The 70,765-nt window shown below is 54.2% G+C and overlaps 2 protein-coding genes across 4 annotated transcripts; one reads left to right on the top strand and one right to left on the bottom strand.

Annotated features, from left to right (window-relative positions):
• The first annotated feature begins 21,018 nt into the window (after positions 1-21,018).
• On the top strand, positions 21,019-25,635 carry LOC146036418 (uncharacterized). The gene is made up of 3 exons (XM_083160415.1): positions 21,019-23,372; positions 23,873-23,941; positions 24,829-25,635. Exons 1-3 carry the CDS (start codon positions 22,484-22,486, stop codon positions 24,876-24,878), a joined length of 1,008 nt encoding a protein of 335 aa, XP_083016541.1. The 5' UTR covers positions 21,019-22,483; the 3' UTR covers positions 24,879-25,635.
• Positions 25,636-32,495: 6,860 nt separating this feature from the next.
• On the bottom strand, positions 32,496-65,780 carry FOSB (FosB proto-oncogene, AP-1 transcription factor subunit). Of its 3 annotated transcripts, XM_083160413.1 has the most exons (5): positions 65,262-65,780; positions 38,837-39,112; positions 38,644-38,751; positions 36,541-36,747; positions 32,496-36,446 (listed from the first exon to the last, which is right to left on the bottom strand). In XM_083160413.1, exons 1-5 carry the CDS (start codon positions 65,364-65,366, stop codon positions 36,345-36,347), a joined length of 798 nt encoding a protein of 265 aa, XP_083016539.1. In that variant the 5' UTR covers positions 65,367-65,780; the 3' UTR covers positions 32,496-36,344. The 3 variants fall into 3 exon arrangements, with proteins under 3 accessions (XP_083016539.1, XP_083016538.1, XP_083016540.1); XM_083160412.1 differs by having other exon boundaries at positions 32,496-36,747; positions 65,262-65,779; XM_083160414.1 differs by lacking the exon at positions 65,262-65,780 and adding an exon at positions 44,989-45,649 and having other exon boundaries at positions 32,496-36,747.
• Positions 65,781-70,765: the final 4,985 nt, after the last annotated feature.

Raw genomic sequence — 70,765 nt, 5'->3', positions numbered from 1 at the left:
TGGTGCTGAGACCAGGGTGGTGCTGGGGCCAGGATAGTGCTTTGGCTAGGATGTTGCTGAGGCCAGGATGGTGCTTTGGCTAGGATGGTGCTGGGGCCAGGGTGGTGCTGGGGCTAGGATGGGGCTGAGACCAGGGTGGTGCTGGGGCCTAGGATGGGGCTGAGACCAGGGTGGTGCTGAGACCAGGGTGGTGCTGAGACCAGGGTGGTGCTGGGGCCAGGATAGTGCTTTGGCTAGGATGGTGCTGAGGCCAGGATGGTGCTGGGGCCAGGATAGTGCTTTGGCTAGGATGGTGCTGAGGCCAGGATGGTGCTTTGGCTAGGATGGTGCTGGGGCCAGGGTGGTGCTGAGGCCAGGATGGTGCTGAGGCCAGGATAGTGCTTTGGCTAGGATGGTGCTGAGGCCAGGATGGTGCTGGGGCCAGGGTGGTGCTGAGACCATGATGGTGCTGCAGCCAGGGTGGTGCTGAGACCAGGATGGTGCTGAGACCAGGGTGGTGCTGGTCCAGGAGGGTGCTGAGGCCAGGATGGTGCTTTGGCTAGGATGGTGCTGGGGCCAGGGTGGTGCTGGGGCTAGGATGGGGCTGAGACCAGGGTGGTGCTGGGGCTAGGATGGGGCTGAGACCAGGGTGGTGCTGGGGCCAGGGTGGTGCTGAGACCAGGGTGGTGCTGGGGCCAGGATAGTGCTTTGGCTAGGATGGTGCTGAGGCCAGGATGGTGCTGGGGCCAGGATAGTGCTTTGGCTAGGATGGTGCTGAGGCCAGGATGGTGCTTTGGCTAGGATGGTGCTGGGGCCAGGGTGGTGCTGAGGCCAGGATGGTGCTGAGGCCAGGATGGTGCTGGGGCCAGGATAGTGCTTTGGCTAGGATGGTGCTGAGGCCAGGATGGTGCTGGGGCCAGGATAGTGCTTTGGCTAGGGTGGTGCTGAGACCAGGGTGGTGCTGGGGGCAGGATAGTGCTTTTGGCTAGGATGGTGCTGAGACCAGGATGGTGCTGGGGCTAGGATGGGGCTGAGACCAGGGTGGTGCTGGGGCCAGGGTGGTGCTGAGACCAGGGTGGTGCTGGGGCCAGGATAGTGCTTTGGCTAGGATGGTGCTGAGGCCAGGATGGTGCTGGGGCCAGGATAGTGCTTTGGCTAGGATGGTGCTGAGGCCAGGATGGTGCTTTGGCTAGGATGGTGCTGGGGCCAGGGTGGTGCTGGGGCTAGGATGGGGCTGAGACCAGGGTGGTGCTGGGGCTAGGATGGGGCTGAGACCAGGGTGGTGCTGGGGCCAGGGTGGTGCTGAGACCAGGGTGGTGCTGGGGCCAGGATAGTGCTTTGGCTAGGATGGTGCTGAGGCCAGGATGGTGCTGGGGCCAGGATAGTGCTTTGGCTAGGATGGTGCTGAGGCCAGGATGGTGCTTTGGCTAGGATGGTGCTGGGGCCAGGGTGGTGCTGAGGCCAGGATGGTGCTGAGGCCAGGATGGTGCTGGGGCCAGGATAGTGCTTTGGCTAGGGTGGTGCTGAGACCAGGGTGGTGCTGAGACCATGATGGTGCTGCAGCCAGGGTGGTGTTGAGACCAGGATGGTGCTGAGACCAGGGTGGTGCTGGGGCCAGGATAGTGCTTTGGCTAGGATGGGGCTGAGGCCAGGATAGTGCTTTGGCTAGGATGGGGCTGAGGCCAGGGTGGTGCTGAGACCATGATGGTGCTGCAGCCAGGGTGGTGTTGAGACCAGGATGGTGCTGAGACCCAGGGTGGTGCTGGGGCCAGGATAGTGCTTTGGCTAGGATGTGGCTGAGGCCAGGATGGTGCTTTGGCTAGGATGGTGCTGGGGCCAGGGTGGTGCTGGGGCTAGGATGGGGCTGAGACCAGGGTGGTGCTGGGGCTAGGATGGGGCTGAGACCAGGGTGGTGCTGGGGCCAGGGTGGTGCTGAGACCAGGGTGGTGCTGGGGCCAGGATAGTGCTTTGGCTAGGATGTTGCTGAGGCCAGGATGGTGCTTTGGCTAGGATGGTGCTGGGGCCAGGGTGGTGCTGGGGCTAGGATGGGGCTGAGACCAGGGTGGTGCTGGGGCTAGGATGGGGCTGAGACCAGGGTGGTGCTGAGACCAGGGTGGTGCTGAGACCAGGGTGGTGCTGGGGCCAGGATAGTGCTTTGGCTAGGATGGTGCTGAGGCCAGGATGGTGCTGGGGCCAGGATAGTGCTTTGGCTAGGATGGTGCTGAGGCCAGGATGGTGCTTTGGCTAGGATGGTGCTGGGGCCAGGGTGGTGCTGAGGCCAGGATGGTGCTGAGGCCAGGATAGTGCTTTGGCTAGGATGGGGCTGAGGCCAGGATAGTGCTTTGGCTAGGATGGGGCTGAGGCCAGGATGGTGCTGAGACCAGGGTGGTGCTGGGGCCAGGATAGTGCTTTGGCTAGGATGGTGCTGAGACCAGGATGGTGCTGGGGCCAGGATAGTGCTTTGGCTAGGATGGTGCTGAGACCAGGATGGTGCTGGGGCTAGGATGGGGCTGAGACCAGGGTGGTGCTGGGGCCAGGGTGGTGCTGAGACCAGGGTGGTGCTGGGGCCAGGATAGTGCTTTGGCTAGGATGGTGCTGAGGCCAGGATGGTGCTGGGGCCAGGATAGTGCTTTGGCTAGGATGGTGCTGAGGCCAGGATGGTGCTTTGGCTAGGATGGTGCTGGGGCCAGGGTGGTGCTGGGGGCTAGGATGGGGCTGAGACCAGGGTGGTGCTGGGGCTAGGATGGGGCTGAGACCAGGGTGGTGCTGGGGCCAGGGTGGTGCTGAGACCAGGGTGGTGCTGGGGCCAGGATAGTGCTTTGGCTAGGATGGTGCTGAGGCCAGGATGGTGCTGGGGCCAGGATAGTGCTTTGGCTAGGATGGTGCTGAGGCCAGGATGGTGCTTTGGCTAGGATGGTGCTGGGGCCAGGGTGGTGCTGAGGCCAGGATGGTGCTGAGGCCAGGATGGTGCTGGGGCCAGGATAGTGCTTTGGCTAGGATGGTGCTGAGGCCAGGATGGTGCTGGGGCCAGGATAGTGCTTTGGCTAGGGTGGTGCTGAGACCAGGGTGGTGCTGAGACCATGATGGTGCTGCAGCCAGGGTGGTGTTGAGACCAGGATGGTGCTGAGACCAGGGTGGTGCTGGGGCCAGGATAGTGCTTTGGCTAGGATGGGGCTGAGGCCAGGATAGGCTTTGGCTAGGATGGGGCTGAGGCCAGGGTGGTGCTGAGACCATGATGGTGCTGCAGCCAGGGTGGTGTTGAGACCAGGATGGTGCTGAGACCAGGGTGGTGCTGGGGCCAGGATAGTGCTTTGGCTAGGATGTGGCTGAGGCCAGGATGGTGCTTTGGCTAGGATGGTGCTGGGGCCAGGGTGGTGCTGGGGCTAGGATGGGGCTGAGACCAGGGTGGTGCTGGGGCTAGGATGGGGCTGAGACCAGGGTGGTGCTGGGGCCAGGGTGGTGCTGAGACCAGGGTGGTGCTGGGGCCAGGATAGTGCTTTGGCTAGGATGTTGCTGAGGCCAGGATGGTGCTTTGGCTAGGATGGTGCTGGGGCCAGGGTGGTGCTGGGGCTAGGATGGGGCTGAGACCAGGGTGGTGCTGGGGCTAGGATGGGGCTGAGACCAGGGTGGTGCTGAGACCAGGGTGGTGCTGAGACCAGGGTGGTGCTGGGGCCAGGATAGTGCTTTGGCTAGGATGGTGCTGAGGCCAGGATGGTGCTGGGGCCAGGATAGTGCTTTGGCTAGGATGGTGCTGAGGCCAGGATGGTGCTTTGGCTAGGATGGTGCTGGGGCCAGGGTGGTGCTGAGGCCAGGATGGTGCTGAGGCCAGGATAGTGCTTTGGCTAGGATGGTGCTGAGGCCAGGATGGTGCTGGGGCCAGGGTGGTGCTGAGACCATGATGGTGCTGCAGCCAGGGTGGTGCTGAGACCAGGATGGTGCTGAGACCAGGGTGGTGCTGGGTCCAGGAGGGTGCTGAGGCCAGGATGGTGCTTTGGCTAGGATGGTGCTGGGGCCAGGGTGGTGCTGGGGCTAGGATGGGGCTGAGACCAGGGTGGTGCTGGGGCTAGGATGGGGCTGAGACCAGGGTGGTGCTGGGGCCAGGGTGGTGCTGAGACCAGGGTGGTGCTGGGGCCAGGATAGTGCTTTGGCTAGGATGGTGCTGAGGCCAGGATGGTGCTGGGGCCAGGATAGTGCTTTGGCTAGGATGGTGCTGAGGCCAGGATGGTGCTTTGGCTAGGATGGTGCTGGGGCCAGGGTGGTGCTGAGGCCAGGATGGTGCTGAGGCCAGGATGGTGCTGGGGCCAGGATAGTGCTTTGGCTAGGATGGTGCTGAGGCCAGGATGGTGCTGGGGCCAGGATAGTGCTTTTGGCTAGGATGGTGCTGAGACCAGGATGGTGCTGGGGCCAGGATAGTGCTTTGGCTAGGATGGTGCTGAGACCAGGATGGTGCTGGGGCTAGGATGGGGCTGAGACCAGGGTGGTGCTGGGGCCAGGGTGGTGCTGAGACCAGGGTGGTGCTGGGGCCAGGATAGTGCTTTGGCTAGGATGGTGCTGAGGCCAGGATGGTGCTGGGGCCAGGATAGTGCTTTGGCTAGGATGGTGCTGAGGCCAGGATGGTGCTTTGGCTAGGATGGTGCTGGGGCCAGGGTGGTGCTGGGGCTAGGATGGGGCTGAGACCAGGGTGGTGCTGGGGCTAGGATGGGGCTGAGACCAGGGTGGTGCTGGGGCCAGGGTGGTGCTGAGACCAGGGTGGTGCTGGGGCCAGGATAGTGCTTTGGCTAGGATGGTGCTGAGGCCAGGATGGTGCTGGGGCCAGGATAGTGCTTTGGCTAGGATGGTGCTGAGGCCAGGATGGTGCTTTGGCTAGGATGGTGCTGGGGCCAGGGTGGTGCTGAGGCCAGGATGGTGCTGAGGCCAGGATGGTGCTGGGGCCAGGATAGTGCTTTGGCTAGGATGGTGCTGAGGCCAGGATGGTGCTGGGGCCAGGATAGTGCTTTGGCTAGGGTGGTGCTGAGACCAGGGTGGTGCTGAGACCATGATGGTGCTGCAGCCAGGGTGGTGTTGAGACCAGGATGGTGCTGAGACCAGGGTGGTGCTGGGGCCAGGATAGTGCTTTGGCTAGGATGGGGCTGAGGCCAGGATAGTGCTTTGGCTAGGATGGGGCTGAGGCCAGGGTGGTGCTGAGACCATGATGGTGCTGCAGCCAGGGTGGTGTTGAGACCAGGATGGTGCTGAGACCAGGGTGGTGCTGGGGCCAGGATAGTGCTTTGGCTAGGATGTGGCTGAGGCCAGGATGGTGCTTTGGCTAGGATGGTGCTGGGGCCAGGGTGGTGCTGGGGCTAGGATGGGGCTGAGACCAGGGTGGTGCTGGGGCTAGGATGGGGCTGAGACCAGGGTGGTGCTGGGGCCAGGGTGGTGCTGAGACCAGGGTGGTGCTGGGGCCAGGATAGTGCTTTGGCTAGGATGTTGCTGAGGCCAGGATGGTGCTTTGGCTAGGATGGTGCTGGGGCCAGGGTGGTGCTGGGGCTAGGATGGGGCTGAGACCAGGGTGGTGCTGGGGCTAGGATGGGGCTGAGACCAGGGTGGTGCTGAGACCAGGGTGGTGCTGAGACCAGGGTGGTGCTGGGGCCAGGATAGTGCTTTGGCTAGGATGGTGCTGAGGCCAGGATGGTGCTGGGGGCCAGGATAGTGCTTTGGCTAGGATGGTGCTGAGGCCAGGATGGTGCTTTGGCTAGGATGGTGCTGGGGCCAGGTGGTGCTGAGGCCAGGATGGTGCTGAGGCCAGGATAGTGCTTTGGCTAGGATGGTGCTGAGGCCAGGATGGTGCTGGGGCCAGGGTGGTGCTGAGACCATGATGGTGCTGCAGCCAGGGTGGTGCTGAGACCAGGATGGTGCTGAGACCAGGGGTGGTGCTGGGTCCAGGAGGGTGCTGAGGCCAGGATGGTGCTTTGGCTAGGATGGTGCTGGGGCCAGGGTGGTGCTGGGGCTAGGATGGGGCTGAGACCAGGGTGGTGCTGGGGCTAGGATGGGGCTGAGACCAGGGTGGTGCTGGGGCCAGGGTGGTGCTGAGACCAGGGTGGTGCTGGGGCCAGGATAGTGCTTTGGCTAGGATGGTGCTGAGGCCAGGATGGTGCTGGGGCCAGGATAGTGCTTTGGCTAGGATGGTGCTGAGGCCAGGATGGTGCTTTGGCTAGGATGGTGCTGGGGCCAGGGTGGTGCTGAGGCCAGGATGGTGCTGAGGCCAGGATGGTGCTGGGGCCAGGATAGTGCTTTGGCTAGGATGGTGCTGAGGCCAGGATGGTGCTGGGGCCAGGATAGTGCTTTGGCTAGGATGGTGCTGAGACCAGGATGGTGCTGGGGCCAGGATAGTGCTTTGGCTAGGATGGGGCTGAGACCAGGATGGTGCTGGGGCTAGGATGGGGCTGAGACCAGGGTGGTGCTGGGGCCAGGGTGGTGCTGAGACCAGGGTGGTGCTGGGGCCAGGATAGTGCTTTGGCTAGGATGGTGCTGAGGCCAGGATGGTGCTGGGCCAGGATAGTGCTTTGGCTAGGATGGTGCTGAGGCCAGGATGGTGCTTTGGCTAGGATGGTGCTGGGGCCAGGGTGGTGCTGGGGCTAGGATGGGGCTGAGACCAGGGTGGTGCTGGGGCTAGGATGGGGCTGAGACCAGGGTGGTGCTGGGGCCAGGGTGGTGCTGAGACCAGGGTGGTGCTGGGGCCAGGATAGTGCTTTGGCTAGGATGGTGCTGAGGCCAGGATGGTGCTGGGGCCAGGATAGTGCTTTGGCTAGGATGGTGCTGAGGCCAGGATGGTGCTTTGGCTAGGATGGTGCTGGGGCCAGGGTGGTGCTGAGGCCAGGATGGTGCTGAGGCCAGGATGGTGCTGGGGCCAGGATAGTGCTTTGGCTAGGATGGTGCTGAGGCCAGGATGGTGCTGGGGCCAGGATAGTGCTTTGGCTAGGGATGGTGCTGAGACCAGGGTGGTGCTGAGACCATGATGGTGCTGCAGCCAGGGTGGTGTTGAGACCAGGATGGTGCTGAGACCAGGGTGGTGCTGGGGCCAGGATAGTGCTTTGGCTAGGATGGGGCTGAGGCCAGGATAGTGCTTTGGCTAGGATGGGGCTGAGGCCAGGGTGGTGCTGAGACCATGATGGTGCTGCAGCCAGGGTGGTGTTGAGACCAGGATGGTGCTGAGACCAGGGTGGTGCTGGGGCCAGGATAGTGCTTTGGCTAGGATGTGGCTGAGGCCAGGATGGTGCTTTGGCTAGGATGGTGCTGGGGCCAGGGTGGTGCTGGGCTAGGATGGGCTGAGACCAGGGTGGTGCTGGGGCTAGGATGGGGCTGAGACCAGGGTGGTGCTGGGCCAGGGTGGTGCTGAGACCAGGGTGGTGCTGGGGCCAGGATAGTGCTTTGGCTAGGATGTTGCTGAGGCCAGGATGGTGCTTTGGCTAGGATGGTGCTGGGGCCAGGGTGGTGCTGGGGCTAGGATGGGGCTGAGACCAGGGTGGTGCTGGGGCTAGGATGGGGCTGAGACCAGGGTGGTGCTGAGACCAGGGTGGTGCTGAGACCAGGGTGGTGCTGGGGCCAGGATAGTGCTTTGGCTAGGATGGTGCTGAGGCCAGGATGGTGCTGGGGCCAGGATAGTGCTTTGGCTAGGATGGTGCTGAGGCCAGGATGGTGCTTTGGCTAGGATGGTGCTGGGGCCAGGGTGGTGCTGAGGCCAGGATGGTGCTGAGGCCAGGATAGTGCTTTGGCTAGGATGGTGCTGAGGCCAGGATGGTGCTGGGGCCAGGGTGGTGCTGAGACCATGATGGTGCTGCAGCCAGGGTGGTGCTGAGACCAGGATGGTGCTGAGACCAGGGTGGTGCTGGGTCCAGGAGGGTGCTGAGGCCAGGATGGTGCTTTGGCTAGGATGGTGCTGGGGCCAGGGTGGTGCTGGGGCTAGGATGGGGCTGAGACCAGGGTGGTGCTGGGGCTAGGATGGGGCTGAGACCAGGGTGGTGCTGGGGCCAGGGTGGTGCTGAGACCAGGGTGGTGCTGGGGCCAGGATAGTGCTTTGGCTAGGATGGTGCTGAGGCCAGGATGGTGCTGGGGCCAGGATAGTGCTTTGGCTAGGATGGTGCTGAGGCCAGGATGGTGCTTTGGCTAGGATGGTGCTGGGGCCAGGGTGGTGCTGAGGCCAGGATGGTGCTGAGGCCAGGATGGTGCTGGGGCCAGGATAGTGCTTTGGCTAGGATGGTGCTGAGGCCAGGATGGTGCTGGGGCCAGGATAGTGCTTTGGCTAGGATGGTGCTGAGACCAGGATGGTGCTGGGGCCAGGATAGTGCTTTGGCTAGGATGGTGCTGAGACCAGGATGGTGCTGGGGCTAGGATGGGGCTGAGGACCAGGGTGGTGCTGGGGCCAGGGTGGTGCTGAGACCAGGGTGGTGCTGGGGCCAGGATAGTGCTTTGGCTAGGATGGTGCTGAGGCCAGGATGGTGCTGGGGCCAGGATAGTGCTTTGGCTAGGATGGTGCTGAGGCCAGGATGGTGCTTTGGCTAGGATGGTGCTGGGGCCAGGGTGGTGCTGGGGCTAGGATGGGGCTGAGACCAGGGTGGTGCTGGGGCTAGGATGGGGCTGAGACCAGGGTGGTGCTGGGGCCAGGGTGGTGCTGAGACCAGGGTGGTGCTGGGGCCAGGATAGTGCTTTGGCTAGGATGGTGCTGAGGCCAGGATGGTGCTGGGGCCAGGATAGTGCTTTGGCTAGGATGGTGCTGAGGCCAGGATGGTGCTTTGGCTAGGATGGTGCTGGGGCCAGGGTGGGTGCTGAGGCCAGGATGGTGCTGAGGCCAGGATGGTGCTGGGGCCAGGATAGTGCTTTGGCTAGGATGGTGCTGAGGCCAGGATGGTGCTGGGGCCAGGATAGTGCTTTGGCTAGGGTGGTGCTGAGACCAGGGTGGTGCTGAGACCATGATGGTGCTGCAGCCAGGGTGGTGTTGAGACCAGGATGGTGCTGAGACCAGGGTGGTGCTGGGGCCAGGATAGTGCTTTGGCTAGGATGGGGCTGAGGCCCAGGATAGTGCTTTGGCTAGGATGGGGCTGAGGCCAGGGTGGTGCTGAGACCATGATGGTGCTGCAGCCAGGGTGGTGTTGAGACCAGGATGGTGCTGAGACCAGGGTGGTGCTGGGGCCAGGATAGTGCTTTGGCTAGGATGTGGCTGAGGCCAGGATGGTGCTTTGGCTAGGATGGTGCTGGGGCCAGGGTGGTGCTGGGGCTAGGATGGGGCTGAGACCAGGGTGGTGCTGGGGCTAGGATGGGGCTGGGGCCAGGGTGGTGCTGGGGCCAGGGTGGTGCTGAGACCAGGGTGGTGCTGGGGCCAGGATAGTGCTTTGGCTAGGATGTTGCTGAGGCCAGGATGGTGCTTTGGCTAGGATGGTGCTGGGGCCAGGGTGGTGCTGGGGCTAGGATGGGGCTGAGACCAGGGTGGTGCTGGGGCTAGGATGGGGCTGAGACCAGGGTGGTGCTGAGACCAGGGTGGTGCTGAGACCAGGGGGCCAGCTGGAGATAGTGCTTTGGCTAGGATGGTGCTGAGGCCAGGATGGTGCTGGGGCCAGGATAGTGCTTTGGCTAGGATGGTGCTGAGGCCAGGATGGTGCTTTGGCTAGGATGGTGCTGGGGCCAGGGTGGTGCTGAGGCCAGGATGGTGCTGAGGCCAGGATAGTGCTTTGGCTAGGATGGTGCTGAGGCCAGGATGGTGCTGGGGCCAGGGTGGTGCTGAGACCATGATGGTGCTGCAGCCAGGGTGGTGCTGAGACCAGGATGGTGCTGAGACCAGGGTGGTGCTGGGTCCAGGAGGGTGCTGAGGCCAGGATGGTGCTTTGGCTAGGATGGTGCTGGGGCCAGGGTGGTGCTGGGGCTAGGATGGGGCTGAGACCAGGGTGGTGCTGGGGCTAGGATGGGGCTGAGACCAGGGTGGTGCTGGGGCCAGGGTGGTGCTGAGACCAGGGTGGTGCTGGGGCCAGGATAGTGCTTTGGCTAGGATGGTGCTGAGGCCAGGATGGTGCTGGGGCCAGGATAGTGCTTTGGCTAGGATGGTGCTGAGGCCAGGATGGTGCTTTGGCTAGGATGGTGCTGGGGCCAGGGTGGTGCTGAGGCCAGGATGGTGCTGAGGCCAGGATGGTGCTGGGGCCAGGATAGTGCTTTGGCTAGGATGGTGCTGAGGCCAGGATGGTGCTGGGGCCAGGATAGTGCTTTGGCTAGGGTGGTGCTGAGACCAGGGTGGTGCTGAGACCATGATGGTGCTGCAGCCAGGGTGGTGCTGAGACCAGGATGGTGCTGAGACCAGGGTGGTGCTGGGGCCAGGATAGTGCTTTGGCTAGGATGTTGCTGAGGCCAGGATGGTGCTTTGGCTAGGATGGTGCTGGGGCCAGGGTGGTGCTGGGGCTAGGATAGGGCTGAGACCAGGGTGGTGCTGGGGCTAGGATGGGGCTGAGACCAGGGTGGTGCTGGGGCCAGGGTGGTGCTGAGACCAGGGTGGTGCTGGGGCCAGGATAGTGCTTTGGCTAGGATGTTGCTGAGGCCAGGATGGTGCTTTGGCTAGGATGGTGCTGGGGCCAGGGTGGTGCTGGGGCTAGGATGGGGCTGAGACCAGGGTGGTGCTGGGGCTAGGATGGGGCTGAGACCAGGGTGGTGCTGGGGCCAGGGTGGTGCTGAGACCAGGGTGGTGCTGGGGCCAGGATAGTGCTTTGGCTAGGATGGTGCTGAGGCCAGGATGGTGCTGGGGCCAGGATAGTGCTTTGGCTAGGATGGTGCTGAGGCCAGGATGGTGCTTTGGCTAGGATGGTGCTGGGGCCAGGGTGGTGCTGAGGCCAGGATGGTGCTGAGGCCAGGATGGTGCTGGGGCCAGGATAGTGCTTTGGCTAGGATGGTGCTGAGGCCAGGATGGTGCTGGGGCCAGGATAGTGCTTTGGCTAGGGTGGTGCTGAGACCAGGGTGGTGCTGAGACCATGATGGTGCTGCAGCCAGGGTGGTGCTGAGACCAGGATGGTGCTGAGACCAGGGTGGTGCTGGGGCCAGGATAGTGCTTTGGCTAGGATGTTGCTGAGGCCAGGATGGTGCTTTGGCTAGGATGGTGCTGGGGCCAGGGTGGTGCTGGGGCTAGGATGGGGCTGAGACCAGGGTGGTGCTGGGGCTAGGATGGGGCTGAGACCAGGGTGGTGCTGGGGCCAGGGTGGTGCTGAGACCAGGGTGGTGCTGGGGCCAGGATAGTGCTTTGGCTAGGATGTTGCTGAGGCCAGGATGGTGCTTTGGCTAGGATGGTGCTGGGGCCAGGGTGGTGCTGGGGCTAGGATGGGGCTGAGACCAGGGTGGTGCTGGGGCTAGGATGGGGCTGAGACCAGGGTGGTGCTGAGACCAGGGTGGTGCTGAGACCAGGGTGGTGCTGGGGCCAGGATAGTGCTTTGGCTAGGATGGTGCTGAGGCCAGGGTGGTGCTGAGACCATGATGGTGCTGCAGCCAGGGTGGTGCTGAGACCAGGATGGTGCTGAGACCAGGGTGGTGCTTTGGCTAGGATGGTGCTGGGGCCAGGATGGTGCTGGGGCCAGGATGGTGCTGGGGCCAGGGTGGTGCTGGGGCCAGGATGGTGCTGAGACCAGGATGGTGCTGAGACCAGGATGGTGCTGAGGCCAGGATGGTGCTTGGGCCAGGATAGTGCTTGGGCTAGGATGGTGCTGAGGCCAGGATGGTGCTGGGGCCAGGATGGTGCTGGGGCCAGGGTGGTGCTGGGCCAGGATGGTGCTGAGACCAGGATGGTGCTGGGGCCAGGGTGGTGCTGGGGCCAGGATGGTGCTGAGACCAGGATGGTGCTGAGGCCAGGATGGTGCTGAGGCCAGGATGGTGCTGAGACCAGGATGGTGCTGAGACCAGGGTGGTGCTTTGGCTAGGATGGTGCTGGGGCCAGGATGGTGCTGGGGCCAGGATGGTGCTGAGACCAGGATGGTGCTGGGGCCAGGGTGGTGCTGAGACCATGATGGTGCTGAGACCAGGGTGGTGCTGAGACCAGGATGGGGCTGAGACCAGGATGGTGCTGAGGCCAGGGTGGTGCTGAGGCCAGGGTGGTGCTGGGGCCAGGGTGGTGCTAAGGCCAGGGTGGTGCTGGGGCCAGGGTGGTGCTGGGGCCAGGGTGGTGCTGGGGCCAGGATGGTGCTGAGACCAGGATGGTGCTGGGGCCAGGGTGGTGCTGGGGCCAGGATGGTGCTGAGACCAGGATGGTGCTGGGGCCAGGATGGTGCTGAGGCCAGGATGGTGCTGAGGCCAGGATGGTGCTGAGACCAGGATGGTGCTGAGACCAGGGTGGTGCTTTTGCTAGGATGGTGCTGGGGCCAGGATGGTGCTGGGGCCAGGATGGTGCTGAGACCAGGATGGTGCTGGGGCCAGGGTGGTGCTGAGACCATGATGGTGCTGAGACCAGGGTGGTGCTGAGACCAGGATGGGGCTGAGACCAGGATGGTGCTGAGGCCAGGGTGGTGCTGGGGCCAGGGTGGTGCTGGGGCCAGGATGGTGCTGAGACCAGGATGGTGCTGGGGCCAGGGTGGTGCTGGGGCCAGGATGGTGCTGAGACCAGGATGGTGCTGGGGCCAGGGTGGTGCTGGGGCCAGGATGGTGCTGAGACCAGGATGGTGCTGGGGCCAGGATGGTGCTGAGGCCAGGATGGTGCTGAGACCAGGGTGGTGCTTTGGCTAGGATGGTGCTGGGGCCAGGATGGTGCTGAGACCAGGATGGTGCTGGGGCCAGGGTGGTGCTGAGACCATGATGGTGCTGAGACCAGGGTGGTGCTGGGACCAGGGTGGTGCTGAGGCCAGGGTGGTGCTTTGGCTAGGATGGTGCTGGGGCCAGGATGGTGCTGAGACCAGGATGGTGCTGGGCCAGGGTGGTGCTGAGACCATGATGGTGCTGAGACCAGGGTGGTGCTGGGACCAGGGTGGTGCTGAGGCCAGGGTGGTGCTGGGGCCAGGGTGGTGCTGAGGCCAGGGTGGTGCTGGGGCCAGGGTGGTGCTGGGGCCAGGGTGGTGCTGAGGCCAGGATGGTGCTGAGACCAGGATGGTGCTGGGGCCAGGGTGGTGCTGAGACCATGATGGTGCTGAGACCAGGGTGGTGCTGAGACCAGGATGGGGCTGAGACCAGGATGGTGCTGAGGCCAGGGTGGTGCTGGGGCCAGGGTGGTGCTGGGGCCAGGATGGTGCTGAGACCAGGATGGTGCTGGGGCCAGGGTGGTGCTGGGGCCAGGATGGTGCTGAGACCAGGATGGTGCTGGGGCCAGGGTGGTGCTGGGGCCAGGATGGTGCTGAGACCAGGATGGTGCTGGGGCCAGGATGGTGCTGAGGCCAGGATGGTGCTGAGACCAGGGTGGTGCTTTGGCCAGGGTGGTGCTGAGACCATGATGGTGCTGAGACCAGGGTGGTGCTGGGACCAGGGTGGTGCTGAGGCCAGGGTGGTGCTGGGGCCAGGATGGTGCTGAGACCAGGATGGTGCTGGGGCCAGGATGGTGCTGAGGCCAGGATGGTGCTGAGACCAGGATGGTGCTGGGGCCAGGGTGGTGCTGAGACCATGATGGTGCTGAGACCAGGGTGGTGCTGGGACCAGGGTGGTGCTGAGGCCAGGGTGGTGCTGGGGCCAGGGTGGTGCTGAGGCCAGGGTGGTGCTGGGGCCAGGGTGGTGCTGGGGCCAGGGTGGTGCTGAGGCCAGGATGGTGCTGAGACCAGGATGGTGCTGAGGCCAGGGTGGTGCTGAGACCATGATGGTGCTGAGACCAGGGTGGTGCTGAGACCAGGATGGGGCTGAGACCAGGATGGTGCTGAGGCCAGGGTGGTGCTGAGGCCAGGGTGGTGCTGGGGCCAGGGTGGTGCTGAGGCCAGGGTGGTGCTGGGGCCAGGGTGGTGCTGGGGCCAGGGTGGTGCTGGGGCCAGGATGGTGCTGAGACCAGGATGGTGCTGAGACCAGGATGGTGCTGAGGCCAGGATGGTGCTTGGGCCAGGATGGTGCTTGGGCCAGGATAGTGCTTGGGCTAGGATGGTGCTGAGGCCAGGATGGTGCTGGGGCCAGGATGTTGCTGGGGCCAGGGTGGTGCTGGGGCCAGGATGGTTCTGAGACCAGGATGGTGCTGGGGCCAGGGTGGTGCTGGGGCCAGGATGGTGCTGAGACCAGGATGGTGCTGGGGCCAGGATGGTGCTGAGGCCAGGATGGTGCTGAGGCCAGGATGGTGCTGAGACCAGGATGGTGCTGAGACCAGGGTGGTGCTTTGGCTAGGATGGTGCTGGGGCCAGGATGGTGCTGGGGCCAGGATGGTGCTGAGACCAGGATGGTGCTGGGGCCAGGGTGGTGCTGAGACCATGATGGTGCTGAGACCAGGGTGGTGCTGAGACCAGGATGGGGCTGAGACCAGGATGGTGCTGAGGCCAGGGTGGTGCTGAGGCCAGGGTGGTGCTGGGGCCAGGGTGGTGCTGAGGCCAGGGTGGTGCTGGGGCCAGGGTGGTGCTGGGGCCAGGGTGGTGCTGGGGCCAGGGTGGTGCTGGGGCCAGGATGGTGCTGAGACCAGGATGGTGCTGGGGCCAGGGTGGTGCTGGGGCCAGGATGGTGCTGAGACCAGGATGGTGCTGGGGCCAGGATGGTGCTGAGGCCAGGATGGTGCTGAGGCCAGGATGGTGCTGAGACCAGGATGGTGCTGAGACCAGGGTGGTGCTTTGGCTAGGATGGTGCTGGGGCCAGGATGGTGCTGGGGCCAGGATGGTGCTGAGACCAGGATGGTGCTGGGGCCAGGGTGGTGCTGAGACCATGATGGTGCTGAGACCAGGGTGGTGCTGAGACCAGGATGGGGCTGAGACCAGGATGGTGCTGAGGCCAGGGTGGTGCTGGGGCCAGGGTGGTGCTGGGGCCAGGATGGTGCTGAGACCAGGATGGTGCTGGGGCCAGGGTGGTGCTGGGGCCAGGATGGTGCTGAGACCAGGATGGTGCTGGGGCCAGGGTGGTGCTGGGGCCAGGATGGTGCTGAGACCAGGATGGTGCTGGGGCCAGGATGGTGCTGAGACCAGGGTGGTGCTGGGGCCAGGGTGGTGCTGGGGCCAGGGTGGTGCTGGGCCAGGGTGGTGCTGGGGCCAGGATGGTGCTGAGACCAGGATGGTGCTGAGACCAGGATGGTGCTGAGGCCAGGATGGTGCTTGGGCCAGGATGGTGCTGGGGCCAGGATGTTGCTGGGGCCAGGGTGGTGCTGGGGCCAGGATGGTTCTGAGACCAGGATGGTGCTGGGGCCAGGGTGGTGCTGGGGCCAGGATGGTGCTGAGACCAGGATGGTGCTGGGGCCAGGATGGTGCTGAGGCCAGGATGGTGCTGAGGCCAGGATGGTGCTGAGACCAGGATGGTGCTGAGACCAGGGTGGTGCTTTGGCTAGGATGGTGCTGGGGCCAGGATGGTGCTGGGGCCAGGATGGTGCTGAGACCAGGATGGTGCTGGGGCCAGGGTGGTGCTGAGACCATGATGGTGCTGAGACCAGGGTGGTGCTGAGACCAGGATGGGGCTGAGACCAGGATGGTGCTGAGGCCAGGGTGGTGCTGAGGCCAGGGTGGTGCTGGGGCCAGGGTGGTGCTGAGGCCAGGGTGGTGCTGGGGCCAGGGTGGTGCTGGGGCCAGGGTGGTGCTGGGGCCAGGATGGTGCTGAGACCAGGATGGTGCTGGGGCCAGGGTGGTGCTGGGGCCAGGATGGTGCTGAGACCAGGATGGTGCTGGGGCCAGGATGGTGCTGAGGCCAGGATGGTGCTGAGGCCAGGATGGTGCTGAGGCCAGGATGGTGCTGAGACCAGGGTGGTGCTTTGGCTAGGATGGTGCTGGGGCCAGGATGGTGCTGGGGCCAGGATGGTGCTGAGACCAGGATGGTGCTGGGGCCAGGGTGGTGCTGAGACCATGATGGTGCTGAGACCAGGGTGGTGCTGAGACCAGGATGGGGCTGAGACCAGGATGGTGCTGAGGCCAGGGTGGTGCTGAGGCCAGGGTGGTGCTGGGGCCAGGGTGGTGCTGAGGCCAGGGTGGTGCTGGGGCCAGGGTGGTGCTGGGGCCAGGGTGGTGCTGGGGCCAGGATGGTGCTGAGACCAGGATGGTGCTGGGGCCAGGGTGGTGCTGGGGCCAGGATGGTGCTGAGACCAGGATGGTGCTGGGGCCAGGATGGTGCTGAGGCCAGGATGGTGCTGAGGCCAGGATGGTGCTGAGACCAGGATGGTGCTGAGACCAGGGTGGTGCTTTTGCTAGGATGGTGCTGGGGCCAGGATGGTGCTGGGGCCAGGATGGTGCTGAGACCAGGATGGTGCTGGGGCCAGGGTGGTGCTGAGACCATGATGGTGCTGAGACCAGGGTGGTGCTGAGACCAGGATGGGGCTGAGACCAGGATGGTGCTGAGGCCAGGGTGGTGCTGGGGCCAGGGTGGTGCTGAGGCCAGGGTGGTGCTGGGGCCAGGGTGGTGCTGGGGCCAGGGTGGTGCTGGGGCCAGGATGGTGCTGAGACCAGGATGGTGCTGGGGCCAGGGTGGTGCTGGGGCCAGGATGGTGCTGAGACCAGGATGGTGCTGGGGCCAGGATGGTGCTGAGGCCAGGATGGTGCTGAGGCCAGGATGGTGCTGAGACCAGGATGGTGCTGAGACCAGGGTGGTGCTTTTGCTAGGATGGTGCTGGGGCCAGGATGGTGCTGGGGCCAGGATGGTGCTGAGACCAGGATGGTGCTGGGGCCAGGGTGGTGCTGAGACCATGATGGTGCTGAGACCAGGGTGGTGCTGAGACCAGGATGGGGCTGAGACCAGGATGGTGCTGAGGCCAGGGTGGTGCTGGGGCCAGGGTGGTGCTGGGGCCAGGATGGTGCTGAGACCAGGATGGTGCTGGGGCCAGGGTGGTGCTGGGGCCAGGATGGTGCTGAGACCAGGATGGTGCTGGGGCCAGGGTGGTGCTGGGGCCAGGATGGTGCTGAGACCAGGATGGTGCTGGGGCCAGGATGGTGCTGGGGCCAGGATGGTGCTGAGGCCAGGATGGTGCTGAGACCAGGGTGGTGCTTTGGCTAGGATGGTGCTGGGGCCAGGATGGTGCTGAGACCAGGATGGTGCTGGGGCCAGGGTGGTGCTGAGACCATGATGGTGCTGAGACCAGGGTGGTGCTGGGACCAGGGTGGTGCTGAGGCCAGGGTGGTGCTTTGGCTAGGATGGTGCTGGGGCCAGGATGGTGCTGAGACCAGGATGGTGCTGGGGCCAGGGTGGTGCTGAGACCATGATGGTGCTGAGACCAGGGTGGTGCTGGGACCAGGGTGGTGCTGAGGCCAGGGTGGTGCTGGGGCCAGGGTGGTGCTGAGGCCAGGGTGGTGCTGGGGCCAGGGTGGTGCTGGGGCCAGGGTGGTGCTGAGGCCAGGATGGTGCTGAGACCAGGATGGTGCTGGGGCCAGGGTGGTGCTGAGACCATGATGGTGCTGAGACCAGGGTGGTGCTGAGACCAGGATGGGGCTGAGACCAGGATGGTGCTGAGGCCAGGGTGGTGCTGGGGCCAGGGTGGTGCTGGGGCCAGGGTGGTGCTGGGGCCAGGATGGTGCTGAGACCAGGATGGTGCTGGGGCCAGGGTGGTGCTGGGGCCAGGATGGTGCTGAGACCAGGATGGTGCTGGGGCCAGGGTGGTGCTGGGGCCAGGATGGTGCTGAGACCAGGATGGTGCTGGGGCCAGGATGGTGCTGAGGCCAGGATGGTGCTGAGACCAGGGTGGTGCTTTGGCCAGGGTGGTGCTGAGACCATGATGGTGCTGAGACCAGGGTGGTGCTGGGACCAGGGTGGTGCTGAGGCCAGGGTGGTGCTGGGGCCAGGATGGTGCTGAGACCAGGATGGTGCTGGGGCCAGGATGGTGCTGAGGCCAGGATGGTGCTGAGACCAGGATGGTGCTGGGGCCAGGGTGGTGCTGAGACCATGATGGTGCTGAGACCAGGGTGGTGCTGGGACCAGGGTGGTGCTGAGGCCAGGGTGGTGCTGGGGCCAGGGTGGTGCTGAGGCCAGGGTGGTGCTGGGGCCAGGGTGGTGCTGGGGCCAGGGTGGTGCTGAGGCCAGGATGGTGCTGAGACCAGGATGGTGCTGAGGCCAGGGTGGTGCTGAGACCATGATGGTGCTGAGACCAGGGTGGTGCTGAGACCAGGATGGGGCTGAGACCAGGATGGTGCTGAGGCCAGGGTGGTGCTGAGGCCAGGGTGGTGCTGGGGCCAGGGTGGTGCTGAGGCCAGGGTGGTGCTGGGGCCAGGGTGGTGCTGGGGCCAGGGTGGTGCTGGGGCCAGGGTGGTGCTGAGACCAGGATGGTGCTGAGACCAGGATGGTGCTGAGGCCAGGATGGTGCTTGGGCCAGGATGGTGCTTGGGCCAGGATAGTGCTTGGGCTAGGATGGTGCTGAGGCCAGGATGGTGCTGGGGCCAGGATGTTGCTGGGGCCAGGGTGGTGCTGGGGCCAGGATGGTTCTGAGACCAGGATGGTGCTGGGGCCAGGGTGGTGCTGGGGCCAGGATGGTGCTGAGACCAGGATGGTGCTGGGGCCAGGATGGTGCTGAGGCCAGGATGGTGCTGAGGCCAGGATGGTGCTGAGACCAGGATGGTGCTGAGACCAGGGTGGTGCTTTGGCTAGGATGGTGCTGGGGCCAGGATGGTGCTGGGGCCAGGATGGTGCTGAGACCAGGATGGTGCTGGGGCCAGGGTGGTGCTGAGACCATGATGGTGCTGAGACCAGGGTGGTGCTGAGACCAGGATGGGGCTGAGACCAGGATGGTGCTGAGGCCAGGGTGGTGCTGAGGCCAGGGTGGTGCTGGGGCCAGGGTGGTGCTGAGGCCAGGGTGGTGCTGGGGCCAGGGTGGTGCTGGGGCCAGGGTGGTGCTGGGGCCAGGGTGGTGCTGGGGCCAGGATGGTGCTGAGACCAGGATGGTGCTGGGGCCAGGGTGGTGCTGGGGCCAGGATGGTGCTGAGACCAGGATGGTGCTGGGGCCAGGATGGTGCTGAGGCCAGGATGGTGCTGAGGCCAGGATGGTGCTGAGACCAGGATGGTGCTGGGGCCAGGGTGGTGCTGGGGCCAGGATGGTGCTGAGACCAGGATGGTGCTGGGGCCAGGATGGTGCTGGGGCCAGGATGGTGCTGAGACCAGGATGGTGCTGGGGCCAGGGTGGTGCTGAGACCATGATGGTGCTGAGACCAGGGTGGTGCTGAGACCAGGATGGGGCTGAGACCAGGATGGTGCTGAGGCCAGGGTGGTGCTGGGGCCAGGGTGGTGCTGGGGCCAGGATGGTGCTGAGACCAGGATGGTGCTGGGGCCAGGGTGGTGCTGGGGCCAGGATGGTGCTGAGACCAGGATGGTGCTGGGGCCAGGGTGGTGCTGGGGCCAGGATGGTGCTGAGACCAGGATGGTGCTGGGGCCAGGATGGTGCTGAGACCAGGGTGGTGCTTTGGCTAGGATGGTGCTGGGGCCAGGATGGTGCTGAGACCAGGATGGTGCTGGGGCCAGGGTGGTGCTGAGACCATGATGGTGCTGAGACCAGGGTGGTGCTGGGACCAGGGTGGTGCTGAGGCCAGGGTGGTGCTTTGGCTAGGATGGTGCTGGGGCCAGGATGGTGCTGAGACCAGGATGGTGCTGGGGCCAGGGTGGTGCTGAGACCATGATGGTGCTGAGACCAGGGTGGTGCTGGGACCAGGGTGGTGCTGAGGCCAGGGTGGTGCTGGGGCCAGGGTGGTGCTGAGGCCAGGGTGGTGCTGGGGCCAGGGTGGTGCTGGGGCCAGGGTGGTGCTGAGGCCAGGATGGTGCTGAGACCAGGATGGTGCTGGGGCCAGGGTGGTGCTGAGACCATGATGGTGCTGAGACCAGGGTGGTGCTGAGACCAGGATGGGGCTGAGACCAGGATGGTGCTGAGGCCAGGGTGGTGCTGGGGCCAGGGTGGTGCTGGGGCCAGGGTGGTGCTGGGGCCAGGATGGTGCTGAGACCAGGATGGTGCTGGGGCCAGGGTGGTGCTGGGGCCAGGATGGTGCTGAGACCAGGATGGTGCTGGGGCCAGGATGGTGCTGAGGCCAGGATGGTGCTGAGACCAGGGTGGTGCTTTGGCTAGGATGGTGCTGGGGCCAGGATGGTGCTGAGACCAGGATGGTGCTGGGGCCAGGGTGGTGCTGAGACCATGATGGTGCTGAGACCAGGGTGGTGCTGGGACCAGGGTGGTGCTGAGGCCAGGGTGGTGCTTTGGCTAGGATGGTGCTGGGGCCAGGATGGTGCTGAGACCAGGATGGTGCTGGGGCCAGGGTGGTGCTGAGACCATGATGGTGCTGAGACCAGGGTGGTGCTGGGACCAGGGTGGTGCTGAGGCCAGGGTGGTGCTGGGGCCAGGGTGGTGCTGAGGCCAGGGTGGTGCTGGGGCCAGGGTGGTGCTGGGGCCAGGGTGGTGCTGAGGCCAGGATGGTGCTGAGACCAGGATGGTGCTGGGGCCAGGGTGGTGCTGAGACCATGATGGTGCTGAGACCAGGGTGGTGCTGAGACCAGGATGGGGCTGAGACCAGGATGGTGCTGAGGCCAGGGTGGTGCTGGGGCCAGGGTGGTGCTGGGGCCAGGGTGGTGCTGGGGCCAGGATGGTGCTGAGACCAGGATGGTGCTGGGGCCAGGGTGGTGCTGGGGCCAGGATGGTGCTGAGACCAGGATGGTGCTGGGGCCAGGGTGGTGCTGGGGCCAGGATGGTGCTGAGACCAGGATGGTGCTGGGGCCAGGATGGTGCTGAGGCCAGGATGGTGCTGAGACCAGGGTGGTGCTTTGGCCAGGGTGGTGCTGAGACCATGATGGTGCTGAGACCAGGGTGGTGCTGGGACCAGGGTGGTGCTGAGGCCAGGGTGGTGCTGGGGCCAGGATGGTGCTGAGACCAGGATGGTGCTGGGGCCAGGATGGTGCTGAGGCCAGGATGGTGCTGAGACCATGATGGTGCTGAGACCAGGGTGGTGCTGGGACCAGGGTGGTGCTGAGGCCAGGGTGGTGCTGGGGCCAGGGTGGTGCTGAGGCCAGGGTGGTGCTGGGGCCAGGGTGGTGCTGGCATCAGCCTGCATGCGTACCCTTGGGAACACCTGGCGTTTTCATGGAGACCCCCATAAAACTTCCCATGGGAGGCCCCGGTCCCGCCATCGCCCCAGTTCCTGCGAACGACTCGGACACTATGCAAGTCACCAAAGCCATTCGCAAAGGTGGGCGAACTCGCAGCAATGCAAGAAGATTAGAATCACCAATCTGGTTTACTAATGGTTTAATCTGCCGCGGTGCAGGGCGGCAGATGTAACAGGAGCAGAGAGAGTTAGATTTGGGTGAGTTATTTTGTTTCTGTGCAGGGTAAATACTGGCTACTTTATTCTTACACTGCAATATAGATATCAGTTTGAAGTACAAACCCCACCCAAATCTAACTCTCTCGGTACCTGTTACATCTGCCCCCCTGCAGTGCAGCATGGTTTTGACCATTGCAAACCAACCTGAATCATCCCCATTATCTTTTCAGTTTTTTTGTTAATGACCAGCAGGTGGCAGCAAAGCTCCGGCACAGATAAATGTGGTAAGGGGTGGAGCCAGCACGTGGTGATCAGTAGCTGTCTCCATTTACCTAGCACAGTATCGCATACAGTGTGTACGTCCCTACAATCTGCTGTCCGGGGGTCTGTGCATGCGTGATTAGCGCTGACCCCCGGCTGACCTGCGCCCATAGTCTATCTCAGAGTGTCAGTAGCCCAGGGACCCGATCTGCCGGTGGTGGGGCAGAAGGGATAACAGTGGGGAATAGAGATTCCTGCTGCGGTCCGTCCTGATGCTTCATGGGATCATTCGTCAGACTGCATTTAGGTCTACACCATTACCTGACTGAAGGTCAACATGTGTTAGGTCGACAGGGTCATTAGGTTGACAGTGAAAAAGTCGACATGTTTTTTTTTGTCAACCTTATAAAATTCGATCTAATGTCCCTGTCGAAATAATGACCATGTCGACCTAAATGCAGGTCGACCTTAATGCAGGTCGACCTAGTGGTGTAGACTTAATGCTTGTAGACCTAAATGCTGTAGACAATATGACCGTATCCCTTCTGGGGGAGGTTTCATATTCACCCTGGGTGACATTCTATGCTTTGAGATAAATGCGCATGTTTTTTTTTGCGCACCACATCGCCGCTATTCGCACTTTTTCAAATCGCACTTTTCAGTCATAATTCGCATATTTAATGTGATGCACTTTGGAGGCTGAAAAGTGCGAAGAGGTGCGATTTGCGGCGAAGTGATGCGATTTTAAGTCACAAAAAAGTGCGAGTTCTTCCGCTGGTCATGTGCGAATTTTGGACCAACCGGAGTGCGATTTACAAAACTGTCTCCGCATGACTAAGAACCCCCCAACCTATTGGCCCACCTCTGTCCCCTCCATTATGCATCACACCCCCTATATAAAGGGGCATTGGCGCCATTTCACTCTTTGATAGGAAGTAAGGAGCATGGAGAGGAGCAGTGGCAGTGTGAGGAGTGGCAGAGGGAGCAGTGGCAGAGTGAGGAGTGGCAGAGGGAGCAGTGGCAGAGGGAGCACTGGCAGAGGGACCAGTGGCAGAGGGAGCAGTGGCAGAGGGAGCAGTGGCAGAGGGAGGAGTGGCAGAGGGACCAGTGGCAGAGGGAGCACTGGCAGAGGGAGCACTGGCAGCAGCCAGACAAGTGGGAGAGCCAGCAGTGTGGCAGGCAGCATGGCCACAGCAAGGGCAGCCCCACACCAGGCCCTGGGCGTCCAGCCCCAGCAGGAGGAGGTTGAGGATCCGCTGGCATCCCCATCCTATAGCCAAGACCTTGACCATACCCCACACCAGCTGCAGGAGGGCCACATGTCAGAGGTGGAGGAAGATGGTGGTGAGGAGGAGGAAGACACTGGCATGGAGGAGGAGGGGTACATGGCTGGAGTAGAAAATGAGGAGAAGGAGGAGGTGGAAGCTGGCCGCACAAAAAGTGGCCGAAAGGTCCGCTTTTCATATGAGGAAAATGCAGCACTTGTCCGGGCTATCATGCCAGTGTTTGACCGTTTGCTTGGCAAATCTCACCACAAGACCACTGCACAGCGCAAAAGGGCTATGTGGAAGGACATCACCCAGGCGGTGAACGCTGTCAGTCAGCACAAGCGCCTGGTCCGCAATGTGAAAAAGAGATTTAACGACATCAAAAGGCAGTTGAAAAATAAAATGGCCATGGAGTTGGAGGAGGCCACCAAGACTGGAGGAGGAAGCCCCACCACTGTGTGCTACAATTCGTATGAGGTGAAGCTGAAGCGCATCATACCCCCTGAGGTCCTGCCTGGCATGCACGTGGCGGATACTGATAGGCCGCAAACGCCATCTAGAGCTGGTAAGTGTGACCCCATGCAATCTTAAACATACATGGCAATGTATTATAACTATAATGTTCACTTGTATTGTTATGCTAAGTAAAGTGCTGCTGTGGAGCTACATAGCCCAGCAAGGTCATGCACAAGAAATTGCCTGCTACTACTTGTAAATTGCTCATAATGCTGGGCCTTGTAGTTCCACAACTGCTCATATTGATCAACACTGTAACATTCTTTCTAGCAGCCTAACATGTATGTGGCCAAAAACCCAGAGGTGTACTGGTGGTTTAGCTGCCATGCCTACATACCACAGATTATCCAACAGTTGTAATGTGTACAATAGTTTAGTAATAATCTTACACAAAAATCTTTGGGTTTAAACAAAAAAAAAGGTGGTGAAGAAATAATGCAGTCCTTATCCAAAGGAAGTATTGTCCATTACAGTCATTTCAATGCATGTTTGCCGTAAATGCTTATCCATTGCAAGGTCCATAATGCCTGCCCATCTTTCCTTGTACAGATTGTCCATCCCGAAGTGCTCACGCATCCAAGACCAGAAGGCCCGTTGCTGCAGAATCTGCGGAAGCAGGTAAATGAACAAAAAACACACCATTACACATACAGTACACACACCCATGTCACATCAACAATATCTCACACTACATTAATCTCCTGCTGCTACATTGCAACGGAAATGAATGTAATCTGACCTAGCCATCTCACTTAGGCCCTTATTCTGGTTGGTGCGGTAATATCCGCGTGCGTTCGTGCCGCCGATGTTTTGTGTCTGCGCATGTGCAGAGGCGTCTCTGCGCATGTGCGAGCGGGGCGTACGGCCAAATTCCGCATGAAATGTGAACACTACGAACAGGGGGTGGAGAGGGGCGTGAAGGGCTATTTGGGCTCATTTCCATATGCATACATCCCGCGTTTCATGGGCGTTCCCATGAGAACGCTGGGCGTACGTATGGTAATGTGGCCGTGACGCACGTGTAGGGGCGGACATATGACATTGCCGGATGTCAGCTGCCCGCCCAGATCCCTGCTTTTGCACGGAGAAATGCCCGTGTGGTCTGAGGTTGCGGGAGCTGGTGGAGCACTCGGTCCTGCATTCGATGGTCTGCGACCATCGAATGATGGGGGAGGTTACCTAAGATGGAGGAGGCGTATTCCTTGAGAAATACACTTGCGGTCCGTGCGGACAGCTTCTTACCGCGTACGGACGGAGTTGGCGATCCGTATGGAAGGCGGGGTTTCGGACGTACGGTCCTGGCCGCATATTCGTATCCGGCCGCACCAATCAGAATAAGGCCCTTAGTATTTATGTCAATGTTACATGCAGTATCGGGGTACATGTGTAAGTACATAATACCCCTAGGTATGTGCGTCCAGCATCTCAAGCCCTTTCTAAAACAGTATAGACGACAGTGTGGCCTATATATGCATCAGTACTTACCTCTTCATCTGTATCCACAGGTGCTATACAACTAGGGACCAACCAAACAGATTCTCAATACTGGTGCTAGACGAAATGGACATCATTCTTGAACCGGTCGAGACCTTTGCGGCAGAGGAAGAAATGCAGACCTCGTCACAGAGTGATCTTCCCCCAAGTGGGGTGTCTCCCAACCCACCACCAACCACCCAGCAACCCCATACACCAGCTACTGCTTCCCAAGTAGCTAACTCCTTGGTTAATTTCAAGGACAAACAAATAGAATTCATGGCCTCCCAAAGCCTGCAAATAGGTAACATCCAGGGGTACATGCGTGACACCTTCCTTCAGTTACGCAAAATTGCACGTAGTGTACGGGTAGGTGTAGGCACTCATGTGCGCATTGCCAACAGTATAGACACCCGTTTTGCCAAACAAACTGCTGCTGTAAGGGAACAGAATAGCCATATTGGCAGCCTGGCGCAAAGTATAGCTGCACTAACCCAATCATGCACAGCGCAGACCAATGCCTTACTAGCTATGCAGGCCCAACTACAGCAGCTGGAAGCCAATGTGGGAGGTGGCGCAGCATCAACCCTCAGCAGTGTATCCAGCACCCCATTAAGTGGCTCCCCCACTTCCCCACCCCGTCGGAGTGTTAGGACCCGTGGTGGGCTTGGTGCAGGTTCTAGAAGTGGTGTAGGGGTGCCTGATGCTGGGAGAAGGTAGCTCATATATATGTTTGTTAATTTTGTAAAATCCTAAACATCTTGTAACATGCCCCCAGAGTTGTTATTTTTCACCTGCCAAAATGCAGATTGCGTCTGACAAAGTAGGCATAAGTAAAAATGTCTAACCGCATACCATTGTGTTTGTGTCTTTTTCTAAAAACCAATTATTGTGTGAATTATAACATATTGTAATGGTATATGACAATGGGATTGCACTAAAGTAGTGTGGGGTAACTCCATCGCCGGCAAAGGTTGTGCATCTACATATTCCAGCAGGCTCTGACACTCATGGTTTGGACTGTAATGGTTGTAGTGTGTCAGGGCATGCTGGCACATGTAGTTCCACAACACCAGTGAGCCATGTTTGACTGCAGCCTTCATTCATACATGTATCAAATGTACTTACAAGCTAGATAGCAGCAAGGGATAGGTCAGCACCACCATGTGCATCTGTTGGGCTCTGTGTATTAGGTTAAATGTGGGTGGAAGCAGATGGTATTGGTCACACATTAGTTAATGAGTACACTTACAGCACAGGTACATTTTGGAGTACAGGCCACATGTGCTTACCAGAGAAGTAACGGCTGCTGATGTATGTCCGCCACAACTTCTTTATAGCAAGTAACACTTGAGTAAAATGCTTAGAGAAAGTGGCCTGTGATACCCCCAAGGCCCATGAGGTCACAGACTGAGTGGAGCCTGTGGCCATATAGTAGAGGGCACACATTCATTTGTGCAGGCCAGACACTGCATAGTTGCCTCCCCCAAAAGGGTCCAAATCATCTCTCACCTGCTCATATAAGTCCAACAGGTTAATGCGGTTCAGCGTAACCATCCCCACAACCTGTTGATCCGAGAGGGAGTCCAGGTACAGCCGAGCACGATACATACGTGGGGTACGCAGTAGTGGGGGGGCTACCTGGATCTGGTGCGCAGCTTCCTCCCTCCTGCGCAGCTCCTCCAAATGGGCCACATCACAGATAAGCAACTCCAAACCACTCTGCAAAATCTCCATGTCTCAAACCCTCACAGGTGTCCTTACTGATGTTGGGGTTTATGTAGGGGTGTTTGTGAGTGATAATGAGGGCACCTGTGGTGAAATTAACCATGTGTGCACTTGACCAAAATGAGTTCTGGGCCAAATCGCCAAACAGAACCTGGTCTGAAATAAGTGCGATAATTAGACATCTAAAAAGTGCGATTTGCAAATGTGCATTGCATTAAATAAGCGAGTTGTATACTTTTCTATACGAAAACATCTGGATGCGATAAAAATGCGAATTAATCTCGCACTTTTGGTCCGCATGCCTTAACGCACATAATATGCGATTTCAGTCCCTTAGCGCATCCCATTAAATTGGCGATTTGACGGGAAAATGCAATATCGCCATTTTGTTGTCTAATTAACGCCAAAAAACGCAAATCGCATCCCATAGAATGTCACCCCCTATGTCTCTGATGTAAGGCCACTAATCTATCATTTCTCCTATGGGAACCTTTTTGAAGATTTTTAAAATCTATTAGATGCTCCTGCATTGCCCCATTGTTGTTTATACTGCTGTTTGAATGGTCAGATAGGTGAATAGTGGTGTGTATGGTACCTCTGTGGGTTTGTGCTCTGTTTGTATCCTGAGTATGTGTCCATTTTTTTGTGCTGTTGTTTCTAATTTTATTCTTCCCTCTATATGGTGATTTTGCTGTGATCGGTCTTTGTTTATAGGTGTAAACTTCACCGCGGTCGTAATCTTGTAGATCACAATCAATTTTTTGCTCCTTTCTAGTAATAAGTTGTGGTTCAAATTTTTCAATATTAAGGTTAACTTGTGTATCCCTTTCTGGGAATTCTTCGTTATTCTCAAAGGTTTTTAGTGTTGTGTGTAATTTTTCTATTTGCGTAAGTAATTCACTTGCTCTCCCGGTATTTAATTAATAATCTCATTAGATTTTTGGTGCATGCATTTAGTATATTATTCCAATTTTCACTAAATTCAGAATCATCTTTACACATAGTGGGCTTATTAATTCTAAGGCCTCTTGGGATCAAGTCTCCGTCCAAATATTTTTGGAGGGAGACCTGGCCCCACCAATGTCTTGTTTCAACTATGCAGAGGGTCTCCAGTTCATTAAGGACACCATGCATTTGGGGAATGCACCTTTCTTGTTTGTTTGGACAGTGCCCTTTATATAATTAGTTCTTCTTTCCATTGTCTATGACAGGCATTCCCAACCACGGTCCTCAAGGCACACCAACAGTGCAGGTTTTAGTGATATCCAGCCTTGAGCACAGGTGACTTCTTTGATTTATTAAAATCCTCTGAGTGCCGTGGTTTTTTCCAATGCTGTATATATATATATATATATATATATATATATATATATATATATATAGTCCAAGTCTCCAATGAAGGAAATGAGCACTCGCCTCCAAGTTTTTACCTAAAAAACTCTTACATTTATTGAAAAATAAAGGATTGAAAAAAAGGTTTTTTAACATACCAAGTGAAGCTGTCAGTTTTTCCAAACTGTCCCAACGTTTCGATCCCAGTGCGGGATCTTTATCAAGGGAGGTCACCAAAGGTAAATCAGCTCTAAGAGAGAAAAAAGCCAGCAGTCCAGAGGTCCTTCTGTTACAGCGCACAGAGACCTACTGAGAAACCTGCTGGCTTTTTTCTCTCTTAGAGCTGATTTACCTTTGGTGACCTCCCTTGATAAAGATCCCGCACTGGGATCGAAACGTTGGGACAGTTTGGAAAAACTGACAGCTTCACTTGGTATGTTAAAAAAACTTTTTTTCAATCCTTTATTTTTCAATAAATGTAAGAGTTTTTTAGGTAAAAACTTGGAGGCGAGTGCTCATTTCCTTCATTGGAGACATGGACTATAATTGGCACACTGTGGTGTGCCAACCGGTAAGTGCGAGTGCGGGTACTACTTTGTATGTATGTATATATATATATTTTCGGAAGAGTCCGCACTCATATATTGCATCACAGGCAAGGGGGAGGTGCTCCTACAGATGACTGAACATCAAGGTATATCGAAAGTGAAAAAGGGCACTCACAATATTTTAAAAGCAATTTAAGTACTTTATTCCATCACATTGAAAAAAGCTGACGTACCATCGACGTGACGTGACGTTTCGGTCTTGTGACAGACCATCATCAGGATTCGATACAGCTTATGGGCAGCAACTGTCAGACATGCAACCTGGCATCCATCCCTGGGGAGGATACCGTATCCTCCCCAGGGATGGATGCCAGGTTGCATGTCTGACAGTTGCTGCCCATAAGCTGTATCGAATCCTGATGATGGTCTGTCACAAGACCGAAACGTCACGTCACGTCGTTGGTACGTCAGCTTTTTTCAATGTGATGGAATAAAGTACTTAAATTGCTTTTAAAATATGGTGAGTGCCCTTTTTCACTTTCGATATATATATATATATATATATATATATATATATATATATATATATATATATATATATATATATACAGGGCTATTTTTCAGTAGGCTCCAGCAGGAACTGAGGACCTTATTCTAGTTCACTCTTTCTGACAAAATATTTCTTAAGCTGCCCATACACGGAGGCGTTCGCCGGCATCCGTTCTGTACTATGCGATGCGCGCTCGCCGCGCATTACATAGTACGGTACAAAAAGTATGCGCTGCACATACTTTTTGTACTGGGTACACATCGTATCGGATCGCAGTGCATGCACAATGCATGCACAAGGGATGCGATCTGATCCGATGTGTGCTGTTTAAGTCCCAAACGGATCCATTAAATGGACCGTGTATGGGCAGCTTTAGATGGACAAAACCATGTGCACTGCAGGTGAGGCAGGTGTAAAACCCCACCCAAATCTGGTTTTGTCCATCTAAGAAATATTTTGTCAGAAAGAGTGAACTAGAATAAGGGCCTCAGTTCCTGCTGGAGCCTGCTGAAAAATAGCCCTGTATATATATATATATATATATATATATATATATATATATATATATATATATATAATATACCTGCGCTATACAGAGAAGGCCTAAGTAATAATAATTGATAAACTCCTGCAGCGTCTCTATAAAAGGGAATAGCTCATTCCCTTAATTCACAGACCGACGTTAAATACAACCATATAAAGACTGCGCTGGAGATTAACTTTTAAAAAAATAACTAATATTTATTATACATACATTTTTAAATCACTGGCCAGTGGCTAAAAGATACAAGACAATATTAACATATACAATACAATTGACAGTTCTGGTTGTTAGACTTAATTCCTGTAAGTGGCTCTCATCAGTGGAGAGCCGTGGTCTCATCAGGCGGCTGAAGCTCCAGCATCTTCCGCGTTGTGTGAGCGTGCGCGCTGCAGTAGAGGCTCTCTTAAAGGGCCAGTACCTCAGTATACCACCTAGAGGTGGGAGAAGGTAGGAAGGTCATGCCTAGAGGTGGGAGCAGGGAGGAAGGTCAGGACTAGAGCTGGGAGCAGGAAGGAAGGTCACGCCTAGAGGTGGGAGCAGGGAGGAAGGTCACGCCTAGAGGTGGGAGCAGGGAGGAAGGTCACGCCTAGAGGTGGGAGCCTGGAGGAAGGTCATGCCTAGAGGTGGGAGAAGGTAGGAAGGTCACGCCTAGAGCTGGGAGCAGGAAGGAAGGTCACGCCTAGAGGTGGGAGCAGGGAGGAAGGTCATGCCTAGAGGTGGGAGAAGGTAGGAAGGTCATGCCTAGAGGTGGGAGAAGGTAGAAAGGTCAGGACTAGAGCTGGGAGCAGGGAGGAAGGTCACGCCTAGAGGTTGGAGCAGGTAGGAAGGTCACTTCTAGAGGTGGGAGCAGGTAGGAAGGTCATGCCTAGAGGTGGGAGAAGGTAGGAAGGTCACGCCTAGAGCTGGGAGCAGGAAGGAAGGTCACGCCTAGAGGTGGGAGCAGGGAGGAAGGTCATGCCTAGAGGTGGGAGAAGGTAGGAAGGTCAGGACTAGAGCTGGGAGCAGGAAGGAAGGTCACGCCTAGAGGTGGGAGCAGGGAGGAAGGTCAGGACTAGAGCTGGGAGCAGGAAGGAAGGTCACGCCTAGAGGTGGGAGCAGGGAGGAAGGTCACTCCTAGAGGTGGGAGCAGGTAGGAAGGTCATGCCTAGAGGTGGGAGAAGGTAGGAAGGTCAGGACTAGAGCTGGGAGCAGGGAGGAAGGTCACGCCTAGAGGTTGGAGCAGGTAGGAAGGTCACTCCTAGAGGTGGGAGCAGGTAGGAAGGTCATGCCTAGAGGTGGGAGAAGGTAGGAAGGTCACGCCTAGAGCTGGGAGCAGGAAGGAAGGTCACGCCTAGAGGTGGGAGCAGGGAGGAAGGTCATGCCTAGAGGTGGGAGCAGGGAGGAAGGTCATGCCTAGAGGTGGGAGAAGGTAGGAAGGTCACGCCTAGAGCTGGGAGCAGGAAGGAAGGTCACGCCTAGAGGTGGGAGCAGGGAGGAAGGTCATGCCTAGAGGTGGGAGAAGGTAGGAAGGTCAGGACTAGAGCTGGGAGCAGGAAGGAAGGTCACGCCTAGAGGTAGGAGCAGGGAGGAAGGTCAGGACTAGAGCTGGGAGCAGGAAGGAAGGTCACGCCTAGAGGTGGGAGCAGGGAGGAAGGTCAGGACTAGAGCAGGGAGCAGGGAGGAAGGTCACGCCTAGAGGTGGGAGCAGGGGGGAAGGTCACGCCTAGAGGTGGGAACAGGGAGGAAGTTCACGCCTAGAGGTAGTAGCAGGGAGGGAGGTCACACCTAGAGGTGGGAGCAGGGAGGAAGGTCAAGCCTAGAGGTAAGAGCAGGGAGGAAGGTCACTCCTAGAGGTGGGAGCAGGTAGTAATCTCAGGACTAGAGGTGGGAGCAGGTAGTAATGTCAGGACTAGAGGTGGGAGCATGGAGGAAGGTCACGTCTAGAGGTTGGAGCAGGGAGGAAGGTCACGCCTAGAGGTGGGAGCAGGGAGGAAGGTCACGCCTAGAGGTGGGAGCAGGGAGGAAGGTCACGTCTAGAGGTTGGAGCAGGTAGGAAGTTCACGCCTAGAGGTGGTAGCAGGGAGGGAGGTCACGCCTAGAGGTGGGAGCAGGGAGGAAGGTCACGCCTAGAGGTAAGAGCAGGGAGGAAGGTCACGCCTAGAGGTTGGAGCAGGTAGGAAGGTCACTCCTAGAGGTGGGAGCAGGTAGTAATGTCAGGACTAGAGGTGGGAGCAGGTAGTAATGTCAGGACTAGAGGTGGGAGCATGGAGGAAGGTCACGTCTAGAGGTTGGAGCAGGGAGGAAGGTCAGGACTAGAGGTGGGAGCAGGGAGGAAGGTCACGCCTAGAGGTGGGAGTAGTGAAGAAGGTCACGCCTAGAGGTGGGAGCAGGGAGGAAGGTCACGCCTAGAGGTGGGAGCAGGGGGGAAGGTCACGCCTAGAGGTGGGAGCAGGGAGGAAGGTCACGCCTAGAGGTGGGAGCAGGGGGGAAGGTCACGTCTAGAGGTGGGAGCAGGGAGGAAGGTCACACCTTGAGGTGGGAGCAGTGAAGAAGGTCACACAATAGGAGTTATTGGGTAGATGCTGCAGGTATCAGGTTGGTGCAGGTATCAGGTCATTGATAAGGGATGGAACAAGTACAGAGCCAGCAATCCACTCTGAAGGTCTGACGCTGCTCATCTTGAACATCTGTTTTGCCGTTACTGAAGGCACCAAACCCAGACCTTTTCCCGTGACATCATCACCAGACACCCCAACAAGTTGGCGTGTCGCGCATTACACATAGAGGTCTTGTTATGTCATAGAAAGTGAGTATGAGGTGGAGCATGAGTTGGAGTATGAGTTGGAGTATGAGTATTTCGTTTTGGATAAATACTTTGCTAAATAAAATGGCCGCAGACTGGTAAAGGAGAAGCCAGAGTCAGGTGCGTTCTGGTGATCTGTGAATGGCAGTAGTGACGGAGACATGTGTTACACACGGGCACACGCTGTCTGGTATACAGGAGAACACACCAATAACTTGCATTTTTTTTTAGTTTATTGTTCACTGTTCCATAAAGACATATACTGTAATGAAGTCAAAAAATATATATATATTTATATAGTAATCCTACTTACACAATATCACTAATACAGTAACAGAGGAGTAAGTATACATACAACACACCCTCCCCCCTCTTGTGCACCCACTTCAAGGGACAGTCACCTGTCTCTATGTTTTATAAAGGTGCAATCAGCCTCACAGGCAGGAAACATGAATTACTGGTCCTCGGTGGGGATGTGAGAGCTAGTTCTCTCTGGTGTCACCTCTGTGAGTGGATTCCTTTCTCACGTCACCCCTGTACTGTCTCTGGATGTTGGGGTACTCTCTGACGATCACTGCTACCATACTGGCCACAGCCAGATGATGCTCTGGGAATGGGTTCCGTCCAGTTCCTGCTGCTGTGTTTATGGGAATGGTAGTGAGGATAATGGAGACCATCAGCCCTGTGTATATGGTCCGTCTAGTGCCCTATATAATATATAGGTGCATATAAATATTTCTATATATAAAAATATACATAGCATCAAAAATATATTCTGAAATATATATATACACTGATGTATTATATATGGTAGGCTTGCATGTGTGTATACATTCATTTCTCTTACACTATATATCTTTATATATATATATAATATCCATATATAAATAAGCTCTTATATATATATTAAAAATATATAGAAAAATATGGCTATAGCTCTATATAAAAATGTGTATATACAGTTGTCGGAGAAGGTTTCAGTATCTCGGGTCCCATAATACATTCAGCCAAGCTCTGGGTGACTAGTACTTGTGCCATAATTGCCTGGCAATGCCACGTTTGGCACTGCGCGGTTGCGTTACCTTCGTTCACTCAGTGATTCAGACCAGAGCTGCCCAGACTTGTGCATCAACTGTAAATAACACGTTGGTACTGTACATACTACAGACATACACTGTGCGTGTGGGGGGAGGCGGCCTAGTAAGGGTCATTGCAGCTGTGGCCAATCCGCAGGACAGTCACATGATGCTGTTATTCCTATCTGTGCCCTTTCCATGATCGGGCATCTGAGCACGACCCTCTGATGCCAGCTTATAAGTACAATATCATTAGTTCCCCATAAACCTACAAACACAGTCTGTATAAATATAAAAGAATATCAAAGCCATTATCTGCCTCTCACCGCGGAGCTCAGGGATGTTATCATGTACCAGAGAGAATGCTTAGACCACTGCGTCCCCTGGCAGAGGGATGGGAAGTCTGGGCACCAGGACTTCTCTAATGGAGATTGGACAGGGGAAGTACTAAATGGGGCTTTCCTGGAGGTAAGTACTACACAGGGCTCTCCTGGAGGTAAGTACTACACAGGGCCCTCCTGGAGGTAAGTACTACACAGGGCTCTCCTGGAGGTAAGTACTACACAGAGCTCTCCTGGGAGAAAGTACTACATAGGGCTCTCCTGGGAGGTAAGTACTACACAGGGCCATCCTGGAGGTAAGTACTACACAGGGCTCTTCTCGGGAGGTAAGTACAACATGGTTCTACACAGGGCTCTCATCTGGAGGTAAGTACTACACAGGGCTCTCCTGGAGGTAAGTACTACACAGAGCTCTCCTGGAGGTAAGTACTACACAGAGCTCTCCTGGGAGAAAGTACTACATAGGGCTCTCCTGGGAGGTAAGTACTACACAGGGCTCTCCTGGGAGGTAAGTTCTACACAGGGCTCTCCTGGGATGTAAGTTCTACACAGGGCTCTTCCCGGGAGGAAAGTTCTACACAGGGCTTTCCCTGGGAGGGAAGTACCACACAGGGCTCTCCTCGGGAAGGAAGTACTCTGCTTTCTTCTCTCCAGGAAGGAAGGAGGTAAGTACTCTGATCGCCTCTTTCCGGGAGGGAAGATGTAAGTACTCTGCTCGCCTTTCTTCTAGAAAGAAGCAGGTAAGTTCTACAATCTCCTCTCTCCAGGAGGGAAGGACTCTGTTCTCCAGGAGGTAAGTACTCTGATCGCCTCTCTCCAAGAGAGACACAGGTAAGTTCTCTGATCTCCTCTCTGCAGGAGGGAAGGATGGAAGTTATCTGCTCACCTCTCTCTATGAAGGAAGGAGGTAAGTACTCTGATTGCCTCTCTCTCTGGGAAGGAAGGAGGTAAGTACTGTGGTCACCTTTTTCTAGGAGGAAAGTTCTCTTCTCCCCTCTCTTTGGGAAGGAGGTAAGTACTATGCTCACCTCTCTCTAGGATGGAAGGGGGGGGGGGGGTTCTCTGCTCCACTCTCTCCGGGAAGGAGGTAAGTAGTCTGCTCGTGTCTTTACTGGAAGGAAGGAATTACTCTGCTTGACTCTCTCCAGGAAAGAGGTAAGTACTCTGATCGCTTCTCTCTCCAGGAAGGAAGGAGGTAAGTACTCTGATCGCTTCTCTCTCCAGGAAGGAAGGAAGTAAGTACTCTGATCATCTCTCTCCTCAAAAGAGGTGAGTCTCCTATCGCCTCTCTCTGGGAGTAAATGAGGTAAGTACTCTGATCGCCTCTCTCTAGTAAGGAGGTAAGTACTGTGATCAACTCTCTCCAGGAAGAAAGGAGGTAAGTACTCTGATCGCCTCTCCGGGAAGGAGGGAAGTACTGTGATTGACTCTCTCCAGGAAGAAAGGAGGTAAGTATTCTGATCACCTCTCTCCAGGAAGGAGGTAAGTACTCTGCTTGCTTCTCTCTGGGAAGGAGGTAAGTACTGTGATCAACTTTCTCCAGGAAGGAAAGAGGTAAGTACTCTGTTCCCCTCTTCGGGAAGGAGGTAAGTACTGTGATCGACTCTCTCCAGGAAGGAAGGAGGTAAGTTACTCAGATCGCCTCTCTCCTAGAAAGAGGTGAGTCTCCTATTGACTCTTTCCGGGAAGGAGGTAAGTCCCCTATTGCCTCTCTCTGGGAGCGAAGAAGGTAAGTACTCACTAGTTAGGAGGTAAGTACTGTGATCGACTCTCTCCAGGAAGAAAAGAGGTAATACTCTGATCACCTCTCTCCAGGAAAGAGGTAAGTACTCTGCTTGCTTCTCTCTGGGAAGAAAGTATTTGGCTTACAACTCTTTGGCAAATGAGGAGTTAAAGGCTTGTCAATCACTGCCCTGGTGAGGAAGAGGTTAATAACCCTTCCAGTCTCAGAATTGGTCTTATCTTCTAAATACACAGTCAATCCTGTTCCCTTCCCATCACAACTCATCTCACACCAATTGTCTTGGCCTCTTGAAGGTCTATGAAGTGGTCCTGGTGGTCTCTCGGGCAGGAGTTCATTTCGTGCTGGTCTTTGAAGTGGAATGTAGCTAGGTGAAGTCTTCTTGACAGCACTCAGCCCACCACGCACTTCCACAAGTAGGAGATGAGGGGTTATGAAATGTTCACAAATATAGGGATGATAGAGTAGAGGAGATAGAGCCAAGAAGAGGATAAATGGAGATGGAAGAGGCAGGTTCTGGAGGCATCATTTCATAATAATATTATGTGGTTTCCTACTGCGTCTCTGACATTAGTAGGGACAGGCAACCAGTAGAGCACAGAGAAAACTCTTCCTCCACATAACATAGAAATATAATGCCAACATACTCTACATGTGGGTGAATGTGACAATCCTTTTATAAAAGACCATATGGTCTATGGAAGGCAGGCAGCAGATAACTTGGAAAAGTCCTCAAGAATTGTAAGATGGCAGGGAAGGAAGGTTTGGGAGTGGATCATATGGTGTTATGTCCATGGCAGGCTCAGATGGCCATGAAGATACCTGTAGGCAGGATGACAGTGGAGAATGGGTAGAATAGAGAGCATCTGGATGGACAGAATGACTAGAAGAATGGAGGAATGAAATTCATGTCTCAGAGTGCCAGGAGTGATGGGGAGCTGAGTGAGTCGGAGGATGAGCGCTCACTTCCACTGCTGCGCTGGTACCGGGTTCCACAGGTTCCTCCCTCTGGGGAGGTGAACACAAATGAAGATGTGTAAGATCCCACGCCGGTGACACAGTCTGAGTCCGGTAGTGGGGGCAAACAGACAGGGAATGATACCTCCGGCTGGGGGGGATACGAGGGCAGGAGTCCTCCATGGGAGAAAGAAGCAGCTGGTTCACTGGGGGGCAGGTCAGGGTCCTCATAGGACAGTTTACATGCCGATTGGTGGGAGAGAAGTGCAAACTCCAACTGTTCCTTCTGTCTACGAAGCTCATCAATCTCTGCCTCAAGTGTGGACTTCTCTTCCTCCAAGAGATCGGTCTCCTGTAGGTGGAATAAAGATCATGCATCAAGAGAGGAACGCAGTTATTGGCTAAATCCCTTTACAACAAGGTTACCTGTCATTATTAGCCTGTCATTCCCGCCATAAGGACATATACACATTTGGCCTCTTTCACAACACAGAGAATGGATCTCACTCTGAGAATTCCTGCATCTCTATGGTACATACAGTGTCAGGACAAACACAGGTGGGATCATTGATGACCTGCAGAGTTTGCTGATCCTGTGACCACCATAAAGTCATCTCTGACCACGGTGAGGTTCCTAGGCACTCCATAAGTCTACACTAATTAGGTCGACACCTTAATAAGATCAACATGGCTTAGGTTGATATAGTCAAAACGTTGATAGAAGCAATAGGTCAACATAGCAAATTTCGACATGAAAAGGGTTGACATGAGTTTTTATATTTTTTTCCACGGATAGGTGTTTTTTTCATACTTAGCGGGAGAATATATTACTGTGCCAAGCAAAGCGAGCCATGCGAGGGGACGCAGTACGCGGTGTCCCTGTTGACGTACGTCAACATAGACAACAAAAAAACATGAAAAACTCATGTCAACCTAATGCTTGTGTTGAACTTTTGTCCCTGTTGATCTTTTAAAGGTGTTGACCTATGGCGTGTCAACCAAAAGTGGTCAACCTATAGAGTGTTGACTTTAATTGGTCGACCCTATGACCCATACCCCTAGGCAGTGGGGAACCAGATCTACAAAATCTCCTCTCTCAGGACTGCCATCACTGCTGCCATGACCTCACCCTCTCCCTCCTCCCCTCCTACATCTCCACTCCCCTCCTTCTCTCCCCTGTCCTCATTTTACCCCACCACTGCTGCTGAAGACCATTCTATCCTTCAATCCGCTTTTCCCTCCACCTGCCCACTCGATCCTATCTCCTCCAATATTGTCCGTCGGTCTGCTCTCACCTGGCTCACCTCTTTCATCTTTCCCTATCCCCTGGGATCTTCCCTTCCTCCTTCAAACACGCTCTTGTCTCCCCAATTCTCAAAAAAGCAAATCTGGACCCCAACTCTCCATCCAACTACAGGCCCATCTCCCTCCTCCCTTTTGCCTCCAAGCTCCTAGAACGTCTGACCTATAATCGTCTCCTAAGCCACCTTACTGCTAACTCCATTCTATACCCCCTCCAATCTGGGTTCCGCCCGGACACTTTGCGGCGCCTTATAAATAAACGTACTACTACTACTACCCTACCCCTCCATCTGTTCCCATCCATTCCTACTTATCCTATTGTTTTTCGTTTGTCCACCCACCTCCTTTTAATCTGTTAACTCTTATGAGCAGGGCCCTCCTTCCTCACATACTCACCCTACCTCTTTACCTCACCTGTGCTCCTGTCCTGTTCTTCCCTTCCTCTACTTCATCTTCAGTCTCCTCGACAATTTTGACACCTACTTCAGAACTGATGCTGATCTTAGTTCTACCAGCTATACCCCTATTTATGCTGTGTTTTATCAACACACCCTGTACGTTACCTTGTAATTTGTTTTTTGTTTGCTATGTACGGCGCTGTGGACACTTTGTGGCGCCTTATAAATAAACAAACTACTACTACAAGACCAGGGTCTTCTGTAATTCTCATGCCTTGATAATGTTCCTCACAGAGCTTGAGTCTAGTCTTTGTTGTCCTTACATATCCTTCCCTCTGTGGACACATCACCTTACACCTCAGTACGTCTTCTGTACCTGGACGCCCAGGAGTAATGAGGTGTGAGGTGACATCTCTATAGAGGGGCACCAGTAACGGCTGCCCCGCATGACAGAGGTCTCCTAATTTGTTTTGAACATCACTAGTGACCAGCTGCTGAGATTACCGATGTAAATGGTAGATAGCGAACCCTTCAGAGGTGACACTTACACTCTGCAGTCTATCGGTCAGCTCTCGTCTTCGGTTACGGCATTTGGCAGCAGCCAGTTTGTTCCTTTCACGGCGTACGCGCCTTTTTTCCTCCTCCTCAGGGGTCAGCTGTATGGAGAGACAGTTTGCACCATGTAACAGGTGGAACATAAACACAGACACAACCCATTCCTTTCACTACATCTCTACTTACAGCCTCCTCCCTGGTTCTTTTGCGTGAACGAGTAGGACGGGTTTCCTCTTGTCCAGAGGTAGCAGCAGTCTGAGCTGGGCCATAAGATGATCCAGAAGGTGAGGCATAGCTAGGACCTGGGAGGTCATATGGGTCAAGAGAGGGCCCTGGTGTTGGTTGGGACTGAGCCATGGAGGAGAGAAGAGTGGGGGTGACCAGCCACTGGAGGTCCTGACTACTGGTGATGGCCGTAACGGTTGGGACAAAGGGAGGGACATCACATAGGGTAACACACTCCTAGGACAAAGAGGAGAGAGATGGTCACAGCAGGAAGGAGACAGGCGGCCACCACCACACAGGAGCCAGGCGGCCACCACCACCACACAGGAGACAGGCGGCCACCACCACCACACAGGAGACAGGCATCCAGTACCACACAGGAGACAGGCATCCAGTACCACACAGGAGACAGGCGACCAGCACCACAGAGGAGATAGGTGGTCAGCACCACAGAGGAGATAAGTGGTCAGCACCACAGAGAAGATAGGTGGTCAGCACCATAGAGGAGATAGGTGGTCAGCACCATAGAGAACACAGGTGATCAGCACCATAGAGGAGGTAGGCAGCCAGCACACACAGTAGACAGGTGGCCAGCACCATAGGGAAGACAGGTGGTCAGCACCATACAGGAGACAGGTGCTCAGCACAATAGAGGAGACAGGCGGCCAGCACCATACAGGAGACAGGCGGCCAGCACCATAGAGGAGACATGTGGTCAGCACCATACAGGAGAGGTACCATAGAGAAGACAGGCATCCAGCACCTTACAGGAGACAGGCGGCCAGCACCACAGAGGATAAAGATGGCCAGCACATAGATTAGACAGGTGGTCAGCACCATACAGGAGACAGGCAGCCAGCACCTTACAGGAGATAGGTGGCCAGCACCAGAGAGTCAGACTGTCTGGACACATAACGTATGATTGGAAGCCACAAGCTCTGACTCTGCCTTGAAAATAATGTGAGTTTGTCCTGGGCCACCAACCAGAGGCGCCCAGGTGACTACGGCACACAATCTGGGAACAACTGGCTTAAATAGACAAACAATAGTCAACATTTACAAATGGGTCATTAAGAGTTTTTCATGATTTTTAAAAATGTTTCATACTTTAGCATCAATGTGGACTCTGATTGGATGGTGGCAGAGCATGGCACCTGACCCGAGGCAGGGTGAGCACAGCGAGAGGATGTGCTACACTAATTGGGGTCCTCAAGGTGTTGACACCACAAAAGTGAAAAACCCATGACAACATTTTTATTTGTTTAATATCACAATAGTAACAGAGTAGGTGAGGGCTGGGAATGTGGGAGTGTGGGTAATAGGACTGGGAATGCGGGAGTGTGGGTAATAGGACTGGGTATGCGGGAGTGCTGGTAACAGGGATGGGGATGCGGGAGTGCTGGTAATATGGCTGGGGATGCGAGAGTGCAGGTATTAGGGCTGGGGATGCGGGAGTGCTGGTAACAGGGATGGGGCTGCCGGAGTGCTGGTAACAGGGATGGGGATGCGGGAGTGCTGGTAACAGGGATGGGGATGCGGGAGTGCTGATAATAGGGCTGGGGATGCGGGAGTGCTGGTAACAGGGATGGGGCTGCGGGAATGCTGGTAACAGGGATGGGGATGCGGGAGTGCTGGTAACAGGGATGGGGATGCGGGAGTGCTGGTAACAGGGATGGGGATGCGGGAGTGCTGGTAACAAGGCTGGGGATGCGGGAGTGCTGGTAATAGGGCTGGGGATGCGGGAGTGCTGATAATAGGGCTGGAGATGCGGGAGCGCTGGTAATAGGGCTGGGGATGCGGGAGTGCTGGTAACAGGGATGGGGATGCGGGAGTGCTGGTAACAAGGCTGGGATGCGGGAGTGCTGGTAACAAGGCTGGGGATGCGGGAGTGCTGGTAACAGGGCTGGGGATGCGGGAGTGCTGGTAATAGGGCTGGAGATGCGGGAGTGCTGGTAATAGGGCTGGGGATGCGGGAGTGCTGGTAATAGGGCTGGAGATGCGGGAGTGCTGGTAACAGGGATGGGGATGCAGGAGTGCTGGTAACAAGGCTGGGGATGCGGGAGTGCTGGTAACAAGGCTGGGGATGCGGGAGTGCTGGTAACAGGGCTGGGGATGCGGGAGTGCTGGTAATAGGGCTGGAGATGCGGGAGTGCTGGTAATAGGGCTGGGGATGCGGGAGTGCTGGTAATAGGGCTGGGGATGCGGGAGTGCTGGTAACAAGGCTGGGGATGCGGGAGTGCTGATAACAGGGATGGGGATGCGAGAGTGCAGGTATTAGGGCTGGGGATGCGGGAGTGCTGGTAACAGGGATGGGGCTGCGGGAGTGCTGGTAACAGGGATGGGGATGCGGGAGTGCTGGTAACAGGGATGGGGATGCGGGAGTGCTGATAATAGGGCTGGGGATGCGGGAGTGCTGGTAACAGGGATGGGGCTGCGGGAATGCTGGTAACAGGGATGGGGATGCGGGAGTGCTGGTAACAGGGATGGGGATGCGGGAGTGCTGGTAACAGGGATGGGGATGCGGGAGTGCTGGTAACAAGGCTGGGGATGCGGGAGTGCTGGTAATAGGGCTGGGGATGCGGGAGTGCTGATAATAGGGCTGGAGATGCGGGAGCGCTGGTAATAGGGCTGGGGATGCGGGAGTGCTGGTAACAGGGATGGGGATGCGGGAGTGCTGGTAACAAGGCTGGGGATGCGGGAGTGCTGGTAACAAGGCTGGGGATGCGGGAGTGCTGGTAACAGGGCTGGGGATGCGGGAGTGCTGGAAATAGGGCTGGAGATGCGGGAGTGCTGGTAATAGGGCTGGGGATGCGGGAGTGCTGGTAATAGGGCTGGAGATGCGGGAGTGCTGGTAACAGGGATGGGGATGCAGGAGTGCTGGTAACAAGGCTGGGGATGCGGGAGTGCTGGTAACAAGGCTGGGGATGCGGGAGTGCTGGTAACAAGGCTGGGGATGCGGGAGTGCTGGTAACAAGGCTGGGGATGCGGGAGTGCTGGTAACAAGGCTGGGGATGCGGGAGTGCTGGTAACAGGGCTGGAGATGCGGGAGTGCTGGTAACAGGGATGGGGATGCAGGAGTGCTGGTAATAGGGCTGGAGATGCGGGAGTGCTGGTAACAGGGATGGGGATGCAGGAGTGCTGGTAACAAGGCTGGGGATGCGGGAGTGCTGGTAACAAGGCTGGGGATGCGGGAGTGCTGGTAACAGGGCTGGGGATGCGGGAGTGCTGGTAATAGGGCTGGAGATGCGGGAGTGCTGGTAATAGGGCTGGGGATGCGGGAGTGCTGGTAATAGGGCTGGGGATGCGGGAGTGCTGGTAACAAGGCTGGGGATGCGGGAGTGCTGATAACAGGGCTGGGGATGCGGGAGTGCTGGTAACAAGGCTGGGGATGCGGGAGTACTGGTAACAGGGCTGGGTATGTGGGAGTGCTGGTAACAAGGCTGGGGATACGGGAGTGCTGGTAACAAGGCTGGGGATGCGGGAGTGCTGGTAACAGGGCTGGGTATGTGGGAGTGCTGGTAAGAAGGCTGGGGATGCGGGAGTGCTGGTAATAGGGCTGGGGATGCGGGAGTGCTGGTAACAAGGCTGGGGATGCGGGAGTGCTGGTAATAGGGCTGGGGATGCGGGAGAGCTGGTAACAAGGCTGGGGATGCGGGAGTGCTGGTAACAAGGCTGGGGATGCGGGAGTGCTGGTAATAGGGCTGGGGATGCGAGAGTGCTGGTAATAGGGCTGGGGATGCGGGAGTGCTGGTAACAAGGCTGGGGATGCGAGAGTGCTGGTAATAGGGCTGGGGATGCGAGAGTGCAGGTATTATTTATTATTTATTTATTTATTTACAGTTTCTTATATAGCGCAGCAGATTCCGTTACAGGTACTTATATAGCACAGCAGATTCTGTTACAGGGTCTTATATAGCGCAGCAGATTCCATTACAGTGTCTTATATAGCGCAACAGATTCCATTACAGTGTCTTATATACTGCAGCAGATTCCGTTACAGCGTCTTATATAGCGCAGCAGATTCCATTGCAGGGTCTTATATAGCGCAGCAGATTCCGTTACAGCATCTTATATAGTGCAGCAGATTCCGTTACAGTGTCTTATATAGCGCAGCAGATTCCATTACAGTGTCTTATATAGCGCAGCAGATTCAGTTACAGCGTCTTATATAGCGCTGAAGATTCCGTTGCGCTTTACAATAGTAGACAGTGATAAGACAGACTGGGTAACAACAGACAGACTTGGAGGTAGGAGGGCCCTGCTGCAAGCTTACAATCTATAGGGACATAGGAGGGAAACACAAGGACAGGCACCAGTAATAGCATAGCAGTCCCACCAAGTTACAAGTCCAGAAGGGAAGCTATATAATACATAAGAGCCTCAGAGGGTTATGTGTGCAGTATATAAATATGATAGGCTTGCCTGAAGAGGTGAGTTTTCAGGGAACGCTTGAAAGTTTGGAGAGTGGTGGAGAGTCTTAATGTGCGTGGAAGGGCATTCCATAGGATGGGAGCAGCCCGATGAAAGGTATTAGGGCTGGGGATGCGGGAGTGCTGGTAACAAGGCTGGGGATGCGGGAGTGCTGGTAACAGGGATGGGGATGCGGGAGTGCTGGTAACAAGGCTGGGGATGCGGGAGTGCTGGTAACAAGGCTGGGGATGCAGGAGTGCTGGTAATCAGGCTGGGGATGCGGAAGCGCTGGTAATAGGGCTGGGGATGCGGGAGTGCTGGTAATAGGGGCGGGGATGCGGAAGTGACTAGTAATAGGGCTGGGGATGCGGGAGAGCTGGTAATAGGGCTGGAGATGCAGGAGCTCTGGTAACAGGGCTGGAGATGCAGGAGCTCTGGTAACAGGGCTGGGGATGCAGGAGCGCTGGAAATAGGGCTGGAGATGCAGGAGCTCTGGTAACAGGGCTGGGGATGCAGGAGCGCTGGAAATAGGGCTGGGGATGTGGGAGTGCTGGTAATAGGGCTGGGGATGCGGGAGTGCTGGTAATCGGGCTGGGGATGCGAGAGTTCTGGTAACAGGGCTAGGGATGCGGGAGTGCTGGTAATAGGGCTGGGGATGCGAGAGTGCTGGTAATAGGGCTGGAGATGCGGGAGTGCTGGTAATAGGGCTGGAGATGCAGGAGTGCTGGTAATAGGGCCAGAGATGTGGGAGCGCTGGTTATAGGGCTGGAGATGCGGGAGTGCTGGTAATAGGGCTGGGGATGCAGGAGTGTTGGTAATAGGGCCGGAGATGCGGGAGTGCTGGTAATAGGGCTAGAGATGCGGGAGTGCTGGTAATAGGGCTGGGGATGCGAGAGTTCTGGTAACAGGGCTAGGGATGCGGGAGTGCTGGCAATAGGGCTGGAGATGCAGGAGTGCTGGTAATAGGGCTGGGGATGCGAGAGTGCAGGAGTGCTGGTAATAGGGCCGGAGATGCGGGAGCGCTGGTAATAGGGCTGGAGATGCGAGAGTGCAGGAGTGCTGGTAATAGGGCTGGTGATGCAGGAGTGCTGGTTATAGGGCTGGAGATGTGAGAGTGCAGGAGTGCTGGTAATAGGGCTGGGGATGCAGGAGTGCTGGTTATAGGGCTGGAGATGCGGGAGTGCTGGTTATAGGGCTGGAGATGCGAGAGTGCAGGAGTGCTGGTAATAGGGCCGGGGATGCGGGAGCGCTGGTAATAGGGCTGGAGATGCGAGAGTGCAGGAGTGCTGGTAATAGGGCTGGTGATGCAGGAGTGCTGGTTATAGGGCTGGAGATGCAAGAGTGCAGGAGTGCTGGTAATAGGGCTGGGGATGCAGGAGTGCTGGTTATAGGGCTGGAGATGCGGGAGTGCTGGTTATAGGGCTGGAGATGCGGGAGTGCTGGTTATAGGGCTGGGGATGCAGAAGTGCTGGTAATAGGACTGGGAATACGGGAGTGCTGAAAATAGGGCTGGGGATGCGGAAGTTCAAAGTGCGGGGGTCTCTATGTCCTCCTTATCATCAGGTTGGTGTTGGCGTGGAGTGGGTGAGCGCCAGGGGGCCCCCACCCGCCTGGGGCGCTCCGGTGCCTTGCATTGGCCCTGTGCCCTGGGGCAGTTTGGGAACCACTCTTCTCTATAATAAAAGGCTAGCACTGCTCCTCACCTCTATTGGGACAATTCAGATACTGCTGATACTGTTTGGGTTACACACAGCTGCCATCACTGATATTTATATATGTATGTATATATTGATATGTGGTGACATCACTGTGAGGGGTGGCTGGGTGTGTGTCAGGTGACATCACTGTGAAGAGTGGCTGGGTGGGTGCCAGATGACATCACTGTGAGGGGTGGCTGGGTGGGTGCCATTTGACATCACTGTGAGGGGCGGCTGGGTGGGTGCCAGATGACATCACTGTGAGGGGTGGCTTGGTGGGTGCCAGATGACATCACTGTGAGGGGTGGCTGGGTGGGTGCCAGGTGACATCACTGTGAGGGGTGGGTGACTGCCAGATGACATCACTGTGAGGGGTGGCTGGGTGGGTGCCAGGTGACATCACTGTGAGGGGTGGCAGGGTGGGTGCCAGATCCTGACAGTTGGGATTCTGGGCTATTCTCCCTCGTGGGTGTCCACGACCCCCATAGAGGGAGAATAGAACCTGTCCGAGTATCGGAATCCTAGTTACACACAATACACAGACATTTATGGCTGATAAATGAGCCCAGTGATTGTCAGCTCCTCAGGACAGTGATCGCACCAGGCTGGGGGTCCCTTTCCCACTGAGCCACCCAGCTGACAGTGTTACCAGGGCGGCCGCTACACTCATCCCTACTATACACATCAGACGCCAGCGCTGGGGCTCTCTCACTCCGCCCCCTGTCTGACGTCACCATCTACGTCCTGGCGTCCTCACTACTACGCTGCGTTCCAAAATAGCTCTTCGGCGTCAGCGTACGTCAGCCCCGCCCACCCCCGCAGCGATGTCTGACGCCCCGGACACGACGTGCGTGTTGCTGCTGCGGGGCTGACTGGGCGTGCTGGGGTTTGTTGTCCCTCTACAGCTGTGCATTGGGAGAGAACGCATGCTGGGACTTGGGGTTCCTAAAGCCAGCATTATAGAGACTTTCTGCTGGGACTTGTAGTTCTAGCAGATCCCAGTAATACCAGTCTCAGTGACTGCCTATAGTTACAGAGAATCAGCCACTTTCCTCCTCAGATGCTGCGTGTTCCGGGGTGTCCCCTCCATGCGTAACGCCCCTGCCCCGTGTAACACCCCCACGCTGCCCACAGCGCCCCTGCCCCGTGTAACACCCCCTCGCTGCCCACAGCGCCCCTGCCCCGTGTAACACCCCCTCGCTGCCCACAGCGCCCCTGCCCCGTGTAACACCCCCTCGCTGCCCACAGCGCCCCTGCCCCGTGTAACACCCCCTCGCTGCCCACAGCGCCCCTGCCTCGTGTAACACCCCCGCGCTGCCCACAGCACCCCTTCCTCGTGTAACACCCCCGTGCTGCCCACAGCACCCCTGCCCCGTGTAGCACACACTCACTGCCCACAGCGCCCCTGCCCCGTGTAGCACACACTCACTGCCCACAGCACCCCTGCCCCGTGTAACACCCTCTTACTGCCCACAGCGCCCCTGCCCCGTGTAACACCCCCGCGCTGCCCACAGCACCCCTGCCCCGTGTAACACCCTCTCGCTGCCCACAGCACCCCTGCCCCGTGTAACACCCCCTCACTGCCCACAGCGCCCCTGCCCCGTGTAACACCCCACGCTGCCCACAGCACCCCTTCCCCGTGTAACACACACTCACTGCCCAAAGGACCCCTGCCCTGTGTAACACACACTCACTGACCACAGCACCCCTGCCCCGTGTAACACCCTCTCACTGCCCACAGCGCCCGTGCCCCGTGTAACACCCCCGCGCTGCCCACAGCACCCCTGCCCCGTGTAACACCCTCTCACTGCCCACAGCGCCCCTGCCCCGTGTAACACCCTCTCACTGCCCACAGCGCCTCTGCCCCGTGTAACACCCCCTCACTGCCCACAGCGCCCCTGCCCCGTGTAACACCCCCGCACTGCCCACAGCACCCCTTCCCTGTGTAACACACACTCACTGCCCACAGCAACCCTGCCCCGTGTAACACACACTCACTGCCCACAGCACCCCTGCCCCGTGTAACACCCTCTCACTGCCCACAGCGCCCCTGCCCCGTGTAACACCCCGCGCTGCCCACAGCACCCCTTCCCTGTGTAACACACACTCACTGCCCACAGCACCCCTGCCCCGTGTAACACACACTCACTGCCCACAGCACCCCTGCCCCGTGTAACATCCCAGCACACACGTCTGAGGGTGTCCTGAGGTATCCAGCAGCAGTGTCTGTAGGTGTGAGGTGCGCCCTCCGTGGGTAGGACTTGTTTCCCAGCACACACGTCTGAGGGTGTCCTGAGGTATCCAGCAGCATGGTCTGTGAGGTGTGAGGTGCGCCCTCCGTGGGTAGGACTTGTTTCCCAGCACACACGTCTGAGGGTGTCCTGAGGTATCCAGCAGCATGGTCTGTGAGGTGTGAGGTGCGCCCTCCGTGGGTAGGACTTGTTTCCCAGCACACACGTCTGAGGGTGTCCTGAGGTATCCAGCAGCAGTGTCTGTGAGGTGTGAGGTGCGCCCTCCGTGGGTAGGACTTGTTTCCCAGCACACACGTCTGAGGGTGTCCTGAGGTATCCAGCAGCAGTGCCTGTGAGGTGCACCCTCCGTGGGTAGGACTTGTTTCCCAGCACACACGTCTGAGGGTGTCCTGAGGTATCCAGCAGCAGTGTCTGTGAGGTGTGAGGTGCGCCCTCCGTAGGTAGGACTTGTTTCCCAGCACACACATCTGAGGGTGTCCTGAGGTATCCAGCAGCAGTGTCTGTGAGGTGTGAGGTGCGCCCTCCGTGGGTAGGACTTGTTTCCCAGCACACACGTCTGAGGGTGTCCTGAGGTATCCAGCAGCAGTGCCTGTGAGGTGTGAGGTGCGCCCTCCGTGGGTAGGACTTGTTTCCCAGCACACACGTCTGAGGGTGTCCTGAGGTATCCAGCAGCAGTGTCTGTGAGGTGCGCCCTCTGTGGGTAGGACTTGTTTCCCAGCACACACGTCTGAGGGTGTCCTGAGGTATCCAGCAGCATGGTCTGTGAGGTGTGAGGTGCGCCCTCCGTGGGTAGGACTTGTTTCCCAGCACACACGTCTGAGGGTGTCCTGAGGTATCCAGCAGCAGTGTCTGTGAGGTGTGAGGTGCGCCCTCCGTGGGTAGGACTTGTTTCCCAGCACACACGTCTGAGGGTGTCCTGAGGTATCCAGCAGCAGTGTCTGTGAGGTGTGAGGTGCGCCCTCCGTAGGTAGGACTTGTTTCCCAGCACACACATCTGAGGGTGTCCTGAGGTATCCAGCAGCAGTGTCTGTGAGGTGTGAGGTGCGCCCTCCGTGGGTAGGACTTGTTTCCCAGCACACACGTCTGAGGGTGTCCTGAGGTATCCAGCAGCAGTGCCTGTGAGGTGTGAGGTGCGCCCTCCGTGGGTAGGACTTGTTTCCCAGCACACACGTCTGAGGGTGTCCTGAGGTATCCAGCAGCAGTGTCTGTGAGGTGCGCCCTCCGTGGGTAGGACTTGTTTCCCAGCACACACGTCTGAGGGTGTCCTGAGGTATCCAGCAGCATGGTCTGTGAGGTGTGAGGTGCGCCCTCCGTGGGTAGGACTTGTTTCCCAGCACACACGTCTGAGGGTGTCCTGAGGTATCCAGCAGCAGTGTCTGTGAGGTGTGAGGTGCGCCCTCCGTGGGTAGGACTTGTTTCCCAGCACACACGTCTGAGGGTGTCCTGAGGTATCCAGCAGCATGGTCTGTGAGGTGTGAGGTGCGCCCTCCGTGGGTAGGACTTGTTTCCCAGCGCACACGTCTGAGGGTGTCCTGAGGTATCCAGCAGCAGTGCCTGTGAGGTGTGAGGTGCGCCCTCCGTGGGTAGGACTTGTTTCCCAGCACACACATCTGAGGGTGTCCTGAGGTATCCAGCAGCACAGCCTGTGAGGTGTGAGGTGCGCCCTCCGTGGGTAGCACACACAGGGGCTCTTTGCAGGCAGATCTGGGAAACACCTTGATCTCTGTCATGTTCCTCAGAACATGTATGCGATGTGGCCATAATGGGGTGTACTCGGCCAGCGGCATGGGTCATAGTCACACCCACGTGCCAGGACCCCATAATGGCCAGCAGCTAACACCTACCCTGGCTTATTCGACTACATAGTAAAATGGGGATCTGGACAGGGGGTAGACAGCAAAAAGGTAGACAACTATTAGGTCGACATGCAAGAAGGTCGATACAAGCATTAGGTCCACAATTAAAAGGTTGACATGTAGTAGTACGTTTATTTATAAGGCGCCACAAAGTGTCCGCAGCGCCATACATAGCAAACAAAAAAAACAAATTACAAGGTAACGTACAGGGTGTGTTGAAAGATACAGTATAAATAGGGGTATAGCTGGTAGAACTACAATCAGCATCAGTTCAGAAGTAGGTGTCAAAATTGTCGAGGAGACTGAAGATGAAGCAGAGGAAGAGAAGAACAGGACAGGAGCACAGGTGAGGTAATGAGGTAGGGTGAGTACATGAGGAAGGAGGGCCCTGCTCATAAGAGTTAACATACTAAAAATAGGTGGGTAGACGAACGAAATACAATAGGATAAGTAGGAATGGAGGGGAACGGAGGCAGGATAGGAGGATCAAAAGAGGTTAGGAGGAGGGATAGGCTAGTCGTAAAAAGTGGGTTTTGAGGGAGTGCTTGAAGGAGGTAAGGGAATCAGATAGCCTGATGGGTGGCGGGAGGTTGTTCCAGTGCAGGGGGGCAGCGCGAGAGAAATCTTGGACACGGGAGTGGGAGGAGGTGATTAGGTGAGTGGTCAGTCGGCGGTCAGCGATGGAGCGAAGAGGACGGGAGGGAGTGTGGATAGAGATCAGTGAAGAGAGGTAGGGAGCTGTGGAGGAGGAGAGAGCCTTGTAGGTGGTGGTGAGGAGTTTAAAGAGAACTCGGAAAGGAATGGGGAGCCAGTGAAGAGATAAACAGAGGGGGGAGGCGGAGGTAGAGCGGCGGGAGAGGAAGATGAGCCTAGCAGCAGCATTAACAATGGATTGGAGAGGTGCGAGGCGGGTGAGAGGTAGCCCAGAGAGAAGGATGTTGCAGTAGTCAAGGCGGGAGATGACAAGAGAGTGAATGAGAATTTTGGTCGCGTCAGTGGAGAGGAATGGTCTGATGCGTGAGATGTTGCGTAGGTGAAAGCGGCAAGACTGTGAGAGAGCACGAATGTGGGGGGTGAAAGAGAGGGAGGAGTCAATGATGACACCGAGGCAGCGCGTTTGGTCGGTGGACGTGATCTCGGTTTCACCAATGCTGATGGAGATAGTGGGAGAAGAGGGGATGTTCGGGGGATGGAAGATTAGAAGTTCAGTTTTAGCCATGTTTAGTTTCAGGAAGCGTTGGGTCATCCAGGCTGAGATGGCCGTGAGGCATTCGGAGACCTTGGACAGGAGTGATGGGGATAAGTCGGGGGAGGAGAGATAGATTAGGGTATCATCAGCATAAAGGTGGTAATGAAAACCATAGGAGCTGATGAGGGTTCCCAGAGAGGTGGTGTAGAGGGAGAAGAGGGCCAAGGACTGACCCTTGGGGAACACCGACTGGCTGGGGGGTAGTAGGAGAGGAGGAGCTCGGAGTGGAGATGGAGAAGGAGCGATCGGAGAGGTATGAGGTGAACCAGGAGAAGACCGTGCCAGTGATGCCAAAGGAGCGGAGGGTGTTGAGCAGGAGAGGGTGGTCAACAGTGTCAAAGGCAGCCGACAGATCAAGCTGGATGAGGATAGAGAAGAGGCCTTTGGATTTAGCCAATAGTAGATCGTTAGTGACTTTGGTCAGGGCAGTTTCAGTGGAATGTAAAGGGCGGAACCCGGATTGGAGGGGGTCTAGAATGGAGTTAGCAGTAAGGTGGCTTAGGAGACGATTATAGGTCAGACGTTCTAGAAGTTTGGAGGCAAAAGGGAGGAGGGAGATGGGCCTGTAGTTGGATGGAGAGTTGGGGTCCATATTTGTTTTTTTGAGAATTGGGGAGACAAGAGCGTGTTTGAAGGAGGAAGGGAAGATCCCAGAGGATAGGGAAAGATTAAAGAGGTGAGCCAGGTAAGAGCAGACTGATGGACTGAGACAACGGATAATATTGGAGGGGATAGGATCGAGCGGGCAGGTGGAGGGAGAAGCGGATTGAAGGATAGAGTGGACTTCAGCAGCAGTGGTGGGGTAAAATGAGGACAGGGGTTGGAAGGAGGGGAGTGGAGATGTAGGAGGGGAGGAGGGAGAGGGTGAGGTCATGGCAGCAGTGATGGCAGTCCTGAGAGAGGAGATTTTGGTTGAAAAGTAGGTAGCAAAATCAGCGGCTACGATGGAGGACGGAAGAGCTGGAGGAGGGGGGAGAGCAAGGAGTTGAAGGTGGCGAAGAGCCTGCGGGGATTGGATGATTGGGAAAGGATGAGGGACTTAAAGTAGGATTCCTTGGCCAGAGCAAGGGCAGAGCTGAAGGAGGAAAGAATGAATTTGAAATGGAGATAATCCGCAAGGGAGCGTGATTTCTTCCAGAAGCGCTCAGCAGTGCGAGAGCACTTTTTAAGGAATCGGGTGATAGGTGAGTGCCACGGTTGGGGGTTGGAGCATCGAAGGGGGATAGAGGAGGGAGGGCAATGTCCAATGCCGAAGATAGGGTGTCATTATAGAGGGAGGCAGCGAGGTTGGGGCAGGACATGAGGGCGATTGGGGCGAGAAGAGGACACAGCGTGTTTGAGAAGGCAGCAAGATCAAGTGTGTTGACGTTATGCAGTGAGACAATGCGCTTGGGAGGGGGGGTGGGAGAGGGGGACATGGGGTTATTCACTGTTTTTTTGGAGCTAACAAGCGGTATTTTATGCCCTACCATCCACGCGCCCGAAGCTTATATTTGCCCACATATCACACAGACCTATATATATATATATATATATATATATATATATTGCCACATATTACACAGCACTCTATATGGTTCCCATCCCATGTACAGTATCTCAGAGCGCTCTATATAATGCCCATATACCACACAGCGCTCTATATAATGCCCATATACCACACAGCGCTCTATATAGTGCCCATATAACACACAGCGCTCTATATAATGCCCATATACCACACACCGCTCTATATAGTGCCCATATATCACACAGTGCTTTATATAGTGCCCATATACCACACAGTGCTCTATATAGTGCCCATATACCACACAGTGCTTTATATAGTGCCCATATACCACACAGTGCTCTATATAATGCCCATATACCACACAGTGCTCTATATAGTGCCCATATACCACACAGCGCTCTATATAGTGCCCATATATCACACACCACTCTATATAGTGCCCATATACCACACAGTGCTTTATATAGTGCCCATATACCACACAGTGCTCTATATAATGCCCATATACCACACAGCGCTCTATATAGTGCCCATATATCACACAGCGCTCTATATAATGCCCATATACCACACACCGCTCTATATAATGACCATATACCACACAGCGCTCTATATAGTGCCCATATACCACACAGTGCTCTATATAGTGCCCATATACCACACAGTGCTTTATATAGTGCCCATATACCACACACCGCTCTATATGTTAGCCACTGTCCTGGGCTAAGAGGTCATACTCTGCCTAGGTATCTTGTGGAACGCATCATCTGCCCAGGGTGGGCCCTTCTACGCTCCTGTGTGGAGTGTCCGGTGCTGTGTGGACTTAGTGCAGGAAACCTGTATATCACGGCTGTGTGTTATATGTGATAGGGTTGCGAGGGGGATCCCTGTGGAATTCGGAGGACTAATCTGCTATCACTGCTGTGTGGAATATGTGATAGGGTTGCGAGGGGGATCCCTGTGGAATTCGGAGGACTAATCTGCTATCACTGCTGTGTGGAATATGTGATAGGGTTGCGGTGGGGATCCCTGTGGAATTCGGAGGACTAATCTGCTATCACTGCTGTGTGGTATATGTGATAGGGTTGCGGTGGGGATCCCTGTGGAATTCGGAGGACTAATCTGCTATCAGTGCTGTGTGGTATATGTGATAGGGTTGCGGTGGGGATCCCTGTGGAATTCGGAGGTCTAATCTGCTATCACTGCTGTGTGGTATATGTGATAGGGTTGCGAGGGGGATCCCTGTGGAATTCGGAGCACTAATCTGCTATCACTGCTGTGTGGTATATGTGATAGGGTTGCGAGGGGGATCCCTGTGGAATTCGGAGGACTAATCTGCTATCACTGCTGTGTGGTATATGTGATAGGGTTGCGAGGGGGATCCCTGTGGAATTCGGAGGACTAATCTGCTATCACTGCTGTGTGGTATATGTGATAGGGTTGCGAGGGGGATCCCTGTGGAATTCGGAGGACTAATCTGCTATCACTGCTGTGTGGAATATGTGATAGGGTTGCGAGGGGATCCCTGTGGAATTCGGAGGACTAATCTGCTATCACGGCTGTGTGGAATATGTGATAGGGTTGCGGTGGGGATCCCTGTGGAATTCGGAGGACTAATCTGCTATCACTGCTGTGTGGTATATGTGATAGGGTTGCGGTGGGGATTCCTGTGGAATTCGGAGGACTAATCTGCTATCACTGCTGTGTGGAATATGTGATAGGGTTGCGGTGGGGATCCCTGTGGAATTCGGAGGACTAATCTGCTATCACTGCTGTGTGGTATATGTTGATAGGGTTGCGGTGGGGATCCCTGTGGAATTCGGAGGACTAATCTGCTATCACGGCTGTGTGGTATATGTGATAGGGTTGCGGTGGGGATCCCTGTGGAATTCGGTTGACTAATCTGCTATCACTGCTGTGTGGTATATGTGATAGGGTTGCGAGGGGGATCCCTGTGGAATTCGGAGGACTAATCTGCTATCACTGCTGTGTGGAATATGTGATAGGGTTGCGAGGGGATCCCTGTGGAATTCGGAGGACTAATCTGCTATCACTGCTGTGTGGAATATGTGATAGGGTTGCGAGGGGGATCCCTGTGGAATTCGGAGGACTAATCTGCTATCACTGCTGTGTGGAATATGTGATAGGGTTGCGGTGGGGATCCCTGTGGAATTCGGAGGACTAATCTGCTATCACTGCTGTGTGGTATATGTGATAGGGTTGCGGTGGGGATCCCTGTGGAATTCGGAGGACTAATCTGCTATCAGTGCTGTGTGGTATATGTGATAGGGTTGCGGTGGGGATCCCTGTGGAATTCGGAGGTCTAATCTGCTATCACTGCTGTGTGGTATATGTGATAGGGTTGCGAGGGGGATCCCTGTGGAATTCGGAGCACTAATCTGCTATCACTGCTGTGTGGTATATGTGATAGGGTTGCGAGGGGGATCCCTGTGGAATTCGGAGGACTAATCTGCTATCACTGCTGTGTGGTATATGTGATAGGGTTGCGAGGGGGATCCCTGTGGAATTCGGAGGACTAATCTGCTATCACTGCTGTGTGGTATATGTGATAGGGTTGCGAGGGGGATCCCTGTGGAATTCGGAGGACTAATCTGCTATCACTGCTGTGTGGAATATGTGATAGGGTTGCGAGGGGATCCCTGTGGAATTCGGAGGACTAATCTGCTATCACGGCTGTGTGGAATATGTGATAGGGTTGCGGTGGGGATCCCTGTGGAATTCGGAGGACTAATCTGCTATCACGGCTGTGTGGTATATGTGATAGGGTTGCGGTGGGGATTCCTGTGGAATTCGGAGGACTAATCTGCTATCACTGCTGTGTGGAATATGTGATAGGGTTGCGGTGGGGATCCCTGTGGAATTCGGAGGACTAATCTGCTATCACGGCTGTGTGGAATATGTTGATAGGGTTGTGGTGGGGATCCCTGTGGAATTCGGAGGACTAATCTGCTATCACTGCTGTGTGGTATATGTGATAGGGTTGCGGTGGGGATCCCTGTGGAATTCGGTTGACTAATCTGCTATCACTGCTGTGTGGTATATGTGATAGGGTTGCGAGGGGGATCCCTGTGGAATTCGGAGGACTAATCTGCTATCACTGCTGTGTGGAATATGTGATAGGGTTGCGAGGGGATCCCTGTGGAATTCGGAGGACTAATCTGCTATCACGGCTGTGTGGTATATGTGATAGGGTTGCGGTGGGGATTCCTGTGGAATTCGGAGGACTAATCTGCTATCACTGCTGTGTGGAATATGTGATAGGGTTGCGGTGGGGATCCCTGTGGAATTCGGAGGACTAATCTGCTATCACTGCTGTGTGGAATATGTGATAGGGTTGCGGTGGGGATCCCTGTGGAATTCGGAGGACTAATCTGCTATCACTGCTGTGTGGTATATGTTGATAGGGTTGCGGTGGGGATCCCTGTGGAATTCGGAGGACTAATCTGCTATCACGGCTGTGTGGTATATGTGATAGGGTTGCGGTGGGGATCCCTGTGGAATTCGGTTGACTAATCTGCTATCACTGCTGTGTGGTATATGTGATAGGGTTGCGAGGGGGATCCCTGTGGAATTCGGAGGACTAATCTGCTATCACTGCTGTGTGGTATATGTGATAGGGTTGCGGTGGGGATTCCTGTGGAATTCGGAGGACTAATCTGCTATCACTGCTGTGTGGAATATGTGATAGGGTTGCGGTGGGGATCCCTGTGGAATTCGGAGGACTAATCTGCTATCACTGCTGTGTGGTATATGTTGATAGGGTTGCGGTGGGGATCCCTGTGGAATTCGGAGGACTAATCTGCTATCACGGCTGTGTGGAATATGTTGATAGGGTTGCGGTGGGGATCCCTGTGGAATTCGGTTGACTAATCTGCTATCACTGCTGTGTGGTATATGTGATAGGGTTGCGAGGGGGATCCCTGTGGAATTCGGAGGTCTAATCTGCTATCACTGCTGTGTGGAATATGTGATAGGGTTGCGAGGGGATCCCTGTGGAATTCGGAGGACTAATCTGCTATCACGGCTGTGTGGAATATGTGATAGGGTTGCGGTGGGGATCCCTGTGGAATTCGGAGGACTAATCTGCTATCACGGCTGTGTGGAATATGTTGATAGGGTTGCGGTGGGGATCCCTGTGGAATTCGGAGGACTAATCTGCTATCACGGCTGTGTGGTATATGTGATAGGGTTGCGGTGGGGATCCCTGTGGAATTCGGTTGACTAATCTGCTATCACGGCTGTGTGGTATATGTGATAGGGTTGCGAGGGGGATCCCTGTGGAATTCGGAGGACTAATCTGCTATCACGGCTGTGTGGAATATGTGATAGGGTTGCGGTGGGGATCCCTGTGGAATTCGGAGGACTAATCTGCTATCACGGCTGTGTGGAATATGTTGATAGGGTTGCGGTGGGGATCCCTGTGGAATTCGGAGGACTAATCTGCTATCACGGCTGTGTGGAATATGTTGATAGGGTTGCGGTGGGGATCCCTGTGGAATTCGGAGGTCTAATCTGCTATCACTGCTGTGTGGTATATGTGATAGGGTTGCGGTGGGGATCCCTGTGGAATTCGTCGGACTAATCTGCTATCACTGCTGTGTGGTATATGTGATAGGGTTGCGGTGGGGATCCCTGTGGAATTCGGAGGACTAATCTGCTATCACTGCTGTGTGGTATATGTGATAGGGTTGCGGTGGGGATCCCTGTGGAATTCGTCGGACTAATCTGCTATCACGGCTGTGTGGAATATGTGATAGGGTTGCGGTGGGGATCCCTGTGGAATTCGGAGGACTAATCTGCTATCACTGCTGTGTGGAATATGTGATAGGGTTGCGGTGGGGATCCCTGTGGAATTCGGAGGACTAATCTGCTATCACGGCTGTGTGGAATATGTTGATAGGGTTGTGGTGGGGATCCCTGTGGAATTCGGAGGACTAATCTGCTATCACTGCTGTGTGGTATATGTGATAGGGTTGCGGTGGGGATCCCTGTGGAATTCGGAGGACTAATCTGCTATCACTGCTGTGTGGTATATGTGATAGGGTTGCGAGGGGGATCCCTGTGGAATTCGGAGGACTAATCTGCTATCACGGCTGTGTGGAATATGTTGATAGGGTTGCGGTGGGAATCCCTGTGGAATTCGGAGGACTAATCTGCTATCACTGCTGTGTGGTATATGTGATAGGGTTGCGGTGGGGATCCCTGTGGAATTCGGAGGACTAATCTGCTATCACGGCTGTGTGGAATATGTTGATAGGGTTGCGGTGGGGATCCCTGTGGAATTCGGAGGACTAATCTGCTATCACGGCTGTGTGGAATATGTTGATAGGGTTGCGGTGGGGATCCCTGTGGAATTCGGAGGACTAATCTGCTATCACTGCTGTGTGGTATATGTGATAGGGTTGCGAGGGGATCCCTGTGGAATTCGGAGGACTAATCTGCTATCACGGCTGTGTGGAATATGTGATAGGGTTGCGGTGGGGATCCCTGTGGAATTCGGAGGACTAATCTGCTATCACTGCTGTGTGGAATATGTGATAGGGTTGCGGTGGGGATCCCTGTGGAATTCGGAGGACTAATCTGCTATCGCGGCTGTGTGGAATATGTTGATAGGGTTGTGGTGGGGATCCCTGTGGAATTCGGAGGACTAATCTGCTATCACTGCTGTGTGGTATATGTGATAGGGTTGCGGTGGGGATCCCTGTGGAATTCGGAGGACTAATCTGCTATCACGGCTGTGTGGATAAGCGATAGTTTTGTTCTGTGGAATTGGTTTGGAACTGTGACCGCTATAAGGACGGCCTGTTTGGACTGCTACCTGGATAACGTTTCTATGCTACATTTGCCTCTTGTTCCTGTTTATTATCTACTTGTGTGCGCTGTGGAAAATAAACCGTTATTTTGGTTTCATCTGCTCGGTGTCTGAATGATTGGGGAACCCGTATCCTCACATTTGGATCAAAAAGAAAAGGGTGGAGATTACCTGAAGGATAAAAAAAGGGGCAGACTAGATGGGCCAAATGGTTCTTATCTGCCGTCACATTCTATGTTTCTATATAGTGCCCATATACCACACAGCGCTCAATATATAGTGCACATATACAACACAGCGCTATATATAGTGCCCATATACAACACAGCGCTATATATAGTGCCCATATACAACACAGCGCTATATATAGTGCCCATATACAACACAGCGCTATATATAGTGCCCTCATATCACACAGCGCTCAATATATAGTGCCCATATACAACACAGCGCTCTATATAGTGCCCACATATCACACAGCTCTCTATATAGTGCCCACATACCACACAGCGCTATATATATAGTGCCCATATACCACACAGCGCTCAATATATAGTGCCCATATACAACACAGCGCTATATATAGTGCCCTCATATCACACAGCTCTCTATATAGTGCCCACATATCACACAGCTCTCTATATAGTGCCCACATATCACACAGCTCTCTATATAGTGCCCACATACCACACAGCGCTCTATATAGTGCCCACATACCACACAGCGCTCTATATAGTGCCACATACCACACAGCTCTCTATATAGTGCCCACATACCACACAGCGCTCTATATAGTGCCCACATATCACACCGCTCTCTATATAGTGCCCACATACCACACAGCGCTATATATAGTGCCCATATACCACACAGCGCTCAAAATATAGTGCCCATATACAACACAGCGCTATATATAGTGCCCTCATATCACACAGCACTCTATATAGTGCCCACATATCACACAGCTCTCTATATAGTGCCCACATATCACACAGCGATCTATATAGTGCCCATATATCACACATTGATCTATATAGTGTCCACATATCACACAGCACTCTATATAGTGCCCACATATCACACAGCTCTCTATATAGTGCCACATATCACACAGTGATCTATATAGTGTCCACATATCACACAACACAGCACTATTTATAGTGCCCATATACCACACAGCGCTCAATATATAGTGCCCATATACAACACAGCGCTATATATAGTGCCATCATATCACACAGCTCTCTATATAGTGCCCACATATCACACAGCTCTCTATATAGTGCCACATATCACACAGCACTCTATATAGTGCCCACATATGACACAGCTCTCTATATAGTGCCACATATCACACAGCGCTCTATATAGTGCCCACATATCACACAGCTCTCTATATAGTGCCCACATATCACACATTGATCTATATAGTGCCCACATCACACAACACAGCGCTATATATAGTGCCCTCATATCACACAGCTCTCTATATAGTGCCACATATCACACAGCGCTCTATATAGTACCCACATACCACAAAGCGCTCTATATAGTGCCAATATACCACACAGCGCTCTTTATAGTGCCCATATACCACACAGCGCTCTATATAGTGCCCACATATCACACATTGATCTATATAGTGCCCACATATCACACAGTGATCTATATAGTGCCCATCCCATATATAACACTGTGCTCTATATAGTGCCCGCATACCACACAGCGATCTATATAGTGCCCATCCCATATATAACACTGTGCTCTATATAGAGCCCATATACAACACAGCGCTATATATAGTGCCCACATATCACAGAGCGATCTATATAGTGCCACATATCACACAGCTCTCTATATAGTGCCACATTTCACACAGCGCTCTATATAGTGCCCACATATCACACAGCATTCTATATAGTGTTCATCCCATATATCACACTGTGCTCTATATAGTGCCCACATACTGTATCACACAGCTCTCTATATAGTGCCCACATTTCACACAGCGATCTATATAGTGCCCATCCCATATATCACACTGTGCTCTATATAGTGCCCACATATCACACAACACTCTGTATAGTGCCCATATACCACACAACACTCTGTATAGTGCCCATATACCACACAGCGCTCTATATAGTGCCCATATACCACACAGCGCTCTATATAGTGCCCACATATCAGACATTGATCTATATAGTGCCCACATATCACACAGCGATCTATATAGTGCCCACATATCACACAGCGATCTATATAGTGCCCACATATCACACAGCGATCTATATATAGTGCCCATCCCATATATAACACTGTGCTCTATATAGTGCCCACATATCACATAGCGATTTATATAGTGCCCACATATCACACAGCGATCTATATAGTGCCCATCCCATATATAACACTGTGCTCTATATAGTGCCCACATATCACACAACGATCTATATAGTGCCCATCCCATATATAACACTGTGCTCTACATAGTGCCCACATATCACACAACGATCTATATAGTGCCCACATATCACACAGCGATCTATATAGTGCCCACATATCACACAGTGATCTATATAGTGCCCACATATCACACAGCGATCTATATAGTGCCACATATCACACAGCCATCTATATAGTGCCCATCCCATATATCACACTGTACTCTATATAGTGCCCACATATCACTCTATATAGTGCCCACATATCACTCTATATAGTGCCCACATATCACGCAGTGCACTATATAGTGCCCACATATCACGCAGTGCACTATATAGTGCCCACATATCACACAGTGCACTATATAGTGCCCACATATCACACAGTGCACTATATAGTGCCCACATCACACAACACTCTGTATAGTGCCCATATACCACACAGCGCTCTATATAGTGCCCACATATCACACATTGATCTATATAGTGCCCACATATCACACAGCGATCTATATAGTGCCCATCCCGTATATAACACTGTGCTCTATATAGTGCCCACATATCACACAGCGATCTATATAGTGCCCATCCCATATATAACACTGTGCTCTATATAGTGCCCACATATCACACATCAATCTATATAGTGCCCACATATCACACAACACTGTATAGTGCCCATATATCACACAACACTATACAGCACTCTATATAGTGCCCACATATCACACGGCACCTTATATACTGCTCACATATCACACAGCGCTCTATATAGTGCCCACATATCACAGAGCACTCTATATATTGCCCACATATCACACAGCACCTTATATACTGCTCACATATCACACAACGCTCTATATAGTGCCCACATCTCACACAGCACTCTGTGTAGTGCCCATATATCACACAGTGCTCTATATAGTGCCCAAATATCACAGTGCTCTATAGAGTGCTTACATATCACACAGCACTCCATATAGTGCCCACATATCGCACAGCTATATATATATATATATATATATATATATATATATATATAGTGCCCACATATCACACAGCACTCTAAATTTAGTGCCCACATATCACACAGCGCTCTATATAGTGCCCAAATATCATACAGCACTCTATATAGTGCCCACAAATCACACAGCGATCTATATAGTGCCCACATATCACACAGCGCTCTATATAGTGCCCACATATCATACAGCACTCTATATAGTGCCCACAAATCACACAGCGATCTATATAGTGCCCACATATCACACAGCGATCTATATAGTGCCCACATACCACACAGCGCTCTATATAGTGCCCACATATCACACAGTGATCTATATAGTGCCCACATCACACAGCGATCTATATAGTGCCACATATCACACAGCCATCTATATAGTGCCCATCCCATATATCACACTGTACTCTATATAGTGCCCACATATCACTCTATATAGTGCTCACATATCACTCTATATAGTGCCCACATATCACGCAGTGCACTATATAGTGCCCACATATCACGCAGTGCACTATATAGTGCCCACATATCACACAGTGCACTATATAGTGCCCACATATCACACAGTGCACTATATAGTGCCCACATCACACAACACTCTGTATAGTGCCCATATACCACACAGCGCTCTATATAGTGCCCACATATCACACATTGATCTATATAGTGCCCACATATCACACAGCGATCTATATAGTGCCCATCCCGTATATAACACTGTGCTCTATATAGTGCCCACATATCACACAGCGATCTATATAGTGCCCATCCCATATATAACACTGTGCTCTATATAGTGCCCACATATCACACATCAATCTATATAGTGCCCACATATCACACAACACTGTATAGTGCCCATATATCACACAACACTATACAGCACTCTATATAGTGCCCACATATCACACGGCACCTTATATACTGCTCACATATCACACAGCGCTCTATATAGTGCCCACATATCACAGAGCACTCTATATATTGCCCACATATCACACAGCACCTTATATACTGCTCACATATCACACAACGCTCTATATAGTGCCCACATCTCACACAGCACTCTGTGTAGTGCCCATATATCACACAGTGCTCTATATAGTGCCCAAATATCACAGTGCTCTATAGAGTGCTTACATATCACACAGCACTCCATATAGTGCCCACATATCGCACAGATATATATATATATATATATATATAGTGCCCACATATCACACAGCACTCTAAATTTAGTGCCCACATATCACACAGCGCTCTATATAGTGCCCAAATATCATACAGCACTCTATGTAGTGCCCACAAATCACACAGCGATCTATATAGTGCCCACATATCACACAGCGCTCTATATAGTGCCCACATATCATACAGCACTCTATATAGTGCCCACAAATCACACAGCGATCTATATAGTGCCCACATATCACACAGCGATCTATATAGTGCCCACATACCACACAGTGCTCTATATAGTGCCCACATATCACACAGCACTCTATATAGTGCCCATATACCACACAGCTCTCTATATAGTGCCCATACCTCACAGCGTTATATATGACGATATTACAGTAACAGGTGAGTAGGAGTATGCGGGGAGGGGGTTATTACAGTGACAGGTGAGTGTGGGGTTATTACAGTGACAGGTGAGTGTGGGGTTATTACAGTGACAGGTGAGTGTGGGGTTATTACAGTGACAGGTGAGTGTGGGGTTATTACAGTGACAGGTGAGTGTGGGGTTATTACAGTGACAGGTGAGTGTGGGGTTATTACAGTGACAGGTGAGTGTGGGGTTATTACAGTGACAGGTGAGTGTGGGGTTATTACAGTGACAGGTGAGTGTGGGGTTATTACAGTGACAGGTGAGTGTGGGGTTATTACAGTGACAGGTGAGTGTGGGGTTATTACAGTGACAGGTGAGTGTGGGGTTATTACAGTGACAGGTGAGTGTGGGGTTATTACAGTGACAGGTGAGTGTGGAGTTATTACAGTGACAGGTGAGTGTGGGGTTATTACAGTGACAGGTGAGTGTGGGGTTATTACAGTGACAGGTGAGTGTGGGATTATTACAGTGACAGGTGAGTGTGGGGTTATTACAGTGACAGGTGGGGGTGTGGTTATTACAGTGACAGGTGAGTGTGGGGTTATTAGTGACAGGTGGTTGTAGGGTTATTAAAGTGACAGGTGAGTGGGGTTATTACAGTGACAGGTGAGTGGGGTTATTACAGTGACAGGTGAGTGTGGGGTTATTACAGTGACAGGTGAGTGTGGGGTTATTAGTGACAGGTGGTTGTGGGGTTATTACAGTGACAGGTGGGGGTGGGGTTATTAAAGTGACAGGTGGGGGTGGGGTTATTAAAGTGACAGGTAAGTGTGGGTGGGTGGGGTTATTACAGTGACAAGTGAGTGTGGGGTTATTTACAGTGACAGGTGGGGGTGGGGTTATTACAGTGACAGGTAAGTGTGGGGGTGTGGTTATTACAGTGACAGGTAAGTGTGGGGGTGGGGTTATTACAGTGACAGGTGAGTGTGGAGGTGGGGTTATTACAGTGACAGGTGAGTTGGGTTATTGCAGTGAAAGGTGGGGTGGGGTTCTTAAAGTGACAGGTGGGGGTGGGGTTAGTAATATGACAGATGAGTGTGGGGGAGGGGTCATTACAGTGACAGGTGAGTGTGTGTGTGGGGTGTTATTACAGTGACAGGTGAGTGTGTGTGGGGGGTGTTATTACAGTGACAGGTGAGTGTGTGGGGGGTGTTATTACAGTGACAGGTGAGTGTGTGGGGGCGGGGTTATTACAGTGACAGGTGAGTGTGGGGGGGTGGGGTTATTACAGTGACAGGTGAGTGTGTGGGGGCGGGGTTATTACAGTGACAGGTGAGTGTGTGTGGGGGGTGTTATTACAGTGACAGGTGAGTGTGTGGGGGGTGTTATTACAGTGACAGGTGAGTGTGTGGGGACGGGGTTATTACAGTGACAGGTGAGTGTGTGTGAGGGGTGTTATCACAGTGACAGGTGAGTGTGTGGGGGCGGGGTTATTAGTGACAGGTGAGTGTGTGTGGGGGGTGTTATTACAGTGACAGGTGAGTGTGTGGGGGCGGGGTTATTACAGTGACAGGTGAGTGTGTGGGGGCGGGGTTATTACAGTGACAGGTGAGTGTGTGTGGGGGGTGTTATTACAGTGACAGGTGAGTGTGTGGGGGCGGGGTTATTACAGTGACAGGTGAGTGTGTGTGGGGGGTGTTATTACAGTGACAAGTGAGTGTGTGGGGGCGGGGTTATTACAGTGACAGGTGAGTGTGTGTAGGGGGTGTTATTACAGTGACAGGTGAGTGTGTTGGGGGCGGGGTTATTACAGTGACAGGTGAGTGTGTTGGGGGCGGGGTTATTACAGTGACAGGTGAGTGTGTGCGGGGGGGTGTTATTACAGTGACAGGTGAGTGTGTGCGGGGGGGTGTTATTACAGTGACAGGTGAGTGTGTGGGGGCGGGGTTATTACAGTGACAGGTGAGTGGGGGCGGGGGGTGTTATTACAGTGACAGGTGAGTGTGTGGGGGCGGGGTTATTACAGTGACAGGTGAGTGTGTGGGGGCGGGGTTATTACAGTGACAGGTGAGTGTGTGCCGGGGGTGTTATTACAGTGACAGGTGAGTGTGTGGGGGCGGGGTTATTACAGTGACAGGCGAGTGTGTGGGGGCGGGGTTATTACAGTGACAGGCGAGTGTGTGGGGGCGGGGTTATTACAGTGACAGGTGAGTGTGTGGGGGCGGGGTTATTACAGTGACAGGTGAGTGTGTGGGGGCGGGGTTATTACAGTGACAGGTGAGTGTGTGCGGGGGGTGTTATTACAGTGACAGGTGAGTGTGTGGGGGCGGGGTTATTACAGTGACAGGCGAGTGTGTGGGGGCGGGGTTATTACAGTGACAGGTGAGTGTGTGGGGGTGGGTTATTACAGTGACAGGTGAGTGTGTGTAGGGGGTGTTATTACAGTGACAGTTGAGTGTGTGTGTGTGAGTGTGTTGGGGGGGGGGGGTACATATTACAGATGTAGGTCATATTTATTTCCCCCGGTGACCTCACACTCCTTGGTTGTGACGTCCGACTCACCTGCGGGGCAGTAGCTGCCGGGGGGCTCCCGAAGGAATCCACGGACGAAAGATAGTGAGAGTCTGCGGAGGGGGAGGAGCTGGAGGAGTCGTAGCCCTGGTACATGTCCCCCGGGGGCAGGGGTGGGGGTCCCGGTAATAGTCCCGGTGTAACTCCCGGTAATAGTCCCGGTGCTGCTCTCGGTGTCGCTCCCGGTAATAGTCCCGGTGATAGTCCCGGTGCTGCTCTCGGTGTCGCTCCCGGTAATAGTCCCGGTGCTGCTCTCGGTGTCGCTCCCGGTAATAGTCCCGGTGTTACTCCCGGTGCTGCTCTCGGTAATAGTCCCGGTGTTACTCCCGGTGCTGCTCTCGGTAATAGTCCCGGTGTTACTCCCGGTGCTGCATCGCCAGCTGTGATGGTGCTCCCGGTGCCCGGCTGTCGGTGTAGTAGTCCCGCTGCCCGGCTGCTAGTAACCCCGTGCGCTATCGGAGCCGGCGGAGATTTGTGAATGAAGCTGGCAGCATCCCTGGGAGTATATATACAGCCGGTACCGCCCCCCCCTGACGTCACACACCTTTATCCCCCAATATCTCCCCCAAAACTACCACCAGTGACCCCATACCCGGCCCACCAGCCCACCGCACCTGGCTGCCCCTGTTCTGACACCCCGGGCCCTGCAGCTACCCCCAGGGTCACAAAACAGGGCCAGAACAGGTCAGGCGGCACAGCCCCGCCCCTCCGGAGTTCCTGTGACGTACATAGCCATATAAGGTGTTGTCTGTACTGTGTTTATCTGGTTACCAGGGAGTGACGTCACAGGGAATCCCTTCTCTCAGCCTGGCTGCCTCACTCAGCTCTGACACTGGGGATTATTATTAGCTGCTTCTACTATATATAATTCTGTATATCAGTGTGTACCACGGTCACATATATACACACACACATATATATATAAGTGTGTGTGTGTACCACGGTCACATATACACACACACACATATATATACACACGTGTGTGTGTGTACCCCGGTTACATATACACACACACACATATATATATATATATATATATATATATATACATCTATGTGTACCCCGGTCACATATTCACACACATACACATTACATATATATATAAAATGCCATAAGAAATGAGCGTCACTCCGGGACTACAATACCAGAATAAAGTGGCTGTGCTTGTTTTAATCAACAGCGTTTCGGGCTAGTGCCCGTCTTCAGGATACACAAGTAACATGGTAAACAAGGTCAATGTATAGAAAGAGAGACCCTCTTTCTCTCCTCTTTCTACACATTGACCTTGTTTACCATGTTACCTAGGTAACCCTAATCACGGTGATTGGCACACGCCTTCTGGTGATCCTGAACGATCCGGAGCACCAATGATGTCATCAGTACCCCATTGCGGTCTATATATGTAAGTATGTTACACTTATTTTTTTTATGTCTTGATAAAGGGCTACCCGCCGAAACGTTAATTCACACTTTTTAGTGTCTGTTGATTCATTTTCATCTACCCTACCCCACAAGGTCGTTGCCTAGGGGTCATCCTCGACTCTGATCTGTCCTTTCTTCCCCACATCCCATCTTTCTCCAAATCATGTTACATGCATCTAAAAAACATATCCAAAATACGACCCTATCTCACACAAGACACTACTAAGGGGCGCATTTATCATTATATAGCGATGCCGGTGTGATGACCTCTCCAGGCATCGCATTGCGGTATAATCTGCTACCATATATTATATAGCTTCCCTTCTGGACTTGTAACTTGTTGGGACTGCTATGCTATTACTGGTGCCTGTCCTTGTGCTTCCCTCCTATGTCCCTATAGATTGTAAGCTTGCAGCAGGGCCCTCCTACCTCCAAGTCTGTCTGTTGTTACCCAGTTAGTCTTATCACTGTCTACTATTGTAAAGCTCAACGGGATCTGCTGCGCTATATAAGACACTGTAACGGAATCTGCTGCGCTATATAAGACACTGTAACGGAATCTGCTGCGCTATATAAGACACTGTAACGGAATCTGCTGCGCTATATAAGACGCTGTAACAGAATCTGCCGCGCTATATAAGACGCTGTAACGGAATCTGCTGCGCTATATAAGACACTGTAACGGAATCTGCTGCGCTATATAAGACACTGTAACGGAAGCTGCTGCGCTATATAAGACACTGTAACGGAATCTGCTGCGCTATATAAGACACTGTAACGGAATCTGCTGCACTATATAAGACGCTGTAACGGAATCTGCTGCGCTATATAAGACACTGTAACGGAATCTGCTGCGCTATATAAGACACTGTAACGGAATCTGCTGCGCTATATAAGACACTGTAACGGAATCTGCTGCGCTATATAAGACACTGTAACGGAATCTGCTGCGCTATATAAGACACTGTAATGGAATCTGCTGCGCTATATAAGACACTGTAATGGAATCTGCTGCGCTATATAAGACGCTGTAATAGAATCTGCTGCGCTATATAAGACACTGTAACGGAATCTGCTGCGCTATATAAGACACTGTAACGGAATCTGCTGCGCTATATAAGACACTGTAACGGAATCTGCTGCGCTATATAAGACACTGTAATGGAATCTGCTGCGCTATATAAGACACTGTAACGGAATCTGCTGCGCTATATAAGACGCTGTAACGGAATCTGCTGCGTTATATAAGACACTAACTGAATCTGCTGCGCTATATAAGTCACTGTAACGGAATCTGCTGCGCTATATAAGACACTGTAACGGAACCTGCTGCGCTATATAAGACACTGCAACGGAATCTGCTGTGCTATATAAGACACTAACGGAATCTGCTGCGCTAAATAACACACTGTAACGGAATCTGCTGCACTATATAAGACACTGTAACGGAATCTGCTGCACTATATAAGTCACTGTAACGGAATCTGCTGCGCTATATAAGAGACTGTAACGGAATCTGCTGCGCTATATAAGAGACTATAACGGAATCTGCTGCGCTATATAACACACTGTAATGGAATCTGCTGCGGTATATAAGACGGTGTAACGGAATCTGCTGCGCTATATAAGACACTGTAACGGAATCTGCTGCGCTATATAAGACACTGTAACGGAATCTGCTGCGCTATATAAGACACTAACGGAATCTGCTGCGCTATATAAGACGCTGTAACGGAATCTGCTGCACTATATAAGACACTGTAACGGAATCTGCTGCGCTATATAAGAACCTGTAACGGAATCTGCTGCGCTATATAAGACACTGTAACGGAATCTGCTGCGCTATATAAGAACCTGTAACGGAATCTGCTGCACTATATAAGACACTAACGGAATCTGCTGCGCTATAGAAGACCCTGTAACAGAATCTGCTGCGCAATATAAGACACTGTAACGGAATCTGCTGCGCTATATAAGACACTGTAACGGAATCAGCTGCGCTCTATAAGAAACTGAAACGGAATCTGCTGCGCTATATAAAACACTGTAACGGAATCTGCTGCGCTATATAAGACACTGTAACGGAATCTGCTGCGCTATATAAGACACTGTAACGGAATCTGCTGCACTATATAAGACGCTGTAACGGAATCTGCTGCGCTATATAAGACGCTGTAACGGAATCTGCTGCGCTATATAAGAAACTGAAACGGAATCTGCTGCGCTATATAAGACACTGTAACGGAATCTGCTGCGCTATATAAGACACTGTAACGGAATCTGCTGCGCTATATAAGACACTGTAACGGAATCAGCTGCGCTCTATAAGAAACTGAAATGGAATCTGCTGCACTATATAAGACGCTGTAACGGAATCTGCTGCGCTATATAAGACGCTGTAACGGAATCTGCTGCGCTATATAAGACACTGTAACGGAATCTGCTGCACTATATAAGACGCTGTAACGGAATCTGCTGCGCTATATAAGACACTGTAACGGAATCTGCTACTCTATATAAGACACTAATGGAATCTGCTGCGCTATATAAGACACTGTAACGGAATCTGCTGCGCTATATAAGACACTAACGGAATCTGCTGCGCTATATAAGACACTGTAAGGGAATCTGCTGCGCTATATAAGACGCTGTAACAGAATCTGCTGCGCTATATAAGACACTGTAAGGGAATCTGCTGCGCTATATAAGACGCTGTAACAGAATCTGCCGCGCTATATAAGACACTGTAACGGAATCTGCTACGCTATATAAGACACTGTAACGGAATCTGCTGCGCTATACAAGACGCTGTAACGGAATCTGCTGCGCTATATAAGACGCTGTAACGGAATCTGCTGCGCTATATAAGATCCTGTAACGGAATCTGCTGCGCTATATAAGACACTGTAATAGAATCTGCTGCGCTATATAAGACGCTGTAACGGAATCTGCTGCGCTATATAAGACGCTGTAACAGAATCTGCTGCGCTATATAAGTCGCTGTAACGGAATCTGCTGCGCTATATAAGACGCTGTAACAGAATCTGCTGCGCTATATAAGACCCTGTAACAGAATCTTCTGCGCTATATAAGACAGTGTAAAGAAATAATACATTTAAAGTGAAAATCTTTTAATTTCTTAAAGGCTATTTAATATACATATATATCTTTTTATTTTTCTATGTAATTGTTTCACTGTTTGTATCATTACATTTTGCACTGTGCTATTGTGAACATTTTTTAAATAAATATATATATATCTGTAACGGAATCTGCTGCGCTATATAAGACACTAACGGAATCTGCTGCACTATATAAGACGCTGTAACGGAATCTGCTGCGCTATATAAGACACTGTAACGGAATCTGCTGCGCTATATAAGTCACTGTAACGGAATCTGCTGCGCTATATAAGTCACTGTAACGGAATCTGCTGCGCTATATAAGTCACTGTAACGGAATCTGCTGCGCTATATAAGACACTGTAACGGAATCTGCTGCGCTCTATAAGACACTGTAACGGAATCTGCTGCGCTATATAAGACACTGTAACGGAATCAGCTGCGCTCTATCAGAAACTGAAACGGAATCTGCTGCGCTATATAAGACACTGTAACGGATTTTGCTGCACTATATAAGACGCTGTAACGGAATCTGCTGCGCTATATAAGACGCTGTAACGGAATCTGCTGCGCTATATAAGACGCTGTAACGGAATCTGCTGCGCTATATAAGAAACTGAAACGGAATCTGCTGCGCTATATAAGACACTGTAACGGAATCTGCTGCGCTATATAAGACACTGTAACGGAATCAGCTGCGCTCTATAAGAAACTGAAACGGAATCTGCTGCGCTATATAAGACGCTGTAACAGAATGTGCTGCGCTATATAAGACGCTGTAACGGAATCTGCTGCGCTATATAAGACGCTGTAACGGAATCTGCTGCGCTATATAAGACACTGTAACGGAATCTGCTGCCCTATATAAGACACTAACGGAATCTGCTGCACTATATAAGACACTGTAACGGAATCTGCTGCGCTATATAAGACACTGTAACGGAATCTGCT

The sequence above is a fragment of the Crinia signifera genome, chromosome 9 (assembly GCF_055691185.1).
Source record: "Crinia signifera chromosome 9, ASM5569118v1, whole genome shotgun sequence".
NCBI classification, from domain to species: Eukaryota; Metazoa; Chordata; class Amphibia; order Anura; family Myobatrachidae; genus Crinia; species Crinia signifera.
Note: the sequence above shows the minus strand (reverse complement) of the source record. Positions and strands in the feature narration are given on the sequence as shown.

What these genes read in the sequence shown, in the direction of transcription:
- LOC146036418 (XM_083160415.1), top strand. Translation starts at nt 22,484, where the DNA reads ATGGAGAGGAGCAGTGGCAGTGTGAGGAGTGGCAGAGGGAGCAGTGGC. An exon ending in GCAAACGCCATCTAGAGCTG is followed by an intron (nt 23,373 to 23,872) that starts GTAAGTGTGACC and finishes TTCCTTGTACAG; the next exon opens with ATTGTCCATCCCGAAGTGCT. An exon ending in TGCAGAATCTGCGGAAGCAG is followed by an intron (nt 23,942 to 24,828) that starts GTAAATGAACAA and finishes CTGTATCCACAG; the next exon opens with GTGCTATACAACTAGGGACC.
- FOSB (XM_083160412.1), bottom strand. Translation starts at nt 65,366, where the DNA reads ATGTACCAGGGCTACGACTCCTCCAGCTCCTCCCCCTCCGCAGACTCT. An exon ending in CGGCAGCTACTGCCCCGCAG is followed by an intron (nt 39,113 to 65,261) that starts GTGAGTCGGACG and finishes TCTTTGTCCTAG; the next exon opens with GAGTGTGTTACCCTATGTGA. An exon ending in AAAGAACCAGGGAGGAGGCT is followed by an intron (nt 38,752 to 38,836) that starts GTAAGTAGAGAT and finishes CTCTCCATACAG; the next exon opens with CTGACCCCTGAGGAGGAGGA.